The 57,899-nt window shown below is 42.6% G+C and overlaps 14 protein-coding genes and 5 long non-coding RNA genes across 26 annotated transcripts; 12 read left to right on the plus strand and 7 right to left on the minus strand.

Annotated features, from left to right (window-relative positions):
• Positions 1 to 2,399: 2,399 nt before the first annotated feature.
• On the plus strand, positions 2,400 to 3,338 carry LOC126328229 (superoxide dismutase [Fe]-like). The gene is made up of 4 exons (XM_049996008.1): positions 2,400 to 2,512; positions 2,579 to 2,723; positions 2,783 to 2,991; positions 3,057 to 3,338. The coding sequence occupies exons 1-4, from the start codon at positions 2,435 to 2,437 to the stop codon at positions 3,336 to 3,338; spliced, it is 714 nt and encodes a 237-aa protein (XP_049851965.1). The 5' UTR covers positions 2,400 to 2,434.
• An 81-nt stretch (positions 3,339 to 3,419) lies between these two features.
• Positions 3,420 to 5,146, minus strand: LOC126328228 (trimethyllysine dioxygenase, mitochondrial-like). 3 transcript variants are annotated; one of them, XM_049996006.1, is made up of 8 exons: positions 4,893 to 5,146; positions 4,708 to 4,820; positions 4,590 to 4,645; positions 4,379 to 4,525; positions 3,944 to 4,331; positions 3,754 to 3,883; positions 3,629 to 3,699; positions 3,420 to 3,567 (listed from the first exon to the last, which is right to left on the minus strand). In XM_049996006.1, the coding sequence occupies exons 1-8, from the start codon at positions 5,127 to 5,129 to the stop codon at positions 3,420 to 3,422; spliced, it is 1,290 nt and encodes a 429-aa protein (XP_049851963.1). In that variant the 5' UTR covers positions 5,130 to 5,146. The 3 variants fall into 3 exon arrangements, with proteins under 3 accessions (XP_049851963.1, XP_049851962.1, XP_049851964.1); XM_049996005.1 differs by having other exon boundaries at positions 4,708 to 5,129; XM_049996007.1 differs by lacking the exon at positions 4,893 to 5,146 and having other exon boundaries at positions 4,590 to 4,714.
• A 288-nt stretch (positions 5,147 to 5,434) lies between these two features.
• On the plus strand, positions 5,435 to 7,296 carry LOC126328211 (uncharacterized). 2 transcript variants are annotated; one of them, XM_049995991.1, is made up of 3 exons: positions 5,435 to 5,811; positions 5,906 to 6,023; positions 6,092 to 7,277. In XM_049995991.1, the coding sequence occupies exons 1-3, from the start codon at positions 5,473 to 5,475 to the stop codon at positions 6,199 to 6,201; spliced, it is 567 nt and encodes a 188-aa protein (XP_049851948.1). In that variant the 5' UTR covers positions 5,435 to 5,472; the 3' UTR covers positions 6,202 to 7,277. The 2 variants fall into 2 exon arrangements, with proteins under 2 accessions (XP_049851948.1, XP_049851947.1); XM_049995990.1 differs by having other exon boundaries at positions 5,448 to 5,811; positions 5,906 to 7,296.
• A 187-nt stretch (positions 7,297 to 7,483) lies between these two features.
• LOC126328219 (uncharacterized) lies at positions 7,484 to 10,309 on the plus strand. The gene is made up of 2 exons (XM_049995997.1): positions 7,484 to 7,850; positions 7,924 to 10,309. The coding sequence occupies exons 1-2, from the start codon at positions 7,632 to 7,634 to the stop codon at positions 9,721 to 9,723; spliced, it is 2,019 nt and encodes a 672-aa protein (XP_049851954.1). The 5' UTR covers positions 7,484 to 7,631; the 3' UTR covers positions 9,724 to 10,309.
• On the minus strand, positions 9,728 to 11,976 carry LOC126328218 (glutamine-dependent NAD(+) synthetase-like). Its single transcript, XM_049995996.1, has 2 exons — positions 11,870 to 11,976; positions 9,728 to 11,780 (listed from the first exon to the last, which is right to left on the minus strand). Exons 1-2 carry the CDS (start codon positions 11,974 to 11,976, stop codon positions 9,728 to 9,730), a joined length of 2,160 nt encoding a protein of 719 aa, XP_049851953.1.
• Positions 11,977 to 12,024: 48 nt separating this feature from the next.
• Positions 12,025 to 14,509, minus strand: LOC126328220 (uncharacterized). Its single transcript, XM_049995999.1, has 2 exons — positions 14,397 to 14,509; positions 12,025 to 14,301 (listed from the first exon to the last, which is right to left on the minus strand). The coding sequence occupies exons 1-2, from the start codon at positions 14,473 to 14,475 to the stop codon at positions 12,146 to 12,148; spliced, it is 2,235 nt and encodes a 744-aa protein (XP_049851956.1). The 5' UTR covers positions 14,476 to 14,509; the 3' UTR covers positions 12,025 to 12,145.
• A 680-nt stretch (positions 14,510 to 15,189) lies between these two features.
• LOC126328221 (protein spalten-like) lies at positions 15,190 to 17,353 on the minus strand. 3 transcript variants are annotated; one of them, XM_049996002.1, is made up of 4 exons: positions 17,184 to 17,353; positions 16,197 to 16,393; positions 16,073 to 16,132; positions 15,190 to 16,014 (listed from the first exon to the last, which is right to left on the minus strand). In XM_049996002.1, exons 2-4 carry the CDS (start codon positions 16,353 to 16,355, stop codon positions 15,304 to 15,306), a joined length of 930 nt encoding a protein of 309 aa, XP_049851959.1. In that variant the 5' UTR covers positions 16,356 to 16,393; positions 17,184 to 17,353; the 3' UTR covers positions 15,190 to 15,303. The 3 variants fall into 3 exon arrangements, with proteins under 3 accessions (XP_049851959.1, XP_049851957.1, XP_049851958.1); XM_049996000.1 differs by having other exon boundaries at positions 17,160 to 17,320; XM_049996001.1 differs by having other exon boundaries at positions 16,767 to 17,320.
• Positions 17,354 to 17,814: 461 nt separating this feature from the next.
• LOC126328213 (dual specificity protein kinase shkC-like) lies at positions 17,815 to 21,782 on the plus strand. Its single transcript, XM_049995992.1, has 3 exons — positions 17,815 to 17,902; positions 18,521 to 18,548; positions 19,807 to 21,782. Exons 1-3 carry the CDS (start codon positions 17,815 to 17,817, stop codon positions 21,545 to 21,547), a joined length of 1,857 nt encoding a protein of 618 aa, XP_049851949.1. The 3' UTR covers positions 21,548 to 21,782.
• A 2,373-nt stretch (positions 21,783 to 24,155) lies between these two features.
• Positions 24,156 to 26,495, minus strand: LOC126328230 (fibronectin-binding protein A-like). Its single transcript, XM_049996009.1, has 2 exons — positions 26,273 to 26,495; positions 24,156 to 26,013 (listed from the first exon to the last, which is right to left on the minus strand). Exons 1-2 carry the CDS (start codon positions 26,310 to 26,312, stop codon positions 24,383 to 24,385), a joined length of 1,671 nt encoding a protein of 556 aa, XP_049851966.1. The 5' UTR covers positions 26,313 to 26,495; the 3' UTR covers positions 24,156 to 24,382.
• Positions 26,496 to 27,957: 1,462 nt separating this feature from the next.
• Positions 27,958 to 29,458, plus strand: LOC126328231 (uncharacterized). The gene is made up of 3 exons (XR_007561754.1): positions 27,958 to 28,980; positions 29,100 to 29,247; positions 29,312 to 29,458. It is a non-coding gene; the product is annotated as an uncharacterized LOC126328231 (long non-coding RNA).
• Positions 29,459 to 29,545: 87 nt separating this feature from the next.
• On the plus strand, positions 29,546 to 31,436 carry LOC126328217 (uncharacterized). Its single transcript, XM_049995995.1, has 3 exons — positions 29,546 to 29,628; positions 29,715 to 29,934; positions 30,045 to 31,436. Exons 1-3 carry the CDS (start codon positions 29,548 to 29,550, stop codon positions 31,208 to 31,210), a joined length of 1,467 nt encoding a protein of 488 aa, XP_049851952.1. The 5' UTR covers positions 29,546 to 29,547; the 3' UTR covers positions 31,211 to 31,436.
• A 422-nt stretch (positions 31,437 to 31,858) lies between these two features.
• On the plus strand, positions 31,859 to 33,283 carry LOC126328214 (uncharacterized). The gene is made up of 2 exons (XM_049995993.1): positions 31,859 to 32,327; positions 32,398 to 33,283. Exons 1-2 carry the CDS (start codon positions 31,870 to 31,872, stop codon positions 33,281 to 33,283), a joined length of 1,344 nt encoding a protein of 447 aa, XP_049851950.1. The 5' UTR covers positions 31,859 to 31,869.
• Positions 33,284 to 33,563: 280 nt separating this feature from the next.
• On the minus strand, positions 33,564 to 34,428 carry LOC126328224 (uncharacterized). Of its 3 annotated transcripts, none has more exons than XR_007561749.1 (4): positions 34,349 to 34,428; positions 34,241 to 34,278; positions 33,895 to 34,173; positions 33,564 to 33,808 (listed from the first exon to the last, which is right to left on the minus strand). It is a non-coding gene; the product is annotated as an uncharacterized LOC126328224 (long non-coding RNA). The 3 variants fall into 3 exon arrangements; XR_007561750.1 differs by having other exon boundaries at positions 33,895 to 33,988; positions 34,080 to 34,173; positions 34,241 to 34,428; XR_007561748.1 differs by having other exon boundaries at positions 34,241 to 34,428.
• Positions 34,429 to 34,551: 123 nt separating this feature from the next.
• On the plus strand, positions 34,552 to 35,831 carry LOC126328222 (uncharacterized). The gene is made up of 2 exons (XM_049996003.1): positions 34,552 to 35,230; positions 35,579 to 35,831. Exons 1-2 carry the CDS (start codon positions 34,564 to 34,566, stop codon positions 35,821 to 35,823), a joined length of 912 nt encoding a protein of 303 aa, XP_049851960.1. The 5' UTR covers positions 34,552 to 34,563; the 3' UTR covers positions 35,824 to 35,831.
• A 2,238-nt stretch (positions 35,832 to 38,069) lies between these two features.
• LOC126328227 (uncharacterized) lies at positions 38,070 to 38,615 on the plus strand. The gene is made up of 4 exons (XR_007561752.1): positions 38,070 to 38,132; positions 38,229 to 38,297; positions 38,396 to 38,467; positions 38,552 to 38,615. It is a non-coding gene; the product is annotated as an uncharacterized LOC126328227 (long non-coding RNA).
• A 100-nt stretch (positions 38,616 to 38,715) lies between these two features.
• On the plus strand, positions 38,716 to 39,587 carry LOC126328225 (uncharacterized). The gene is made up of 3 exons (XR_007561751.1): positions 38,716 to 38,766; positions 38,848 to 38,925; positions 39,021 to 39,587. It is a non-coding gene; the product is annotated as an uncharacterized LOC126328225 (long non-coding RNA).
• A 1,440-nt stretch (positions 39,588 to 41,027) lies between these two features.
• On the plus strand, positions 41,028 to 42,098 carry LOC126328223 (peroxiredoxin-1-like). Its single transcript, XM_049996004.1, has 2 exons — positions 41,028 to 41,085; positions 41,414 to 42,098. The coding sequence occupies exons 1-2, from the start codon at positions 41,036 to 41,038 to the stop codon at positions 42,018 to 42,020; spliced, it is 657 nt and encodes a 218-aa protein (XP_049851961.1). The 5' UTR covers positions 41,028 to 41,035; the 3' UTR covers positions 42,021 to 42,098.
• Positions 42,099 to 46,064: 3,966 nt separating this feature from the next.
• Positions 46,065 to 46,863, plus strand: LOC126328212 (uncharacterized). Its single transcript, XR_007561747.1, has 3 exons — positions 46,065 to 46,227; positions 46,310 to 46,470; positions 46,622 to 46,863. It is a non-coding gene; the product is annotated as an uncharacterized LOC126328212 (long non-coding RNA).
• An 8,391-nt stretch (positions 46,864 to 55,254) lies between these two features.
• On the minus strand, positions 55,255 to 57,349 carry LOC126328215 (crustapain-like). The gene is made up of 6 exons (XM_049995994.1): positions 57,214 to 57,349; positions 56,973 to 57,149; positions 56,776 to 56,886; positions 56,071 to 56,708; positions 55,488 to 55,995; positions 55,255 to 55,424 (listed from the first exon to the last, which is right to left on the minus strand). The coding sequence occupies exons 1-6, from the start codon at positions 57,313 to 57,315 to the stop codon at positions 55,317 to 55,319; spliced, it is 1,644 nt and encodes a 547-aa protein (XP_049851951.1). The 5' UTR covers positions 57,316 to 57,349; the 3' UTR covers positions 55,255 to 55,316.
• Between the last annotated feature and the right edge of the window lie 550 nt (positions 57,350 to 57,899).

A 57,899-nucleotide genomic window follows, 5' to 3' on the forward strand; every position in this document is an offset into this window, starting at 1 on the left:
CACACGCGAGACAGATACTGATCGCGGGGGCGATCGCGCCTTAAGCACCCCGAAGGGCGCGACGATTCGCCAAGCGACGGCTGATCGCGGGGCCGATCGCGCCTTAAGCTCTCCGAGGCCTCGAGGGGCGCGACGGGCCACGGGGCGACGCCTAGCGGAGGTCGCGGACGAGCCGCGCGTAGGCGTTGCTGTAGGAGAGCGACAGGTCCGGGTCGAGGCGCGCCTTCAGCCACTGGAGGTGGTGGAAGGTGAAGGCGCGAGATACCGGGTTGTGCGGCCAGGAGTCGTCGGCAAGGCAGTGCTCCAGCAGGAATGCCTGCACCGCCGTCCTCGCATCTGAGATGAGCGAGAGGAGGCTGGGCGGCGGCTGGGCGACGGACAGCTGATTGGACGCGATGAGGGATATGGACACAGGCGGTGCGCGTCGATCGCACTGAACGATTTGGCTGCAGATGTACGACAGCGATCGCACGACCTCGAGGCGTTTGGACGAAGACAAAATGGTACTCCATTGACTCGTGACGAAGCAGAGGACCTGACAAGTCCTGGTGAGGTCGCGGTGCGGGTCCAGCTGCGCGTCGACCGCCCGTCGGACATACGACGCCGGCGAGGTCACCAGATGCAGGTAGTCGTATCGCCGAGGTCTGACGGCGCTCTGCAGCGGCGCGTCGAGGAGGGCGGAATAGCACTGAAGCGCGTCCGAAAATGCGGCTTTTTTTTTTCGAAATATTTTGTACCAAGAACAAATCAGCGAGAACAGCGCGTCCTGCCTGGCCGGTCCCAGCACGAGGTGCGCGGACGATTGGCAGTCCGGAGACTCCACGCACGCCTGGTAGACCGCCTTATCAAGCGCGTAGGGACACACTTGGACGGCCTGCTTCAGAATGGACTTGGACCTCCTGGACGAGGAGAGCCAGCTGAGGTCGCACATGTAGAAGAACGTCCAACACAGGAGCTTGAGCTTGTCCACGAACGCACTGACGGAGTAAAACTTGTGCTCCTGTCCGGACAGGAGCCAAGCATACGCTTCCCCGTCGAGGTGGAACGGGAGCCTGTCAGCCGCTATGACACTCCGACATATGCGGTCTATGACCTGCAACGAGTGCTCCAAATAAAAATTCCTAACGCAGAGCAAGCCGAGGAGCTGCTTGGGCAGCCTCGCCACCAAAAGGTCCGGACTCGCCTCCGTGTCGGCCAAAAAAACAATTTTGATTTGCTGAGAATAAAAATGCGTAATTCGAATAAAACTGTGCAAAACCGCGTCGGAAAAGTTCAAGTCCTCTAACAACAAGACCAATGTGGGCTGGCGAACCGACTCCTCCTTCTCCGAATACGCGCTGAAGGCGTCGATCACGTCCTGGTAACTCGCGTTCGACGACCCTCTAGACGCCGGATTCACCTGTCTCCCCAACTCCGTCATCAGGTAGTTCAAAGTTGGACACGAGTCCGACCGCAAATGCACCACGAAGTAATGGCTCCTCCTTTTCAACCTCTCTCCTAGCAATCGAAACCACTCTCGCGCGTCCGACTTCGATGCGCCCAGAGATATCCACGCGCACGACATTTCGCGACTCAGCCAATCATAGCTCGACGAAGCCCTATCGACATACATCGTCACACAAGACAAAGATTGTTCGTACACTTCCTCGGTTAAATTCTTGATCGCTACCTGGCACTCATCCCACACCTCTCCCATCCTTCTCATTCTTTCCCTCATCAGCCACTCGCTCTCGTCGCTATACAGGCGCTCGAACTCTGCCTCGATGATCGTCGACTCGTCCTCTTCCTTCTTCGTTCCGCTCCTGCCTCGACCCTGCACCGTGAACACTCCACGGCCCGACGAGTGCGTCGTGGCCCCGTCTAAGTCGCGGTCTTTCTTGCGTCCGAGGCCACATGCGTCAATATTCACTTCTCCGTGCAACCTCCAACACCCCCGCCCTCGCTGCCGTACCCGTCATGTTGGCGCTCCTCGTCGCCTGTCCTGGCTGGGCCGCGCAATCCTGCTCCTCGTCACTCGAAAAAGACAGCAAGTCGTAGGCCTTCTGCGCCCCGCCCGTAGCGGTGACTGAGTGCATCTCGGCCTAACCCCTCCGCTTCACACACGCGAGACAGATGCGGCCAATGCGCTCTGATCCACACCAACACTAATCGAAAATGACATTCCCGCGCCTTTCTTCTCGACACACATACAACTTTTTGATACACACGCGGGCCCCACCCCAAACTCCCCCTCTCCAACCCCCCCTCTCCACCTGCGCCCACCACTTCGCACCTGCTCGCACAAATGCCGCTACACACGCGAGACAGATCCCCCCCCACTCAGCCCCCTCCCTCTGCTCGAGCAACCAAAAAAAAAAATATTTTTTTCCTATTTTTTTTCGCCCAATCTGCACAACCCTCCTCGGCCAGCTCCCCAGCACTTCCCCTGTGGGCCATGTTCCAAACCTCCGCTTTCAAAAACCTAAAACCCAGGCATGCGACCTCCTCACCCCGTCCGGCTGCAACTCCCAACGTACGCACCGCGATCCTTCAACACGAAAACTCCTTAAATCCCTGAATTTATTCTTTTTTTTCACAGATCTCGCGCCCTCTATTTGTCCTCCCCAAACTGCCCTACAAAATCGATTGCGGCCTGTCTCCTCTGTGGAGCCCCAAGGAGATAAATATCCACTATAACAAACTGCACTTGGGATACGTCATCAAAGCCAACCACTATGTCGAACGTACGTCTCTCCCCTCCATTCCCCTAAACGAAGGAACAACTGACCTCTCAATTCACCAGCCTCCAGGTTTGAACTCCTGCCGCTCGACGACGTCGTCCGTCGCAGCTCGAAAAAAATAGTAGACGCTCAAATCAACGCGTTCTGCTCCCATCTGTGGAACCACAACTTCATGTGGAACACCCTAACGCCCTCCTATAGACCACCTTCCGAAACCATGATGGAGAACTTTCGTGTACACTTCAACGGCTTCGAGTCTTTCAAAAAACGCGTACGGCACCTCAGCACTTCCCCCCCCCCTTTTCTCCTCTGAACTCTCTCTCACCCCCCCAGAAGTTCACCAAGTATGCTCTCGCCCTCCATGGATGCGGCAACACCTGGCTCGTCGACATGGACGGACAATGGGAAATCATAAACACCTACAACTCCCAGTGCGCTCTGTCAATTCCAAAGGCAGTTCCCTTGCTCATCCTCGACCTGTGGGAACATGCCTACTACGGCGACTACGAAGACAGACGACCGGAGTACATAGAGAACTGGTGGAAAGTAGTCAATTGGAACTACGTCGAAGAAAAATGGAAAAGCATCGATCGCACTGTGGAACACGTTTATGATTAAAATTTTTTCTCTGCGACAAAAAAAAACCGATACGATGGCTTGTATCGCGCGTTCAGTGTACATAAATTCGCGAATTTTTTTTCAATTCCCACATTGATGAATGACGTCGTGTTTTTCTGCGTAGTCCTGAGCCAGCTCGCGAAGCCTGCTCAAATAGTGATCGAGGTTCACGTGCAGACACCGATACCTGCACTGTTCGGCAGAGGCCGTATAGGCATGCAATACTCGGCTTCAAAAAAAACATCAGGAACTTCTTTCAGCTGTGCGCACCCACCACCTCTTCTGCGTACCGATTGTTGACAACGAGGACTTCTCCAGGTTGCATCGAGTGGCAGACAACGTATTCCGGATCACTAATCATCTAACATAAACGGTCAGAAAAAAAAAAATAAAACAAAAACCGCGCGCAACGAACCATTGAGAAGTTTTTTTTCGCTTCGTAGTAAACTTCAACAAATTCTGGGTATATGTTGAGAACTCCCTCGTACGGGGGCGACCAACATATTCCCCTCACTTCAGAATTGTATACGCCAATAATAGGATGTCTGCTCTCTTTTAGTCGGCTCTATCCTTCGCGAAATCACCAAAAAAATTCAGCAACGTACGCATACAAAAGGCGGTGACGTTCGCCCATGGACTCGAACGGCTGTCTGAGAAGGCTGAGCAGCTCGAAATGTGCGGGGGCATTTTTCCTCAAGTTTTGCGCCAGTCGAAACCCATCCAGGAATTTGGCCTCTCCGCCGTCGCTCAGACATTGTACGATTTGAATTCCCGGAGGAGATTCGTAATAACACATGTCCTGATGAGGAGACGAGAGTTCCGAGTCTTGGACGTCTGGAGTTGTCAGCGTGACGTCTTGCACGCCTTCATAAGTCATGAAGTTTTCAGACGCCAGCTTCGAGGCCAAATCGCGCACGACGTTTTCGCCGGTTCCTGATTGTCTGACGACGGCGACTCCGAGAAGGTTGACATCGCTGAGAAGACGATAGAGAGCTTGAAATTAGTCAGAATGAAAGCTGCAAAAAAAAAAAAAAGCGTACTTCTTTCGTCTTCTAGAATTGAACGGTATTCGTAGGTTGGCATGCCGTGATTTTGGAATTCTTCCTTGTTCCAAGAAATGGGCGCAGTTTCTAGTTGGAGACTCCTCTGTGCGGTGGCGGAGTAGTCGTTCCGTCTCAGCCAGTCGACTTCGTGCCTTTTTGGTCAGTACTCTGACTTGTCGAAAAAAAATTTTGTCGAGAGGGGCCGTACGCGGATAGATGGATCGAAGTCCGTCATCCCAGGCAACTTCCAGGGTGTTTGCAATGCTTGAGGCGGATAGAAATGAGTCGTGGTGTCTAGGGTATAGCAACTATTTTTTTTTGCGTACATGGCCGTTTTGACAGGTCCAGTTTTGGGCGGCGATAAATTCAAAGCGTTTGTTTTTAATTTAGACGCGTTTGTTGCCTTTTGGCAATGGTCTCTCAGCCAATTCCAATGAAACTGTCCTCGATGTGTTAGCACGCAATACGTGCGGTTCGGAAACGCCGAAAAGTCCGGCTTTGACGACAGTACCTGACTGGTCCGCTGGTCGCTCCACGTGACATGAAGTGATCTCGATCGGGACTCGAGGTGCAGGATCGTCGGCTCGACAGACGCGGTAATCGACAGCTGTCTCCCGATGTAGGCTCTCGGGCGCGGGGGGGGGCCAGCGAGTTGGCTTGCACGCGAAGGCACTTTGACGTGGCCGCACGACGAGCGTGGGCGCACTTGAGACAAGCGAAGGCGCGCTTCTCGAGAGACGTGAAACATGGTCGCCAAAAGAGGGCTAGAATGAGGGGACACAGAATAAAAAAAAAGGAGCGGCGAAGGTCCGCTGTCTGTTGTCGAAAAGCGGGTAGAGCTTCGCTACTGAAGGACGGCACGCGAGGCGCGCGGCGTGTCGAGAGACACCAGACGAACTGGGTCCGCCTGTGTGTGGAACAAGGGAACGTGATGCGTCAAAATAACTCGCGGCGGAAGGAGAGAATCAGAGAAAAGATATTTGCCGCTGCGCTGCGCATTTGACAAGTAGCCGTTAAGTAGCCGTTGTTAAAAACGAATTACTTTGATAGACCCGTTTTTTTCTCCAGTGTTAGGCAGACTGAGTTAGAGTATGAAAAGCAGCCGGTTGCTCGCTTGCGAGGAGCAGACGTTGAAGGAGTTAGAGTTGGTTTGGGACGAAATTGGGCTGTCGCGCGCCCTGAGAGAAGAGCATTACGAGCACTTGATGTGCGAGGTAGAGGGCGTCTATAAGAATTTGCTGCGCCAAGAGCGCAATGTGCGCGAGCAATACAGGCGAAGCATAGAGGCTTACACGAACCAGATCAAAAGTCTCGGAAAGGCCATGGACTTGTCGCCGGAGGAAGTAGAGAGTGCCCTAGTGACTGGGGATCAGGGTTCGTTGGTGACCATTTACGATGCGCTTTCGAAGAGCCTCGGCAGGATGGCGAAGGTACGAGACAGGCGCGTCCTGCAGAGACAGCCGCGCGACGCGACACGAAGCGTGTGTGTACGTGTATTCGTAGGGATTGACTTTTTTTTTGAAGTTGAAGGAGGAGCGCTTTGAGGCAATCAGAGGGGCGCTGGTGAGGATATGCAAATTGGAGTTGGAGCTGGAGCGTCCAGTGAGGGTGTTCGGGTATTTTTCGGAGTTGACGTCGGCGGGTACGAGGGGGTTTGGGGAGGAAATGTCGCTGGAGACGTTGGAGAAGTTGGAGTCTAATGATGTGCAGGACCTCTCGCTGGGGATGTTGGAGAAGCTAAGGGGCGTGCTGTTGGAGGAGGAGGGGGAGAAGGAGAAGGTAGAGCGGAAGGTGAACAAGTTAAAGAAGGAGATCGTTGAGTTGTGCTCAGAACTGGGTGAGGCGGTAGAGCTTTATATACCCGAGGCGCCGGAGTCGGTATCGAGGGTGTCACCCAAATACGTGTTGATGTTAGAGGAGATGGCGTCGTCATTGAAGAGCGTGAGGGTGAGGAGGGAGTTGATTATTCGTGATCATCAAAACAGAATTGAAGCGTTATGGAATTTACTTGAAGTGCCGGAAAGTTACAGGAAGGAGTTTTTAGAAAAGCGCATGGACTATTCGCTATCTGCGATTCGCGTTTGTGAAAGAGAGTTGGAGTCGTTGAGTGCCAGGCGTCAGTCCAAGATTGAAGAGATGGTAGCTGAGCTCAAAGTGAAAATTCGAGCTTATTGGAACCAGTTAGGGATTTCGGAGTCCGAGCGACTGTTGTCTGAGAGCTGTTTTGCCGATCAGGCGAACGAAGGTACATTAGAGCATTTGAAGACGTTGGCGTCTCAGTTGGAACACAAGGTTTCTTTGGCCATTCCGATTATCAATCGAATAAAAAAGAGAAATTATCTGCTTCAGGAGAAGGCGCAGTTAGAGGTCATGACAGCCGACCCCAAGCGTCTTTTGTCCAAGAAGGCGTCTAATTTGAAGCAAGAAGAGCGTCTAAGAAAGCGTGTTTCTACGCTCCCCAGCGAGACCGCGACGCTGGTTCAAGCTCTAGAGCGTTGGGCTCAGGAAAACAGCGGTGAGAGATTTATGTTTGAAGGCAAGGACTATCTTAGCTATTTGATAGAACAAATAAAGCTTGAACACGAAGAAGCGCTTAGAGAAAAAGAGAATCGCAAAGCTCGACTTGGTCTTCTTTCTACGCCCAAGTCTAAAAATGCTTCTTCTCGCACTGCGCTTTCGTCTGTTAATTCGGTTTGTCCTCATACACCTACTCCTTGTCGACGGCCTTCGTCTAGGGTGGCTTACACGCCCTCGCAGCCCTCCCGTCCGCCGTACCATTTTCTCACGCCCAGACATTTGCCGCGGCACGAGTATTGCGCAGAGCCCATTCCCTACGCTTCGTCGGTTGCCGCGCCGTCCGAGTTTTAGCGTTTCATAAAGCGTCCCTATTTTGTGAATATTTTTTGCACGCGAGGTTGACAGTTTGTTTTTTTTTTTCCGCGGTCGGCTTGCCGTGTCCGCGCGGGGGGGGGAGGGCGCTCGTTGGTGCCTGGGCGGGCACCGTGCGCGCGCGGCGGGTGCGGTGTTGTTTTTTCACTGTGGTTTTTTTGTGTATTTTCTCGATACTGGGGTGTGATTTTTTTTTTGTGGAGGGTTGGCGGCAGTGTTAGCTCCGGGCTAGAGTGCGCAACATACGAACGCAGTCGCGGCCGAGGCGGTCTAGTTCTGGTTCAGCGGTTTGCAGTGTGCTTAATACATTGAGGCGTTGAAGCAGGTTATTGCGGGAATTGACGAGGAAGAGGAGGGCAGGATGGCGGGCGGAGTTTCCGGGCGAAAGCCGCTAGACGGCGTCGAGCAGATCAAGTCTTTGTTTCCGGAGGACGAGGGGGTGACCAGGAGCGTCATCGGCTTGGTTCTGGGCCAGAACGAGGGATGCATGGAGGACGCCTACGATACGCTGTTCGCCCTGAGACACGATCCGGAGGCCATTCGACAGCTTCGGGAAATGTCTAGAGAGCAGAGGGAGCAGGTATGCGAGAGTTTTTTTTGACATGTGGGGGGTTGAGGAGGGGGGTGCTGACCGAGTTTGCGCGTGGTTTTAGCATGCTAGGGAGTGCGTTGAAGAGTTCCACGAGTCGGTGTCGGCGCGTCAGGAGAGAGTGAGGGAGGAGGCCGCGAGGCTGGGGAGGGACGTGGAGAGTCTGGAGCGCGTGAATGAGAGTCTGCGCGACCATTGCAGAGAGAAGAGAGAGCTTTTGGAGGGGATGATGAAGGGGTTGAGGGAGGTGGAGGAGCGTCGAGTGGGCGGCCCCGAGGCGTCTTTGCTTTTGAGTGAGATGAGGAGGCGGTTGTTGTTGTCGAACATGAGGCGAGCGGCGCCTTTGGGCGAGAGCGAGGAGGGGTCGTCCGCGGACGAGTCGGGCGAGAAGGAGGAGGAGAGTCGATTGGACCGGGGAGGGGGGGACGTTTGGTTGGAAGAGAGAGATGAGGGCGTGGACGGGGTTAGATGTCGGATTGGCGAGGTGCTGCCGCTGAAGGTCGACTACGAGTACTTGCCTTTGTTGAACGGCAGGGGTGAGGACAATTTGGAGTCCGAGATAGAAGAGATGAGAGCCGAGTTGGAGAGGGCCTCGGACCTGCTCCGCCGATGCGAGACGAAGGCGAAGTACCAGAGGTGCGAGATAGAGCACCAGAAGTCGTTGTTGACCACGGCGACAGAGAGGCTGGCGAGGATGAACGCGAGGATGGAAAGTTTATTTTCTTTGGTTGTGGAGTATTTGGGGGATTGGGTCGCGATTAGTTGGGAGTTTCCTGATGCGGTGCAGCCTACCGCGAAGGATTGGATCGGGCTGTACAACTTTCGCGATTCGAGCGGGCGATATTTGACGTGTGCGTTGACAGATGGCAGGCGCCGTTCGTCTCACTTTTTCAAGCTCCCGTCGAGGCCGGGGCTGTACGAGGCGCGCTTGTTTCTGAATGGATCGTACGAGCCTGTGATGACGTCGTGTCCGTTTCGAGTTGGCCCGGAGGTGGAGCTCAAGGCGAGTTTGGAGAGAACAGAAAAGGGTGACATGTTAATTCGTTGTAATTTTTCTGTGTTGAGGGGCGACCTGTCAGACCGCGACTGGATTGGGCTGTACCGCGCGGACAAGCCGTCTCACCGGTGTTTGAGGTCTTACCCTCTGAACAGTCTCGGGCGCGTTGAGGACGAGGCGTCGAGTCTTGGCGGCTACGAGTACGAATTTCGGTTCTTCTCCGCCGTCTATGGCGACTTGGCCATAGCGACGAGCTCTCGCATCGCGATTCCCAGAACGGACTCCGTTCGCTTCGAAGTCCTCGAGCAGGACGCGAGTACGAACCAAGCGCGAACGGTTCGTTGCTTTTGGCGCCTCGTCACCGTCCGCCCCAGCGGAAAAGATTTGGTCCGCCTGGTCAAAGCGGCCGGCAATAATCGCCCCTCTGTCGAGGCCTCCAAACGACTGAACTCCTCCGAGTTCCTTGACTTCCTTCTGCCTCGCCTCCCCGGCCGGTACGTGCTGGAGTACTGGTCCCACCGCGTCCGCCGCGTCCCCGTCGCCGTCAGCGACCCCATCTTGATCGAGAACCTCGACCGCATCAGCCTGACCATGTCGGACGTCCGCGTGCTCACGGTCGACTTCTCTATTCACTCTGTCGACCTCACGCCCTCTTGCTGGATCGCCATCTATCCAGAAGACGCCGCGTCCTCCAGCAAAAAATGCGTCTCGTACCAGTACCTCAAGTTGGACGCCGTGGACAGAGAGTCGCGGAGCGGGCGGGTCATGTTCTCGCCTCCCCAACGCCCCGGCAAGTATCAAGCCAGGTTCTTCTCCAACTCCGGCTACCAGCACCTTGTCTGCAGCGAACCTCTCGAGATCACCTGACGGCCTACGCGTTCATCTCCTCCTCCGTCTCGGCAACCAAAGAATCTATCTCGCTGAACTGCCACTTCCACTTGACGTTGTACAAGAACGGCCTGGGGTCGTACCGGCTGTCGTCCGAAGAATGACTCTCCGCGTGGTAACTGGGCGTCAAAACAGTTGACTTGTGTCTGTTGGTGGCGTATCTGTAGAAGAACCGCTTTACCTTCTCCGCCACCTCTCTGGCAGTTTTGTCCCCCCAAATCCCCAAAAGTCGGCGGAACATGGAAACCGGGCCGCACAAGTGCTGCTTCCTCAGCCTGCCCATCACAGCCAACTCCTCGTAGCTTATCCCCATGTCCACCTCGTCCCTCTGCCTGCCCGTCTTCTCGTCGTACGGCTCCAACTCCGCCGTGGGCTCTGACTCGGCGACTTCCCGCAGCACCAGCCACTCGTACCTGTCGGACGCCCACACAAGAAACCCGCGTATGTTCACCTTTGAAATGCTACCTATCGGGTTGAGGTCCGCCGAACTGCAATCGTACTTGGTAAAGTACCCCTGTAACGTCTCGTCTAAGTTCCCGCTCCCCAGTACGAGCAAAGACGGATAGGAACGGTCCGCGTTTTCTGACTTTTCTTGCGACGGCGAGTCTCTGGCCCACACGGCGAGCTGAGCCATCGCGTATGACAGCACCATTCTCGACCTCGCCTGCATGTTCTGCAGGGCCAGGTTCTCTGCGGCCGTTCCCCCGTGCAGGCGGAACCTCGGCCTTCTGCTGCCCAGCGCGTGCGTCGTCGCCTTCTCGATCTCCGACGTGATAGCGTCGATCTCGAGGGTGCTGTGGCTCGTGTTCAACGTGCTGGCGACGCGGTCGGCGAGGTCGCGGCTCTCGGGCGACGAATTTTGCGACTGCATGTAGCATGTGTACAAAATTCTCTTGCACAACTCCTCGCTCGACCTCGGCAAGTCCTCTGTTTCGCTATATCGCCCTATGCGCTTCACATCTCGGACGACCCTCGGGTCGGCCCTGTCCAACCACTGCATGACCAACTTGCACATGATGGCCACGATGGTGGCCACGCACGCCGAGTCCGAACCGCCCGACAGCGGCAAGAAAAACCCTGACGCGCCCGAGCGCCTCAAGTAGCTCCAGAGCCAGCAGGCCGGGCCGAAAGCCATTTCTTGCTCGAGCTCGCAAAGCTCGACCTCGACCGGCTGGGACAGCCTTCGCGTGTAGAATGTGCCCCTTTTCGGCGGGTGCGTCAAGCTGAAGTCGACCCTGACCTCCGGTATGTAGGGACGGTGAGAGGTGGCCTGCTCGCACCTAGAGTGTATCGAGGCGCGCGCGCTCCTCACGACCTGCAACTCGACGGTGGCGCTAATCACTTCACAGCTGTCAAGCGAGAATTGTCGTCCCTGCGCGAGCACCTCTCCATTGCAGACAATCATCGCGCACCCGTCGTAATAGAGCCTCCCTCCGTCGCAGCACTGCTGGTTCGCGTACAAATAGATGCCGCCCCCCTTGACGGTGGCGCTGCGAATCAAGTCGACGCGTTGCTTCAACTTCCCCAGCTGGTGGTGGGAGCCAGAGCCGTTGGCGAATATCTCGACACCGTGCAGGCCTAGCGACAGGTGAGGCGAATCGGGCACGAACAGCTCCTCACACATTTCAGACGCGAGCAACGTGTCGTTCAAACGAAGATACGCCCACCCAAAAAGAGCCTGCGCCTGTCCGGTCGCGTCTTGAATGCACTTCGGCAAAATTATCGACTCAATTCTTCTTGTTGTTTTCCAAGAGGCGAAGTACCTGGATTCCCGATAATTCCCGCTATCTGCCAAGTAGAGCTTCGGGCGAATCAGCAAAACCTTGGAATCGCAAATAAAAACGCGGCAATTATAGAGCACGCCTTGGTACAAAACTGGCATGCCCACGTCCACCAAAATGTCCTTAGTCAAATTCGGCGTCCTCAGAATCATTTCTAACGTTTCCCAACAGTGATCAACGGTGTCGGGCTCCAGGAAATGGTCTTCACATCCGTAGCCGCAGAGCTCTAGCTCGGGACCTAGACGATATCGAGCGCTACACCTCTACGTTAGCAAGCACGACGTGAGGACCCGCGAACGCGATGCGCGCGGGCGTTTCGACCCCTCGCCTGACAAAAAAAATACCCTAGGTTCTTGGCTGCTACGATAGACTTGACGATGCGGTTTAGGTTCCCATAAAAGTCCAGCGACCACTGCGCCAGACTGCAAGTTGCCAGCGTCACAATAGACATCTCGGGGGTTCAACAGATATGGGCACTTTAGTGTATATAAAGAACTAGTTTTTTGATAAAAAAGGTATTTTATAGCTTTTTTTTTAACGGAATTACCCACAATCCAAAGAACGCCGACTTTCAGGCGGTTGAATCTCGCAAAAGCCGCCATTTTGGAATGGGCCGGGTTCTAACGACGACCGGCGCCCTTCTTCTTGTGTTTCTTCGATTGACGAAGTTTAGACTGGAGGGCGTTTGTGACGTGTTTTGCCTTACGGCGATCGAACTCTATTTTCGGCATCGGGGGAAGGAGGTGAGTTTCTCTGAACCGACTGCTCGGAGGAAGGGGGTTTTCGAGGGTTTTCCCGGACGCCTTCGACCATTCCTCGTAGAGCTTTCCCTGATTTTTGGCGCCGACGATCACGAGTTTTCCGGCTTCGTTTTTGACTCTGAGCTTTTTCTTGTGCTCAGGGAGGTCTTCCGCGCGGACGTAGTTGCGTTTCTTGCGGTTCCACTTCATGAGACTGCGGTGCTTGAGTAGGTCTTGGTTGCAATCGGGGGTCAGGTCGAGCACGGACGCCTCGAGACTGTTTGGATGGACAGGTTTGTCGCGAATGGACAAGTAGCTTGGTTGAGAAGGGGGAAGGCACTCCAGAAAGTATCGCTCGTCTTTGAAGGAAGGTTCAGGTTGGATCGAGCGTTTGAAATCGACTGTTTTTTTTGTGTCGAGTTCGACTTCCGGAAGGTCGTGATGCTCCGCCTTGGAAATTTTAGATTGATGGAATGCTCTTTTTCGGAGCATGGCCAATGAGGCGTCCGAGGGAGCAGTGGTTGCGTGCTTCTGCTCGTCTTTGGTCTCCAGAATCGTTTGAGGCGGCCTGTAATTTTTGAGGTTCGTCTGGATGAATCGCTCGAGCCCGCAGTCGGAGTCAGTCTCCAGGTGCTTGAACAGAGGGTGGGAATCGCCGAGGGTGCCGTCAAGTCGACGCTTTCCCTCGAGGACGGCCGAGGGAACAGGCTTTCGGCAGATGGTGCGATACAGCTTCTTGGCGTTCTGAGCGCTGGCGTGGAGCTTCTGCAGGTTGCAGTCTTTGGCGAGGGCGGATTGAACCAAGTCCGAATAAGTGGAGAGGCAAGAAGAGGGAATAGAACCTAGAAAGGTGGAGAAATCGGGTTTGACATATCTGTTGACGAATTGCCCATCATCTTGAGGCGGGGGAGGTGCTTGTTGTTCTTGCTCCTTGGATCGCCTTTCCAGGTTCAGAACAGACTTGAGCTCATAATAGTATCCTCGTTCGTCGGGCTGGACGAAGGAATAGGCGTATCCGACCTCTCCGGCTCTAGCAGTTCTCCCTACGCGATGGATGAACAGCTTCGGCTTATCCGGGAAATCGTAGTTGATGATGACGTCCAGTTGGGGTATGTCGATGCCTCTGGCGGCCAGGTCGGTGACAATCATGAACTGAGCCTTTTTTTTGCAAAATTTGGCCATGTTGATCTTCCTCGAAGAGGGATCGAGCTGTCCGTGGATGGCGACGGCCGTAAACCGAAGCTGAGTGAGGAGTTCATATAGATAGTCTACATGGTGTCTGGAACAAGTGAAGATGGCTGCTTGATAGGGAGAGGGTATGAGCTCTTTGAGAAGAACGAGCAAAGCAGCTGATTTTTGTTCCGTTCGAACAGAAATAAACGCCATATTCAAAGTCGGAGGGAGCTGTCTCTCCTTGTCCAACTGGATGAGAGCCGGCTCCTTGAGACCGACTTTGGCAAATTCCACGAGAGATCCGGGCAGTGTGGCGCTGAAAAGAAGCGTCTGCCTGGTAGACAGAGAAGATTGTTGAAGAATGGTCTGACACTCTGTTTGAAGTCCTGACTCCAGAAGTCGGTCCGCTTCATCCAAAACGAGTATTTCTACGTGAGCCAGAGAGATGCCGGTCTCATGAACGAGATGAAGTAACCTGCCTGGAGTGGCAATGATCAAGTTGGGATAAGCGCTTAACATTTCAAACTGGTAAAGCATCTGGTCTCCTCCTAATATCAAGGCTATTCTTAGTCCTGCAGACGACGCCTTGTTCAGCTGTTCGATGTATTTATAGATTTGCTGACACAATTCGCGCGTAGGAGAGATAATCAGCGCTCTGACAGGGGGATATTTCAAGCCAACTTCTTTTTCTTTCAACCTCTGTAATATTGGAACGGCGTAACTCAGAGTTTTCCCACTTCCAGTTCGTGCCATGGCCACCACATCGCGTCCAGCCAACGCCTCTGGGATGACCTTCCTCTGAATGGGCGTTGGCAAATGATAGCCTTTCCTAAAAATCGCTCTCATCAGGCTCGGGTGCAAAGCTTCGCACGTTTCGGCAGAGAGAAAAGGTCAGCGAAGAAATGCGAAAGGGCCCCGACGCGCACGCGAAGGACAGCCCCAAAAGGACGAGACGTACACATCGTCTGGAAAGAGCCGCACGAGGCCTTCTTCTTGGCTTTTTTGACAAAGAAGTCATGTGTGCCTTGAGTCGCCATCGCCAAAAGAGCCTCTCTGACGACGCGCCTCGAGAGGAATGGGTTATTTTTTTTAGACAATTCAAAAAAAAAACACACACGCGTATCACAAGGAAAGAGCGCCCAACGCAACTAGAGCTTCCCTGAGTGGGGCAGAAAAGAGACACGTTCAGCTGTGCGGCGGTCCAAAAAATTTTCCCTGGCCTCATGACAAGCGAAAGCTACTCGCCCGAGTCCTTTTCCACTGAAGGAATAGCCCTCAGAAACTCGAGAGGTGCGCGCGCATGTACTTGAACCGGCGCGGCAGGGGCTCCGCCCCTCGGGGAGGTGAACCCCCCTTCGCAGTTATGTGTGTGTATTGCTTCTCTGACTCTCTCTTGAAGGATCGTCCGCCGGAGCCGGGAGCGGAGACTGTCACCAGTATCTGCAGAGCCGTCGAAAGGAAATGTTTAGGCTTCAGAAGATGCTGGAGAGGACGGAGGAAGAGAGAAAGGAGCGAGAAATTCAAGACAGGCTCCAAGAACGCCGATCAGAAATGGAAGAGAAACGGGCGAAAAAGAGTCAGAAAAGAAAGAGGAAGAAGGAACTGGCAAGAGAACGGCATAGACAGAAAAAAGCAAAGATATCGTCTGATTGTAATGGGGTGAAAAACGGTGAAGAGAACGCCAACGACACAAATGACAAAGATTGACACATTTCGAAAATTTTCAAGAGAATGTGTAAATCGGAAACGCATTCAAACAATGTTTTTGCGTTTACTCAGCAGGCTCTACATATAGCAAAAGTCCGTGAGAAGATAGGACCGCCTTTTTTTCTCGAACAATTTTTTTTTGTTTCCCAAAAAACGAACTATGCCTTCGACTCTTCCATAACAGAAGAGGAATCGAGCACGTCATCATGAGGTTGAGCATCGGGAATTTTCTCTTCTATAGAACCAGTAGAAGTCTCCTCATGATCCCAATTCAGAATGACAACCAAAACTGTAACGTTATCCTCTGTTTTCTTTTTTAACGCCTCCTCTACCAAATCAGTCGCTATTTGAGTTGCTCCTCTCCCTTCAAGATGACGGTTCTGGACAAATTTCGCCACTTCGTAATGGCTCATCACGTCCCACAATCCGTCGCACGCTATCACCAAATACCTGCTTCTGGTCGTCAGTTCAAACTGACCGATCGAAGGTTCGCAAGACACGAAATTCTGAGACGTCTTAGGCACTTTGAATCGGCTGTCTCCAAAAGACCTCGATACAGCCAGCGAACCAAACACACGGTTGAAGAAAACATGTCCGCCTAGCGATTCGATCCTCATCTTCTCCTTCGGGTCGCTCGCGCGATGAATCTTTGTCAGAATTGTATAGTCCATTTCGCCATTATCATTCAATTCCACCAAGGACGCCTCGGAATCGCCAACGTTCGCCACGTACAGCCTCCTCTCCATCAATAATAAAATCACGCCAGTCGACCCATTCATCCATTGATTCTCGTTACTCTTCATCACAATCAATTCGTCCGTCTCCCTGAACCCAACCCGAATCGCATCTTCTATCCTCCCTAACCGAAACTATACACACACGTCAACTTCTCTCTCTTCTCCTCTCTCTCCCCCCCCTCATGCGTACCTCCGGCGCCTCCACAATCTTCCTGTGCAAGTAATCTCTACAAAGTTTCGCTGCATCCACCTTCCACAATCCTTTATCGTCAGCCTATGCCCCGTACATTTCTCACACAAAACTATACACATACTCCTCCATGTCCATCATAGACTCCAAAGAACGCCGTATGGTCGGGTACGGCGTCCAGGACTGCCTTCAGATCCTCGAACATTACGTGCGTGTCCTCCATGGTCTCCCTCCTTCCCTGCACTTCGTACAGCCCCGCTTCAATACTGGGATATTCCTTCATCTCTCTACCTCGTTCTAGACACGCCCTTCTCTTTTCGTCTGCAATGGTAATATGCGCGCATCGCAATACAGACACAGTGGGATCAAGAAAACAAAAGGGGCGAGAAACACTTCTGTTAGTCTTAAAAAATTTATATACAAATAATACACCCACAACCAAGCAACACAGACACTTTTCGCGAGCTGGACTGTCTCAAAGCAGCCGGATTTTTGCCTCGTAAAGAGGAGGAGTACCGCACAGGTCGGCGGAATCGGCCTCACTGTCAAGAAATGAAACATTTTTGTCCGTCAGAGAATAGAAAAGCTGGCGGGCAAAGAAGGCCTCTTTCCTGACAGCAGGGTACTGACGACAAGCACAAGAGCGACCCAACTCAAGAACAGCCTCGGAACCAGAAGAAGCACGCTTCCGCACCCGCATCACACTTGCACTGTGCCACGTAGAACGCGGTTGACCCAACCTGTCACACTCTTGCTGTGAGTAGAACGCGCACGAACGTCATAATCGTCAATCCTCTTCAAACCAAGCGTCATATATAAACAGCGCTTAAGGTATTCTACGTTTATATCCACGCAACGCCTCTGCATATCGCTAGTGCAGGACCTTTTCCAAGAGGCTTCAGATTACACACATGTGAGATTCTCAAGTGCTGTCTGATAGCAGCGTCGTCGCCGTCGTCAGCTCTGGGGCTGAAGGTAGACGCAAAACCCAAGGGTATGCGAGCCTGATAACACAACCCGCAAAGGAGTCGCCCCCTGTGCGTACACGCTTCACTTCTCACGATTTTTCCATATACATAACACGCACACCTCTATCTCGTGTAGACGTTACCTTCTTTCTTCGTAGGCGTGTCTCGCGAAGAGCTGTTTCTAGAGATCACACGAGCCTTGTATTCTTTAAGTGGAGCTTCGATAAAAGAGGGCTGCTCCGACTTGTGCGAGACAAGCTATATCTCTCTCACTGGAACGCAGTGCTTGTGTGAAATGTTCTAAAGTGTGTGTACAAATTTTTCTCTGCAGAAATATATTTTCTCTTGTGTATACAATTTCGAAACTGCACAGACATGAAGCTAATTCGGCCACGGATTTCTCATGCGCGTGTCCTGCTTATCCCTACGTTTTTCTCAACGAGGTCAGAGTGAGAAAAGAGTCCCTTGCTATCAGAACGTGCGCGCGAAAAAGCGACCTGACCTGTGCTGTTCTAAAGAAAACGGTCTGGGCAAGGCTCCTACCTGAGGTGGGCACCGGTTCTTGGATTGCGTACGTGTCCACAATGCACGATATGTTCTCCCTTTTTTCTCCCTGTATTAAAACAGCGAAGAACGCAGCGACACTAAATTGAGAGGAGCACCTTGTTTTTGAGAGCGAGGGGAGTGTATTAATCTCGCTCGAGGAGGATAATAGAATGCGCGTATTTTTTTTCGAGATGTTGCGGTAGACGAAGGCGCAGATGACAAGATAAGATGCACTCTAAAGAACGCAAAGTGACGACAAAGAACTACAAACTTGTGTGTATTTGTACAATCAGCGATCTAGACCCTTCAGAAGAACGTGAGATTCAACAAAGGAATACATTTGTCGCGACGATTTATATATCCCGAATTTTTTTTTGGTTTCTACTAATGTACGTTGTTCAATATTCATAGTTGTTGGCACTTGGCTAAGTGTCTTGCAAATATACCTCTAGTTTAGCCATTGCTTTTAAGCGGAGTGCGTTCAAGAGCACGAACAGACGAGACGGGTTGTCCATAGCAAACTAAGGGGGATCCAGACGGCCGTACTTCAAGTACAAGGACAGTGTATAATTGATATGCACGCGTGTGCACGGCTTTTGTGAATTGTGGACATATGTGGGACTGATCAATGCTATACGACAGGCATGCTATTATTTTTTGTACTGTCCAGACAAGTTGGTCTCTCGGTACATTTTGAAACACAATCTACTGAAGGATGAATCCAAAGTTAAGATCCCAGGATAAAGAGCTGTCGATCTTGAAAAACCACTTTATTATCTTACGTCGAAGTAAAGATCGAAGCAAAATTTTGTATACGCTAGAAGCACTTCATGACAAAGTGCGGGGTAATGGTGCGTAAAGAATCACGTTCGTTGCATTCGCGGCATTTGTTGAGCACTCTTTATCTGTCTTCGGAACCAAAGCTGGTAATCAGCAAATCTCGAGGAAATAGAGAAAAAAAAGTGAAAGAGTAATTGTAGATGATAAACACCATACCCCGAGCACACATGTACATGCACATTATCAATGTTCATACATACAACGTACACACATGTCATCGTACATGTGGAAGTCCGAGAGAGATGCGGCGATACAGGGGCTATGTTGATGTGACGCGCTGACATATTTTCTTTGTGTGGTATTCTGTGTACAGATGAGTTGAAGGTGCTGGTCTGCCGCCAGGGCGTTTCCGAGATTCTACTGAAGTACATGCAGTCAGAGGTTCCAGAGTTGAAGTTAGCTGCCGCCAAAGTATTTCGAAGCATTTCGGTAAACGAGAGAGGTAGAAGTATTATGTCAGATGAGAATGTCGCGAAAAAGCTGATCAAGGTCTTGACAGCTGCGGATAACGTTGCCCTGCAGATCATATGCCTCTCTTCCTTGTGGAATTTGGCGCTGAACGGTATGTTCTCGAGCGGAGAGAAAGAAACTCCGCCTCTGGTACACATGTATCATATGGACATAACTCTGACGACAATGCATGCGGTTTTTCGATTTCTAGAGATCAATCGGAAGGAAATTATGGCAGAAGGGGGGGTTCAGCTTTTGGCACAGATGCTGGAGGTAGGCGATGCCAGAATGCTGAATGAGGTGTTAGGGGCTCTGAGAGTTATCTCAGAGGACGGTATGTTATTTGGGGGTGTTTTTTTTCCCAAGAGGGTCTGACAGGAGAGTGTTCTTGTGGGATATGTGTACGTATGGGATGGTGTGAACAGATGAAGGAAAGGCGTTTATAGGAGATTCGGGCGCGATACGGAGTCTTGTGAAACTCCTGCATTCAAGCATCGAGAAGGTCCAAGGAACAAGTGCCTTGATCTTGAAGAATATCTGTATTGAAGATAGTACGTTTTGAAGAGGAAGAAGAGGGTACAGTGAATAAATGCGCTTGGGAAGACTGACTCTCTTTTTTTAACGATGCCGTATGTGATGGACGACTTATTGTGTATTGTCGAGCGCAGAGAAGAACATGCATTTGTTGGATGCAGAGGGCGGGTCAGGAAAGCTGTTGCAAATTTTATCGAAGCACGGGACTGAATTCCGTACGAAGTCCGCGCTTCCAAGAGATGTGTTGAGCAAATATTTCGACGAGCTGATTAGCTGGGAGGACTTGGTGTTCATCAAAGAATTGGGAGAGGGCAGATATGGTCATGTGTACATGGCTAAGTATTGCAATTTCTTGGTTGCCTGCAAGGTGATAAAGAACCCGCTGACGGTTGAGAGCGCAGAATCGCAGTTAGAAGAGCTGCGGTTGATGCGTCGTTTGAAGCACCCGAATGTGTTGTTGTTGTTGGGGGTCTGCCTGAACCCATCTAACCAAGTTGTGATCGTGACGGAATTTTTGGCTCGGGGGAATCTGAAGAGTTGTATAGGTGATATCAAGAACCTTAGCGTGAGAATGAGCATTGTAATGGATATAGCAAGAGGGCTGAATTGGCTCCATGCTCATCAGGTAGTCCATCGAGATCTGAAGTTGGCCAATCTTTTGGTAGACAAGGACTACACTGTAAAGATTTCTGATTTCGGGCTGTCCCTAGATTTAAGGAGAAACCAAGTTTGCCACGACTTTCGAGGTAACCTAAAATATTCCCCCCCAGAGATTCTGCGCGCTCGCTATGATAAGTCAATGCCAGTATATCAATACACAGAGAAGACTGATGTGTATTCGTTCGGACTGATTTTTTGGGAGATGATTTCTTACAAGCAGTTGTTTGCCAATATGCAGGGTAAAGACGAATTTACGAATATGGTTCTCATGGGCGAGAGGCCTAGACTCCTGCACCATTGGCCCGAATCGGTGAAGGATCTTCTAACTTGCTGTTGGAACGAAAGTGCTTCGAGGCGTCCTCTCTTTCCGCAGATCTTGAAACGGCTCGAAGTGATTTATATTGATTTGATGTGTCCAGATCCGCTTGGAAAACGTGTCTGCAAGCAGTTGTGGAAATTTCGACGTCATAGTATCATCCCATTCCGAGAATTCGAGCAAGTCCTTCAAGAACTCGTCAAGCCCGAACCTAAGTACTATGCAAAAAATATCAAATATTTGTGGGCTCTTTTGTGCGATCCTTATGATGACACGGTCAAATTTGATCGATTCTGCCAAGTTCTTTCTTGGTTTGGACCCTTTCAGCCTTTCAATGCCTTTTTAAAACGCATCAGACATACGCTACGCCTTCCCTCATTTCATGGGGACCTCTCTGTCCAAAAAGCCACTTTTCTTATCCGAGAATGCTATTATCGTCACCATCGCAAGCCCGATATAAAATCTGTCCCCTCCTCCACTGCATCTCCAAATATCTCTACCTCTTCTGTTAACAATCTACCTAACAAAAATGCTCACCGTCAAGCCAGCGTAGATCACATCGCTCCTGGCTCTGTCAACCCCTTCTCTACCTCTAATATCTCTAGAAGGAAATCTATGCCTAAATCTCGCACATCTTCCGCTATTCAAAATCAAACCATCTCCACTTCTAAACAACAAACTCTATCTAAACATATTTCTCATTTCCACAATTCTTCCGCTCAACTGCGTTCTCATTCCCCCTCTTCCGACACCAGCATATCTTCCTCTAATCTCCTCTATGACACACATTGTGCCTTCTTCTATCCCTCCAACCAGCCCCCTTCCATCACCCACTACTACTCTACTTTCTTTCCTGCCTCTATTTCTTCTCGCTCGTCCGGTAAATTACTCACCTCCACCAATCGCCTCTCCTTCGGCTCTCATACCTCCTACTTTCTCTACCGCTTCAGTGCCATTGACTTCGGCGCTTTTGTCCTTACCTACGTCGACAAAGACGGCTACATTTTTCACAAAAAAATTCAACATGAATCCGGTAAATACTTTATCGATGACTTCAGCGTCGACTTCCCAGATTTCCTCTCACTCCATAAATTTTGCAAACGCCGCTTCAAACTCCAACGACACGTCCCCGGCAGCATCTATCAAACCCTATTCGCCTGAACTCTCTGCCCCTTCTCATGCCCTGCGTCAGCGTCGCAACGCTGGTGGCTTCTACCTTTCTCTCCTCTTATATGTGCCCACTCCCTACAACGTATACAACTCTTCGTGGTTCATACACACGCCGCCTGCTATCACTATATGTACATGCATGCTATTTCTTATACATACTTCATTCATGGCACATTACTTGCCTTCATTCTCTGTTCCACATGCATTTGCCACTTGTATAATTACTCTCTGCAAATTTCTCTGTTATTTCGCTCGCTTTCGTGTGCATCCAGTTTCTATTTCTTTTTCACCATGTATCGTAACACTCTATACAATCCTCTCTGTCTGAGTAAATTTTATCTATTTCGCACTATCCCACCTCGTATCGCCCTTATTCCATGTTTCTGTGTACACGGATACTATAAGCGCGTACCGCATTTTGTTGTACAGGCGTGCTGAATCTGTCATCGCATTGCTTGTTCTCTCCACGTGGGTACGCACGCCCCTCAGTCTGATCTTATGTATGTTACGGATTCCCCATCCTCCGTCGCATATGCATGCTATCATTCCCACGCCTTTGTCTTGGCTTCCGCTCCATGTTTTCTATCGTCCCCTCTATTTGCTTTCTCAACTTCTGCCTAGACCGTGCTACGCTTCGAGTAAAAGTCTCTCTTCAAACGCGACACGTCGTCTCGAGGGCACCCTGGAGCGGGGTCTGCAAATGGTTCTCTGGTTTATGTACCCCTCTGTGAGAACAGAGCATGAAGCTGCCGGAAACCATAAAAATTCGGGACTTGGCAACGTGATACAAAAATGTAAGCTTTGTAAAATCAGGTTCGACGCATAGAAACAACTGCGGCTGGCGGAAAGACTGCTTGACGTTGCGGGAATCTTCATAGAAATGTACTTAAGTAATAGGTTTTGTGACCTCCTGTTCTACTGAAACGCGCAAAAAACTAATACGGAGTCTAAAATTTAGCATAAATGAGCAGCGCATTGAAATATCCTTTGGATGTGCACGGATTGAAGAGAACGATAGAAAAATAGAGCAGTAGTTGGGCTGTTTTAGATGAGCCGTCCGTAGATGTTGTACTAAATTTTCTCATGATGCTGCTTTCATCTATTAGTACGTATGCGTGAAGATGAGATTAAAACGTGTTATAGATATAGCATTGTGCAGCTACGCCTGAGAAATAAAAGGTTTTGGATTTAGTGGACAAAGCAAGATAGTGATGTGTGGTACCTTTGTGTCATACTGCTATTGTGTTACATTCTCGTTTGCAGTGGATGAAGATAGAAACTTATGTTAGCAGCATCACACACTAATACAAATGAAAATGTGGGCGTCAATACTGACATTTGACATCTGACTCCCCGACTCAGAATATATTGTGAAATGGAAAAACGTTCGACATTTGAATTTACGGCACGGAGTGCATAAATATAAATGCCGTTATGTGTTTTATTATTTAGAATAATTTATATGTTAATGATGACAGAGCTATTTAAAAGCTTCCAACAATTTTAAGTTTAAGGTTTTAGTGCGCGGAGTGTGGATTTTGCATTTGCGACCTGATACCCAGACTTTTGGTATTTAAAGGTTTTTGTAGGAACTTATCTCTGTCTGAGTCGACCGAGAAAATATAGATTGAAAATAATGTCATATTCGATGATAGAGGAGGTGTCTCTGTAGTCTGTATTATTATTTTGAATCATTATGTACAAACAGAACAAGCTGAATTCAAAGGGTTTAGCGTGTTTGTCTTCTGTCCGGATTTATTGTTTTAAGCGCATAACTGGACATTTCCTCATTTTGTGCTGACGCCAGTTGGGTGACTGCGTGGACGTTCTATGTCAAACCGCTGCCGGTAAATTTCGCGGCATCTGTACTGGAAAAAGTAGTGTCGCTCAGCCAGCGATTCAATACAGATGGATACTTAGCGGCAGATATAACATTGCCAAGTCCTCTAGGTAAGAAGAAAAATGTGTTATATATGCGATATATGTCAAAATATCGGGATATCATTTTCCTGCTCATAGAGAGGCATTATGAAGAGATTTGAAAAACTCTGTTGATGCATGTAACGTTTTCACGTATGAGACTTGCTCTAACTGTGAGAAGTTGGTCTGTTAAAGACAAGAGGAGCCAGTCCATCTCGAATCAATTGATAAACTGATGGGCGGCTCCATTTATGCACAGCGGTACAAAAAGGGTCTTTTTGACAGACTCGTGCAGTGCACACATTACATGTCTCGCGCTAAGACACAGCACTTGAGTGACAGTATTTATGGGAAATTCTCGCACCTCACATGGAAGTAGTGCTTACTGACACCTCCTTTCAGAAGTAACGGGGGATTTGGATGCGATTTCATTTTTCGCTAGGAGAAAGCGTGGACAGGGCCTGCGAAGTGGAAAATTCGTCGATAGAGGGAGAGGCAAACACAGCACAAATACAGCAGCGCTCAGAGAGGCTCGCCAGGAATTAAGAGGCTTTTTGAAGGGCTCTTTGATTTTGCTGAAAACCTAGTACATGCAATATGCCTCGAGAATAGGATAGGCTAGAGAGGGGCCGTTCATTTTTAGGAAGGTTTGATATTAAAACAAAAGATACAAAATAGATGGCGTGCCCTGAAAGAGGATAATTTTATTGTATATTTAGAGTAGAAGATAATCATGATACACAATTGCTTTATGTCCGATGGATTTAGTGCTGTATAGACAAAAGGTGTCAAAAATGAACAACACAGGTTTTTTAGATACGATGTGCTCTGAAAACTCTGCAAATAAGGAACCATGGTTTTGATCATACGTTATACATGGACTAGAGGGTGTAAGGCGATGTGAATTTAGCCGCCTTCGGCTTTGGATGACGTATTGGTGGAGTTAGACGATAAGAGGGCTCGTTGAAATTGAATGCAAAAGCTAGATAACTTGTTAACGCATTGATTCAAGAGTTCGGTAGGAATATTAGAGAGTTCATCCATTAAGCATTTTTGAACTTGTTGAGAGTAGGCTATAGCTTTTTCAATATTGCCTTTGGTCCTAGGATCGACAGCGAGATGTTTTTTGAATTCTTGAGCGAAGTCCGTTGAAGTTTCAACAAAGGCCGCAAGAACATTTTTGAAGTTATCATTCATACCTCTAATTTCGAGTATCGTTAAAACTGTGTCTAGGGATGTATGGAATATGTATTCTTGGAGCGGGATATCATAGTAAGAAGGAGGCAAGACATTATTGTACTCACTCATAAGTTTGACTCGGAGTTTCTTTCGTCGACGGTGTGCTTCAATTGTCAACTCTTTGATTTCTTCATTAATGTCTTGAATACACTTGTCGCCATTCTCTGCAGCGGCCGTCAAATCCTTCATTTTTTGTTGTAATTCCTGCCTTGATTCCTTGGATACGAGGTTCTTCTTTCTCTGCATGCTCTGTGCTATGAATCGTTTCACTTCATTCTCATCTACATCTGTGGACAAATCTATCGGGAACAGTCCTAGCTGGTCTCCTAATTGACCTTGATACCATTTATCGTTCACTTTCCCTGTTACAACTAATATGTCACCATTTCGAATGCTCAGCAGATCCTCCCGAGCTTGAAAGTGCCTGGGAGCATTCGCCTTTCCAAAGTTTACTAGCGCCTTGCAAAACGGAGACGTCCGACCTGTCAGCTCGGACACAACAACTGGATCTTCCGGTGGCAGTGGAAGCTCATCAAATGGAGGTTTCATCAATCGCCGTTCTGATGGACTGGCCTGCACTGACTTGGATGGAGGGAGAGGTGTAAAAGACGGCGGCGGTGGCATAAAGGATGGTGGTGACATCGGCGATCCAGTAACTTCTGACGGTAAAGCATCTCCTGTCGACGTTGTCGGCAATACCTCAGATAAACCACCATTATTTTCTGATGCCGGAACTAAGGAACCTTCTATCGACGCTGTCGACGGCTCCTCAGGCAAATCATTGACCTTCTCAACAGTTTTATCATTTCTTGAATTTAGTTCCCGATGACGACATATCACTACGTTTGACCCTCTTTTTCTCCGGTCTAATTTAAATTCATTAGGTTCTTTTTTGTCTTTTTCTGGTGTCTCCCGATCCTTCTTCAGTCTCTGTTCTTTTCCTTTCTTTGAATTTTTTTTCAGCTTTTCGCCTGCTTTATCTTTGTTTTTTATTTTTTTACTTGCTTCTAGCACATCTTCGTTGTCGGCCTGCTTTTCCCTCATTTTGCCCATTTTCCCTCCCTCTACTTCGACTTCTCCTACATCGCTCTTACTTTCTATTCCCTCTTCACCCAACATCCCTCCTTCCACCTCCTCATCTAGCTCAGTTTCTTCCATCTCTTCGTCTAGCTCAGTTTCTTCCATCTCTTCGTCTGACTCAGTTTCTTCCATCTCTTCATTAAACATTTTTCTTTTCGACTCTTCGCCTAACTTAGCCCCTTCTATCTTTTGATTCACTATTTCCTTTGTCACCTCTTCTGTAATCGCAAAACGTGTCAGCCTCGCGCAGTGCGCATTCTATCTCGACCCATCTTCTCCTTTTCGCGTAATCACATATTCATCATACACATAAACACGTTCACACACATCATTTCATTAGCTTTGCCTTTCTTCCAAGGCTTGCATTACAGAACTTTGCCATAATCCTCTCTTCTCCGCTGCAGATGCACCAAGACCACCATTCTTTTGTCAACTCCCCCGTTCTTCCTTCCTTCTGACAAATACATCCGTACGCACCCAGACTTCTTTCGTCACTATTGTTGCTATCCTCTGCCATCGTCGTCTCCGTCGATTCTCTACTTCCAATGTGTGTCTCTCGTGCCCTCTCTTATCAGGGCAACGTCATATATCAGAGCTTTCTATTCTAGGCGTCTTCTGTGCTAGTATTCAGTTGCTCACGTTATATGCCACAACCGAGTCTAGTCTGAATAATTGCAATTGTTGCAATCTTCTCTCAGTTAAAAAAAAAATTTTAGTCCTCGCATGCTTGCATGGCTGAGGCCGGGGTATTTCTTACAGATAACCTACTCCAGACAAAGAATCATATATGTATGCATAGGTTTTTTGGAAATCCCGCGGGATATCGCCCAAATCTTTCGAACCTCATTTATTGATATTAAACAAGTCTTTGTACTCAGCCACAAAAAGATTGCGTACAATTCTGGATTCGTGAGTGCGTGCTCTCCTTTCCCCTCCCATTTTATAAATCCATTTGCCGAGTACCTGACATTCATTCATTGCAGTGGTTGTACCGCGGTTTTTTGCATCGTGGACTCAAGAGCGGACCTCCTTCTATTGTTATCTTTTCTGATCAGAAATTGATATGCTAAGTATAGGTACTTTTCGTTGCTTGTTTTCTCATTGAAATTGCTTGTTTAATATACAAGTGATCCAAATGTACACTTATTTCTTTCACACAACTCCGTTTCTGCTCAGCAGATCAACTGGTCCCTGTCTCTCCAATAGGATGATCTGGCTTCAATTACTTCATCACCGAGATCAGATTCACGGGTATTTCAGCGCCCTCCTCTCCCCTGCGTACTTCAGCACTTCCAATTGTACGTTTACTCGCAGTAAAAAGAGCATCAATTTCGCGTGCAGAGCTCTTTCTCCTGACTTGAGAGCCTCAGTGTTAAATAATGATGTGTGCGTGAAGTGAGTCTCGTTTTTCTGCAACGATACACGCGCTTATTATGGGATTAACGTACCTCCGTAACAAGCTTTAGCAAATGAGAGGCATAATTTGGCAAGCTAGGCGGAATGTCAGTGTGCATCAGGATAATCAATCTCTCCATACCATGTGGCAGAAATTGCAGGAATTTAGAGCGTTGGTGATACCACTCGGCAAGAAAAGTGGTGACTCGGCACTTCAACTCTGCCAATGCTCTGGCACTCGACGGGCCAAGTGATTTTTGTGTACACCAAAATCCATTATACATGCACCTTTCTCTTTTCTTTGTTCAAGGATTTTCTCATTGGGCCGGCGCTCTCACCCCCTACTGAGAGTGCTGACCAAGAACGTAAATGGAGGACCGGAGACTCTTTTTTTTATTAGAGGCCGAAAGCGTGTTAATATGGGTTTTTACCATTTTTTTTTAGTTGTAACAACAAACTGCCTGCTTCGGGGTGACGAAAGTTTAAAAGAAGGCCTTTTGCAACCAAGCGTATATGCTCCATTAAAGGCTTAATTTTTGTAAGAATAAAAGGGAAAGAAAGACAAAGAGAGGTACGTATGTGTTATCAATGATAAACGAAGTTTTGAAACGTGACTTATTGGCTCTATTCTCTTATACAATGCATAATGAGTACGCCATTCAGGATTTCGTCAGTTAAAGTGTTCTCTCTATTAGCAAAATTGAGAGGGATGAATGAAGGGGATTTGTTAGAGCGCTCAAAGGCTGAATATTATCTTACTTCTGATGCTCAAGGCAACGATGGTTTCTATCTATCAGGTGGCTATTTTGATTTTTCCCATTCGATAAATACCGATGAATCATCTCAGAAAGATGACCAAACATTTTTAGGTTTTAGACATAATCGCCGTATTCGTCGAAACTCCTCGCCAAAACCATTGCGTCCTCTTTCACCTGTAGCATTTGGCGCTTCGTCCGAATGCTGCACCGATCTCTCGGCTCTCTCTATGTCCAATCAAAATAGCTCGTCAATTCTCAAACAAACTTCTTTTTGCATCTCGTCTATGCCTCCTGCTCCAGAAATCCATTTTTCTCTGTGGCCATACTCGATGAAACTCCACGTGCCGACGCTCACCTCGCGCCTTTTTCGTCCAGCAAGGACTTTTATAACCTCCGAAAAATCGGCATCTTGTTCCTCCCGCCTTAAAACTTATTTCTCAGGATCTATGGAATCTCTAAAATACTATCAAAGGCATCTCAAACGCAGACGAGAAGCAAGGGTGCTTTTAGACAGTACTGCATCTTCAATCTTCTCAGGCTGTTCTGTATCTTCAAAACACGCCCTTTATGGCAATGTTCATCGAACAAATTCCCCTTGTAACTTCGTTAAATCACCAATTTGTCACGCTATACCATCACAACTTAAAACTCCAAACAATCTTTCTTCTCAACTCAAAATGACTCAAGCCTGCTTTTCTCGCCGCCTCATTCCCAATACTCCCGCACTTAGACTACCTCTATCTGGGCAGCGTTCCTCCAAGTGAATACCCATCTTATCAATTTTTACTAAGGTGTGTGGTATGCACCTCCCATCTGCTCATAGAGGCAAGAAAGTAAAAGCGCACTAGCTTCTTTCTTCCAGTTACCTCGAATTTTCGTGTACACTTTTTTTTTAAGTCGGTCATCGCGATCCACTTTTCGTCATTCTGTCCTGTGCCTCCAGGAACTGGCAACCTAAAATGTCAACATGAAGGCCGAGGGTATGGTCTCCAACTACTCATCCACAGAAGATAAGTTACCAAACCCGAACAAGTATGTGTTTTCCTGGTGGCGCCGTCAACCTCACTCCCACATACAGCAGCATTGAGCCAAAAACTCACTTATATCGGGAGTCTCCTCTGGTCAGAAGAAAATTGACCCTTTTTTTTAAGTGCTGTACTGAAATTTCGAAACTATTTGCCTAAAAGCCGATATTTGCTCGAACACCATATGCGTCCTCCGCCACCGGACTTGGTTTCCGAAAAGCTAGAATATTTCGAATCTCCTGCATACCAGAAGTTGCAACAAGAGGATGACCAGGTACTTACTTACAGATAATTTTTATGAAAAAATATATGAGGAACGCTTTTGACACTTTTCATAGATATTGCTGAGTTCGGCGCCCCAAAAACTCAATTGGGATCTTCAAAGGGATCTCGAGCCCAAACTCGTACGCCTTAATCAACTCACGCAAAATGCCATTTCTTCCATGTTAAGGGAGAAGTTGGCTAATAATTCGAAATAAAGTTCTTGGCCTTTCGGCATGAAAAGCGTGTTCAAAGGCAATACGGATTTTTTTTTTCGTTTTTTGCCTGATGTAGGAGAGGATAATTTATTTCGATGATCTTGGAGGAAAGTGCTTGGTATAAGCGGTTTGTGAATGACTTTTGCTTTGGGGAGTATGAAAATGATCTAGCGAAAGTATGCATAGGGTTTGTGTTTTATTTGTGTGGGCATCATACGTAGTTTTAACAAAACTTGCTCACGTTTGTCACGGCTGTATAAAGTGCAAGCCGGTAGCTGTACCATGGGTCAGGTATTACGTGAGCTCGTTTACATTTTCAGAGGAGGAAGGGAGGTCAGATTCTATAAAATGGACGAGTGAGCTTATTTCGATAATGCAAGGCGAATATGGTCTGTCAGCCCTTCAAGAACTTGTGCTAGAAGGAGATGTGGATACAGCGAGGTACCAGCTGGAGAGTATAGTAAAACTTTATGAAGACTCTGGTATGAATCATATAGAGGGGAATTAGATGAGGAAACGTCTTTTTTTTGTCCGACGCGAGTATTTGACATTAAATTTTTGTGTATGGAATTGATTTGGGGTGTTTGAGAAGAGGAGTCTAGGCCGATATATGAGATAGAGAAGTCTGTATTGCACTATGCGGTATTGACAGGAATACCGGAGATGGTGAGAATGTTGTTGGAGGAAGGAAGTTATCGAGGCGCACTGAGTTTAGGCGATGTGGTTACAGGATTTACGCCATGTCATTTGGCAGTATTTGTGCAGAATTCAGAGGTGCTATGGGAATTAGTGAGTCATGGAGGAAGTGTAGAAGAGAGAGATGGATATGGGGCGAGGCCGATAGACTATGCACGGATGTTAGGAAGTGCACCACATTATCGGAGGAATTGGCGTACAGAAAAACGTTTAGCTGTGTGGATAGGTGAAGAAGAGCAAGGGGAACTAGTAGAATGGGAAGTAGAGAAACTAGAGAATTGGGTAAATCAAGTGAATAAGGACATAGAACAAAGCAAAGCATCTGAAAATTTGATAGATATGCCACTAACTTTAGTACAAGATCAAAAAAATCAAAAATCAAAGAGTTTTTCATCAGATTCTTTTGTTTTTATCTTTCATTATTCGATAACTCGTTCTTATATCACAGAACTTTTGTTTTCTTCTACCCAACCTTCTCAGGCACTGAAAGATGCATCTTTCCGTACTCAGTATTTTCCTTCCCTTTCTGTCTGCTCTGGCGATCAACATCTCATTCTATGCTATATCGATCGGACCGTTGGCTGGGGATGCTATGCTCGACGCGCCTTTGCTCCCGATGAATACATCGCTCAATTTGCTGGACAATTCATTTCTCAATCTACCCAAAAAAATCGCCGCTATTGCCTGTCTTGCTCTATAGACGGTTCCCTCCTAGATGCCAGCTATTATAGAAATCTCTCCGCCTTTATCAATCATAGTCCACAGCCAAATGCACATATCCATACCGTCTTTGAAGTGGGTATCGACCGCCCTATCATCATCGCACTTCGACCTATACAAATAGGTGAACAGATATGCGTAGATTATGGTTCATCCTACTTCTCAGATAAATCTCACCTCTGTTCCTCCAATCTGATGCAATACCTCCATCAACCGAAAATGCCCACTTTCCTTCCAGCTCTTGCTCTATCCACCATTTCGAGCCATTCATACCAGTCCAAACTCTCCTGCCCTTGTTTTCCACATGCACCTCCCTCTGCATCCCCCATCGAATACAGCTAGCGTACCACATAGGCGCAATAACTCATTCTGTACGACATGTAACTGTGGATATATAAGTCGTAATGCCACGCTCTCGTAATACATTCCAAGCTATATCAGCTACCGTATACATAGTTGTATTTATCCTATCAACCACTCTTTAGATACACATTTTTATATGAGAAACGCGCTTGTTTTGCCTTTATGTGTGTGTATAATACAAAATCCTAAATGAAACGTCTTCCTCTTAACTCGCGTTTTCTTGTTCCTCGACACTCAGCCTGTTCCCTTTCCTTATGTAAAAATCCTCCTATGGCATTTTTGACTAAATGCCTATTTTAACCGAATCTAAAAAAATCACAACCTAGGCCAACTTTACTCTCTTCTAGGCTATATCTAATGGCACTTCGTTGACTCCCTTTTTTCTTAGTTCCACCACTCTTTTCCTGATAAACCCTGATTACCTATTGATAAACATTCTAAACCACCCTCTACAAAACCTGTTATTTCTTTCTACTTCTGTTTTTTGCAAGCCTTTTTCTCCTCAAAAAATCCCTCGCGGATAATTTTCCTTCCACCTCTTTTTGTCCTTTGCCTCTTGTCCAACATACTAAAAAAATCAAGCATCATACTTTTTTATTTTCTACTTTTTTCAACTCCTTTCTCTTTAACCACTTACCATGGAAGTCATCACTGCCAGCAACCTATCATCTTTCAAGCTTTTCCTCATACCCACGCACCCAGCCAATACTACACCCACACTGCTGGCATCCTGGAAACCAGAATCATCTCTCTTTGCTAAAGATGGCCATGAATTCCCCCCAATCACCGCCACCCGATCACTCCTATCTATCGATGATCAACAGCTCATCTCTTCACATTCGCTCGACCATGCAGAAGGTTCTGTATTCCTCCTTCATCAACTCCATTTCTCACCATCCAGCTCTCTTCCCGACCCGGCATCTCCTGATCATCTCAGCCCCTCTTTCTCCCATAATACACCTGATACATCTTCTTGTCCAACTCCCTCTCCTATCATACCCACACAAAATGTATCTGTAACTCTCCATCCTTTGCATCTCCTCACTACATCATCTTCCGTCTCTGTGTCCCTTCACTACCTCCATCATCAAAAAACGTACTCTCATTTTCTAATTCATCCCTCTCCCTTTAACACCCCTTTTGTCTGACCTCTTCTTCATTTCTAGTATTCTCCATGCATCCCAAAACGGTGACCTTTTCCTCTTCGACCCCCACCTCCTCGACCCTTCTAACGTACCTTCTACTCCTATCATCACTACTTGGAACCTTCAGCAGTCACTTACCTCTTGCTCACCCAGTCCGGACCAATCTCTTCTCTCTGTCGTTGGACCAAAAGGCACCCTCCTCACTGTCTATGACCTCCAGTCCCAAAAACAATACTGGAAATCCAAATCTCCTCCTCATGATTCTCTCGACATGCCCTCTCCTATCTGGGATCTCGATTCCAACTGGATCGACCAAAATCTTATCGTCGCTGTTACCTCCTACGGACACATCCGTATTTATGATATCCGTACCAAGCGTCAACCTATATTTTCATATTCTCTCACAGATGAACGCGCTTCCTACCTCAGTTATTTAAAACATCAAAGACTCACCAAACAGGATCATGTCGACTCCCTTCAGCGAGTTGTTCTCTCGCCCTTTGACCATACCCAAGCTGTCATCTCTACCAATCGTGGCGATGTTATGCTTGTTGACATAGACCATACTAAAAACCTAAAAAAACGGGTTATCAAAAGACTGAAAGGAATCACTGCATCTGTTCAAGATGTAAAATACTGCCCACATGAACCTAATAATCTAGTCCTAACCGGATTCGACAGATACTTAAGAATATATGATTCGAAAATGTATAACAGCTTAAGCAATGTCTACACCAAGTTGATTCAAAATAGGATTTGCTTTAGCAATGTTGTTCCAATGTGCTTTAAAGTATCAGAAGCTCGAAAAGATGCTAAGGAGAATTTAATCCACGAAAAAGATAATGAATACGATGCCATATGGGAGAACTTACCCGTTTCCAACAAAAAGAGTAAAGTAAATAAATAGTCGAATATTCGTCAATATAAAACATTTTATTAGTAATTGTAATGTAAATATATATATATATATATAAATATTAATGAAATTATATATTATATGTTATACAAATGATAGATGGTAAGTAAAAATAGCATACTAGATTTATTCTTGTATATTAAATTAAATTAATTTATTAATTTAAGAAAAAAAAAATAACAGTATCAACAAAAAAATATTTTTTACTAAGCACATATTAGGGTATTCGAGCTATTTTAAACTATCTAAAAAGTTTTGTAATCCAAACCCTTTTTTTGTGTTTATATTTTTTTTGCTGAGTGCATTTGGAGATTTTGGGTTAACTTGGGCGACCTTGTTCTGTATCTTTTGATTAACCGAATTCTGAGATAGCATAGTAGCGAGTTTTTGTTCCTTGGTTTGTTTGTATCTTTGTACATGGCCTGGTTTTTGTGCATATGGATGTGTATTTTTTTTTGAGTGTATAGAAGATCCTGGGAACAACGTTTTGTGCTTACAGAAATTGCAGAGGTAGATCTTTATGGACGAAGGAATACAAAAGTATAGGATGAGATGATGTGTGCTATTGGGATGTGTGGAGATGGGGATCAAAGGAAACGAACGAGGCAATTTTTTGGTCTAAGTTTTTTTGGAGAAGATAGGGGATTAGATTCGAGAAGACTGGAAATGAGGCAGGAGGCGTGGAGGTTAGACAGCCTGCAAGATTGGTGAGATTGAATTGGGGTGAATATATGAGTGCGGATACAGAGAAGAGGTTGAAAGGAGGAGAGAAGTTAGAGTAATATACTTTGAAAAGTTTTGAAGCCTGACTTTACAAGATATTCCAGGAATCAAGGCCTGAGAACAGTAGGAGCAGACGGAGGAAGAAGATCCGATGAGTTCTGTAAAGAAGAGAGGTGAATCCATGAGTGTATGAATATATAGGTACGTGTATAGAGATAAGCGTACGGATTCGCTGGGATTCGGCGTGATGAGTGACCAGATCACTGTGAACAATAAGAAAGATGAGGTGAGGATTGGGTTTAAATGGGATATCTTAGAAAGAGGGTACGGAACAGGTAGTAGTTGGATAGGGGAATGTTGTTGGCATGTTTAAGTGCTGTTTGGCTCACAGAAACAAGGTGATGAAGAGTGGATAGGTCTGGGGGGGTGAGGGAAGGAAGCATAGAGAAGCTAGATGGAATAAAAGTATACATGTGTTATGTGATGATTTTTTTTTTTTGTTTTTTTTTTTTTAAGAACGATGAACATCTAGGTTCTGAAGCAATGAGATGGGAGTAAGGTGGCAAAGAGTGGTGAATATAGAAGAGGTATTGAGGAGGTACATAGGGTTGAGAAGATCAACAAGAGATACGAAAAAGTCGAACGATAGAGGATGTCTGTATTACCGAGCTTTGGTTTCAAATCGAGACAGCGGGTTGTTAAGAGGGACAGGATTGTCTAGATGTACTCCATCGTGGCTTACCGATAGGCATATTTTCCATGGGAACATATTAGGGATGAGTACATTGTCTAGAACAGAGAGGTTTAATAGGGATATTCTGTCGAATGTTGATAGACGAGCGTCTTTTCTGCTTGGTCGCGAACTAGTACGGTCCTATGCAACTAAAAACAGCAGTGATATTTTTGTGCAAGCATTCGCCCATCAGGAGCAGCCTCGTATTCCTATTCCTAGACCTAAGCAAGCATCTAGCAAAATGCGTTCACGTTATAGAAATCGTGATTTTTTGGAGTCAGTAGCCCATAGACGACAGGCTCAGACTTCTATTAGAAAACTCTATCCAATTTGCCGAATGATTAAACGCGCTCCTGTTGATAAAGCTCTACGTCTGTTAGATATCTATCCCCAAAAAGCCGCTTCTTTCGTCAGAGAGGCCGTTATTTGCGCAAGGAATAATGCTGTACATAGAAAATTCCATGCAGAAGATCTTTATATTGGTACGTCGGCGGTAGATGTGGAGGCGGGCCTATTGTTTGTGGCATTCATACAATTCCAGAATTTTGGTATTTTTGTGGAAAAATCCGTTTTTTTTAGAAAAACATTTTTTACAAATTTTACTCCTAGCTTCTCCTCTTTCCAACTTGTATCCTTGAAAAGGCTTTTTTTCACTATGAGCAATCAAATTCTGGCTGGATTTTCCGCTCTGCCTTGCGTGCAGAAGAGTCTCCTTTCTTAACACACTTCGAGAACATTTAGGGATTCACACTATATTCCACCTCCTAATATGAAAATCTATGTTTGACTGTTCCACTGACGCTTCCTATGCACAACTTTTTTTTCTGCAGCACGTATTGTTCTTGGCCGCGGCCCTTACTTGAAACGACTGATTCCACATTCCAAGGGACGGGCTGGTCTGATCACTATCCCCTACACTCATATTAGCGTCTTTGTTCGGCCAAGAGTGCTGAAGCCGGATAAGCAGCTCAAGGATCCCATGGAAACTAAAGAAGTTCCCGTGGAGGAGGAATTGAGAGAACCGGTCAAAGAAGAAAAACCTAAACGAACATGGTGGCCATTTAGCAAAAAATAAGCTATAACAGCGAGACCCCAAGTTCTCCGTTGCTTAGCACAATTTATTAAAAAATTTTTTTAGTAACATATACGTAGATTACATATATATTATTTTGTACATATATTATAATTTTTACTTTTAAACTCGAGCTCAAACAGTAAAGCTCAGTCTTTCAAGAGGACATATCTTTTCATGGATCGCTCGACTTCCGCTTTTTTGGAGCATCAACAACAACGTGACATCATTCGAGTTATGTCAGAGATGACTGACCAATGTTTTTTCTGATTGCATCTACAACTTCCGAATCCGAAAACTTGATCCTAAAGAGAAACTGTGCCTGTATCAATGTACAGATAAATATTTCCGACATGCGTCAAGAACCGGGCGCATCATGACTGAACAGACTATTTTGTCCCAGTCGGGCCTCTCCAGTCAAGTAGGAAGAGTATCTTTTTTGGTATCCTCCCGCGAGGAGCAAAGGTGAAAAACGGTATTTGGTTGAAAAATTCGAGCGCGTTTATGTAAATCTAGAAAGTTTTTATATTTGAATGTATCCTGACTATTCGATTAATTGTATCTTTTTTGCCACCATGATGAAAATCTCGTTTTTTATCATCTTATAATTTTTTTGAATTTGGTAACTTTCAGCGTTCTGTATTTTAAACCCTTCCCTTTCGCCTCGGGCAATGGTCCAAAAAAACATCGTTCATTCTTGTCATGCACAGCAGCATTATTCAGACTTTTAAGGAATGTCACAAAAGATAACCTCTGCAAATTCCTTGAGCACGATCCAATTCTTTTTTCGGCAAGCTCTTTCTATAGCCGTTCTTTCACATGTTTTCTTCAAATAAATATTTTTAGCAGCTGAAAAAATAGTGTTGTTTTGTGGAGAGTATGCTGCTAAATTTAAAACTTCAAGTGAAATATTTTGTTGTTTCTTGCACGGTCTTTGCCGTGCCATTTCTCTGTATTTCTGGTTCTCAAACCCGGATGTCATTTTTATGCGTTCTCCTTTGCATAATTAAAAATTACTAGATTTCAAAAAAATTTCAAGGTATCTTTGATTTATTTTTATATCTATTTTGAATTAGTGCTTTCTTCAACCAATTGCATTCGTTCAATTTGAAATCTCTTAGTCTCTTTAGGGCTTATACGCTAATTTTATCTCCTGCCTCTTTATCGAACACCTTTTTCAGTTCTCTTAAGGGCCCATCAAAGCATGTATTCAACACCACGTTTCATCTTTAACTTCCTAGTCCTTCTTTCCATTTCAGCTGTTCTCTCCGATGACTTAGAGTTCATCGAATCTCTTTGCCGTATTCGACCTATTGATACAAAATCATTTGATCAGCTTCAATGTATTCAATACGTCTGTTCATCTTCCAGAATTAAATGGTATTTTTTTCTCTATAGTTTCTACCAATTCTTCTTTTCCTCACCTCCTATCTTCTCTATCAAGCTATCAAAACCATATCACAGAGCTGTACGCCTCTATCAGTTTGTTCATCACAGTTTACTTTCTTTTTTTTTCTCACCCCCACCCCGTCCAGGTCCATCCTCAATTTCCGTACTAAGGGGCCTTCCCTCGTACTTAAGCCTATGAAAAAACTGCAAATACTGTATGTCACTCGATCCCCCACTTCTCAGCACCTATACACTCTTACTCATCCCCTCTCAGTTCCATCGTCAACTCTGATGTCCAATTTGATTTGGCCACTCTTGACCAATTCACCGAGCTCCGCCACCTGTACGTATTTCTAATAAATATATACATAGACATGCTCCCTCACTCCCTATCAAAAGTACCCTCCGCCTATTGAACCTCTCCGGCGCTGTCCCGACGCTCAACGAAAATTTACTTACCCTGTACGTCTCTCTCTCCGTTCTCCATGCATTACTTTTTTTGTTCCACAAACGTGCAGACACACTTCTCACCCTCATTCATTCGGTCTCCCTAGAGACCTCTCTTCAAATTTCTTCAAGCACCTTCCAGATAAACTGCCTGATAAACTGAACCTCATGTACAAACACCCCCTACATTTTCTCTAAGATCCCTCTGTTCCCACACTAATCTTTTCGCTTCCAATCATATCTTGCTTATGCTTACAGAAATCTGGGAAACAACTCACTGAAACTAGATATGGCTCAAATCGCCCATATACTCCTCAACTTGCCCAATCTCCATTATTTGTTCGTTCGAAAAAAAATTGTTTGCAATAGCGTTATTCTGATTCTTACTTTCTTCCACCGTCCAGGTTCCTTAACGGCAATGCACTCTATGGTACTATTCCTTTATCCCTCTCAACTCATAAATCTTTAAGCAAATTGTATGCCACACCCCTCACATATTAAACAGATTTCCCTCATGCACTAATTATTTCTGTACATGCTCCAATCTTCGATGACTCTGCAACCGATTTCAGAGTACTCGCTAGGAATCAACTCGAAGGACCTATCCCTTTATTCAAGCTCGCATCTAACCTAACTTACCTGTACCGTGTACACTTCTTCAACCTGTCACATAGATTTTGTACTCTACTATTTCGTTTTATAGTATCCTCTCCTGACCGCTTCTATCTCCGTCATTCAGAGATCTCTCGCACAACCGATTCTTCGTACATATACCTTTAGAACTCCTAAAAACTAATAATATTAAATACCTGTATCGTATTCTCCCCTTTCCGGACGATTTCATCTATTCCTCGCTATATGTCACCTCTCACTCCTCCTCTCGTGGCCACTCTAGAAATCTAGGGCACAACAAAATTTTTGGATCTTTCCCCATCGAACACGTATTATATATCCCTTCCATCGTATATCTGTGCGTTCTCCTCTCCACTTCTTCATTCACGTTTCCCTCTCACGTTTCTATCTTCAACAAACAATATATAGCGATATCTCCTATAACGGTCTTGTCGGCCCCCTTCCTCATTTTTCCCATCAGATCAATCTACGTTATCTGTACTTATCTCGTCCATTCGAATCTCGTCTTTTTCATCTACCCTCTTCCTGACATTGTTCCTTTTTCTTCCTCTCTCCCAGGTACCTTCAAAACAACCATCTCACCATTGACTGTAACAACTCAAGAATCGATCCCATCTACCTATCTCCTCACACCTGGTATGCAAACCTCAAAAACTCGTCCCTTTCTCTCCCCCTAAATACAACCATATTAAATTTAACTCACTTTTCATCCTTTCACCAACAACCTTCAGTGATGTGAGCAACAATGACATCTCTGTCACAAACTGTCCTTTCCGCTGCAATATTTCTGTAAAATAGACTCTATGTATTACAACGAGAACAATGACCGTGCATAAGACAAATAGAATGCTAGCATACACGTGGTGCTGACTTCAATAACAAAACGCTATAGACCTCTATTTTTAATCATACACACAATATCCTAACAGCAAACTTCAATGTGTGTCCAAGCAGTAACGCTATATCTGTTCAATACTAGCACCACACTTGTGCCTACATACACTTGGTGGCAATCACGATACAGCATGAATGCCTCATCGTATGTACTGGAAACACAATGCGTATATACGAATAATACGTGCATCTATGTATCTAACAACTACATACGTGTACTATGCATGTCTTCCACAATGGCATTATGAATACACATGCATAATGTGTCCCTGAGTGAAATAAAAGCAGGCTGAACGCGTCCCCGTATATGCCGCGACGAAGGCGGATATAAATTGTAATTACAGATAAAATTAGATGTTAATATATGTTCACGCATATAGAAGGTGCGGAATATATGGACGAAAGGAGGGGGTAAGATTCGAAATGATATAGGATCGATACACCAAAGTAAATAAAAGCTGTAGATTTAGAAAGGGTTTGATGTGCTAGCATATATTCGGTATCGTGACATCAATTTCATTGAAGATAAATGTAATCAGAAGAGTCAGGTCAATTAGCTTCTCGAAGAAAATGTGTGGGAGGGAGCCGAACATTGTAAATACAGAATTTATGCAAAATATCTAAGAGAGGATAATAAAAATGGTCTTAGTAAAAAAATCGGTGAGGTGTTTTTTGAACTTATTAGGTAGAGGTTAGGTATCTGTAAGAAATAGAGAAAAAATATCCAGAGAAGGGTTGTTCAAGGGGTTGAAAGTTGGTATTCGAAGAATTGATTAAAATGTATTTCGTATTTCGTTTTGGGGAATTGAATTTTACAAAAATAATCTCTTCTTCAGTTGACAAAACCTTTGCTTTGATACAAATTAATCGTTCAAGATAACGAATATCTGCAATTACCAACATAGTATCGTGCTGTATCATCTCACCGTAAATGAATCATGAGCATAACAACATATGGTTAGTATAATGCAGAGTTGACATTTTTCCTTCAGGGCCTCAAGCTCTCAACAACCTACCCCTCAAATAGAATCGCAGCTTGTAAATCGCACCCTATCACCTTGTGCATGAGTTTTCCTGATGCGATTCAGCTCTTTGAATGAGAAAATACTGTCAAATTTCAGTTGATTAAAAAAGCGTACTTTAACAAAAAACGGTTATAGGCTTCCCTTCGGCCGTTCTCGACCAAGTGTTTTTTTTCCTATAAACTAATTCACTAATGTTGTAAAATTCTCATTCTGGAAATTAAGCTGGTTATTGTTTAGGGTATGCACCCGCTCTATAAAAATACAATAACGTTTGTAGACTAGGCTGTATTTGTATTTTACAAATTATGAACCAACTTCCACACCTTTTTTTAGCTCTGTTTTAGTGCAGCAATGTTTGTTGATGAAGAACACAAAAGGGAATCCGCTATTTTATCACAAAACTAAGGTTACTCGTCAATCATACAGAAATTGGTGCCTTCTCTTTTCTTCGTTTTAATATTTGGTACTCGGAACGCATGGAGTTAACATCAAGTTGCAATACGACGTGGCCAATATTAGATATTCTAAGCAGATGTCTAAAATTTTTGTCTGCATGTAATTTTAACGAATAAATAAGTTCTGAGAAGGCTGATTACGAATATGCTCAATTTCAGTTCTCAAAACTTAATAGAAGAAAGCCATTTGCTCCCGGTGTAAAAACTTTTTTTGGATGAATTTTCGATGCCATATTTTAGACATTTGTATCTTGATTACCCTTTTATAAAAGGTGATCAAAGGCATGCAATTCAAGAAAACTTAAAGCCAGTATCGGAAAAGTCAGATGACTTAAAAAAATTAAGCGAAAATTTTTTCATTATTCATTTATCATGCCTTGCAACCAGAGTATACAATCCCAAAGTCAGTCATGCTCACATGGGTACGAATATATATTTTAGACTATATCTGTTTTACCATGGAGTAATTAAGCATGTGAGTTTCATATGAGAATAGCATTTTATACGTCAGCGTCTACCATGTATTATTCAAATGTTGTGATTATACTTTTCTCACACTTAAAGCTCTATAAATTGAAATTTTTCATGTTCGAAATATGGGAGGATAAAGAAATAGGAATATGGATAAGATTTTGTTCTAAGAAAACGACAAAATCAGATAGATTTAACTAATATATTTAGTATAAAATTGGCAGGTTCTTGTACATGTGAATAGTTTTTGCTGACCACTATTGTTTTTCTCTTTTGAAGATGCATGAAGAAGACTCATGTAATTGTCCCTCGAATAGGGTGCCCAGCTCCGGACTTTAAGGTCACTGCTTTGATGCCTAACAAAGAATTCAAAGAAATTTCCTTGTCTGACTACAAGGGCAAGTGGCTTGTTTTGTTCTTCTATCCTCTTGATTTTACGTTCGTGTGTCCGACTGAAATCACGTCGTTCAGCGATGAATCGCATAGGTTTGAAGAACTCAACGTATCAGTCCTTGGTGCATCTATCGACTCGAAATTTTCCCATTTAGCGTGGACAAATAAGCCCAGAAATGAGGGCGGACTTGGAGACATTAAGATTCCCATTTTGTCTGATCTAAACAAGACGGTTGCTCATGCATATGGCGCACTCTATCTGGATACTGGTCACACCCTGCGTGCATCCTATATTATTGATGACAAGGGTATTTTGCGTCATATAGCTTTCAACGATCCTGGTGTCGGACGCAGTACTGAGGAAATGCTTCGTTTAGTGGGAGCATATATAGAGACCGACAAGCATGGAGAAGTCTGTCCTGCCAACTGGAATAAAGGGAAAAAGACCATAACTCCAGGTAACAGCAAAGAATACTTTTCGTCGCTACCATAATGGGTCTTGGATGATTTTTCTATTGTCTTCTGAACATGGAAAAGAATAATAAAATAAAAAAAGTTTCTATAAATAGCAGTTGAAATTTTATGAACTTTGAGTGGTACTGATTTTAGAAAGAGAAGTGGTGTATTAGTGATTTTATAGAACGAGGCGCTGAGTTTTTCGGAGGTCGACGGTAGTACAGAAGATTATTTGAGGTCGTTTGGAGAGTCTTTTTTGGTGATCTGAGAATCTTAGCTGTATACGTATCAAGAATCTGCACTTTTTTTCTTAAAAATACGTTGATATTGTGTGGAGAGATACGTCATTGTCGAGTATACAACTTTTTGCTGTGAAGTGTTTGACGCGTGCATTTAAAGCTTTGACTTGAACGCGAATTTTTTCCCGGTGATGAGAATTGACGAGGTTATAGTGGTTATGGCAGAAAGCGTAAACCATGTCATGGCATAATTCAAGTGGTTGTCTGAAAGTGGTTCTTGTGCCTGTCCACCAACAGGCAATCCGCCCGGGTTTTCAGGAGTTTTCATAGCATTGAGCATGATTGGCTCAGAACCGGTATAACGTGCCATTGCCTGTACGTCGGCCCAATACCATTGATTTAAGATTGGATTGTTTTCAGGCATTAGAAGGCGTTTTGGACATATGGGTTGAAGCGTTCCTGTTACGCTTACTATTCCACTGACTTGTCCTTTCTCTCTTTCGCGTGGCATCTTTTTATTGGATGGCACCCATCCACGATTAACCAGAATGCGCGTTTTTTCGTCTATCTGAAATGGAGTGATAACATGAAGGCCGTTCTTTCCCTGATAAATACGTGGAACGACGTGAAGTTCTTCCTCGTGTAGAAAACGGCCCTGTGCTTCGATTGGTGTGTATCTGTGTTTTTCAGAAAATGCAACAAGGTCGGCTTCTTGATCGAGCATGTCTATGTTCATTCGGATAGGTGCTTTGCCGAGGTTTTCTTCCCGAAGTTTGATGAGATTTTGCTTCCACCGGTGGCGATATATTTGCCAAACGCCCAATCCGAACGTCGAAATCGGAATGAGACACGTTGCGTATTTCCAGCGCAATGTACTAGATTTTCCAGGTATTCTTCCTCCAGCACGATTCGATTTAGGTGATATCGGTGAAGGACCGAATGACATCAGATATTCATTTATTCGATCAGGCCCCAGACTGGGCCGAGAAAAACTCAAAATCTCAACGAGCCTTTGGAATGGTCCTGTGTATAATTTTCCTCGACAGCACCCACCCTTGTGGTCAATCATTTTCTCCGTTGTCTTGAGACTGCTTCCTTCTCAGCCACCGAAACAATGAGTCGGCTTTTCCAAAGTGAGTGGAAAAGCGCCAATAAGGAAAAAAACCCTCGCACACAAAAAATAGATCAGTTTAAAGAACATTGGATTTCACCCTCGATATATGAAATCGAAAGCGGGGCAATACGATTTTCCACACATACACTTCTGTAGTGTGAAAACTATCGTCTTTATCGCTGAATTATCCTTTGAAGAGTAGACTCTCAAATACTGGCAATTGACAGAAAAAGTTATAACCATCTTTCAAAAAAAAAAAAAGGTGATCGTTTAAACAAACTACGACCTTATCTCTGCTCGGACGCATGGATTTCGATTACTTGACGCATTCCGTAGGAACGTTGTCTACTGGCGTCTTCGTTGGTCTATCTCTAGCACCTAATATCGGATACTTAGGAGGCCTAAAAAATCCATATTTGACACCCAATGCTGCTAAAGCTCAATTTCAAACTTGGCTGCCCTGCTTTTCACTGTGCGTTTCATCATGCAGGTTCAGTTTAGAGAAATTTGTATTCTCGGGCGGCTAATACAGTTTTTTGTTAGAATACAATCAACTAGTGTTCTCATTACAATAGCGACAACAATAGGCAACACTGCCTTTCGTATCTGTAATCAAAAGCCAGTGAACAAATGCTTTTTGACATCTGGGATATTAATGTTTCTTTTGATTCCCTACTCAGCATTCGCTGTCAAACCAATTTGTAATGTACTTCTCTCTGCAAACAATTTGAAAAAGCACGAACTGAGCACTCTAATCGATAAATTCATCAAGGTCCAGTGGGTCCGCATTGCCATCGCATTTACTGCATTTTCAATGCTCGTTATCAATCCATTTCATCCAAATCATTCATAAGATACTTGAATAAAAAAAGTTTTTTGACATCATACGTGCATTACCTCTCTCGGCCCTTTGCCAAGTCATTGCTCTCAAAACAAAAACTTTTTCCGTAACTATGGATGAGCATATGTTCAGTAAAGATCGCTACGACTTCAATAACCATAAGACTCGACTAACAAAAAGCGCCTTCTATATTGCGTGACAATCAAATTTGTAGTTTGCAATTTTTGGTAACTAAAGAGCTAAAGGTGTTTTTAGCCGTCTGTGGCAATTATACAAATAATCACAGAAATTGTGTGTTTGATTATTGTTAAAATGATCAGGTATGAAGTCAGGCGTTTGTAGTGGCTAATCATCTTCGACTAGCTTTGATTAGATGTCGCTTAGTCAGATATTTCGAGGTAATAAGTCAGGTTATTTCTTCAGGAGGCAGGAATTTCCGCTATGGAGAATGTCGTCTGTTTGTCCTGTATATGAATTTCGCAAAATCAACGCATTTTTCGAAAGTGTTCAAATATGAATATGACTTTTTCATATCTGATATTTATTCATTTTTTCGTAAATTAATAATATTTATGTTAATGCAAGATTTCAGTTATATACGTTCAAGAGCCGCATTAAATTTCAAAGCAGATTGAGGTGCACGACTTGGCAAGAATCTCGGGATGTAGATCAGAGATGAAACTGCAAAAAAATACATTTCATACGAATACGTATTAATGAAATTAAAGAGAGTAAAGGAAGTTCTTCCAGAGATGAACAAGAGATATGTGTGTTAATTAAAAACGAGATGATATAATTTTTTCTGAGCGAGACGCCAAAGCCAAGATTGTACTTCTATGAAAGAGATGACAAAGCTTATTTTCTTCAAATGATAGGCTCAATCCTGTTATGGAATAATAACTGCCAAAGAGCGCTGTCACCTCATTCAGTGGTTTATTTTGTATTTCTGAATAAATTAATCCGAACACCGCCAGGTTTTGATGTTTGCTAGAATAGTACTAAATTTGTTGAGCTTTTAGGATTGTTAGTTTTTCTTTATAGACCCTCCTTATAATAGCATTTTCTCCATCAGTCTGCTCTATATTTTATAGGTGACGGTAATGTTAAATGTCTGTAAACGTCCTCAAAAACGACATTGGCCTAAATGGCTTTAATTGGAGTCTTGATCATGTCGGTCGTTCATCAAACATACTCATCTTTGTTAGGTGATTTTTATAAAAAATTTCTACAAGATGGGTGGCTGATGCTATATAGTTGATATGGGAAATCAAAAAAGTTCATTTGCACTACATAGACTTTTTGTAAGAAACCTTCTTTAATCTTTGCCTTGTTCCGAGGTGACGAAGAATTACAAAATCTATACGTGCACTTTCGATAAGAGCATCTGAAAAAAGTCTATTATCGAAAAAAGTCTGTACTGCTATTTATCAGGATGTTTGTCTTCTCAAGTCTTGTTGGGTCTCATCTGGAAATGTCTTGCAATACACAAAAATTGTCTGCAATTTTTAACTGAGACTCTTTCAAGCCAAAATAGCTACTTTGATTGTTTCAATGTGTCCAGGGCTTAATTGATTTGTAGATGATCTATGTAGATGCTGCTTTTGGAAGTTATTATATTTTTCGATTAACCGCAAATTTTGACCTTGAATTTACGAGAGGGGATGAACTGAGAGTAAGATAGACTTGTATATTCGGAGAGGTAAGAAGCGAGCATATTGTGTGCTAACAATACGCGCGATATGAGCAGTCTGTGCATCTTAGTGTCATGAAGAATGGTTGTGATTGGATAGCATTATATAGTCAGAAAAATATTTTTTCGATTTGAGCTTTTTCTGACGTATCGCATTCTTATTTAAGTCAGAATATATTAACGTTATGTGCGGTAATATGCGTGTTGCAATATATAAGTATTTTTTGTTATTATTGTATTTGGGGTTGTGTTTACCTATCAAAACGATGCCCTATCCTAAAAGCGAGCATGAATTCGATAACCCTTTGAACATAGTACACATTGAGTCGGACCGTAATCCTTTAACGCCTGATTGGAGTTGTATGTATAGATATTATGGGTCATCGATATGATGAATGCAGTATTTTTTTAGATCAGAATTGACATGTGAACGAGTGTATAGCGCGAGGAGATTTAAACTATAGGAAAGATGAGTTCAATTTGAATCTGCACAATCCAGAAGATACCACGTGGATGCACAAATCTTCTAATAATAGCGAACAAATAGTTAATTTATACAAAAACAGTAATCCATTTGGTTTTGACGAAGCCAAGATTGATTTGGTATTGTATTATATTGCGTTTGTGTGCTTTGAGCACCGAAAAGTTGCTAGTTTTTTTAGCTAGGGCACGTGAAATTTTATACTGACAAGTATTCGTCTGTTCGGTTGGTTATTACTTTGGTGTTACTTGTTTGTTATCCGATATGATACAGACTCCGACAGAGTATTTTCAGAATAGTTGGAAACATACTGAGCATACTGAGGCACCGAATCAATCTAGGCCTAAACATGTCTTTAATTACTTGAAGGAAAATGCTCTCGAATATTCACGGACACCTCCAAACGACGAAAAGCAAGCTTTACACAGTAGTACTGCTGTGCCTAATACGCTAAATTCAGATAGAGAGACACATAGAAGCTCTTATGGTCTTCGTAGATCCAATAGACACAGTTATAGGCGAAAATGCATTCCTCCATCTTATTTTTATAATAGTCTAGTTGTTAGGCATACACTCTTCACACCGAATATAGGTAACATTGAAATACATAGATTTAGTACTTTAGTTGATAAAGAATATAAATTGTTTACAATCTTCGAGCCCTCGAGTCGTAGGGTCGAATGTGAATTTCATACGTACTATTTGATTGACATGTATGAAGAGATCTTTGGACTTGGCAGTATGAAATTCGTGAGCTCAATTTTCAATCCTAAATATGAACAATCAACTTCCGTCGACATATATGGATATTCAGATTCGGATGTATTTCATTTGTTTTCTGCTAGAGGCAAAAGAGATATGATACGCAAACTTGAGATTTTTAGTGAAAAGTTATCAAAATCATGGAGAAGAGGAAATATTAAAGCTCCAAGATTTTATAATAGATTAACAGAAATGATAAGGCACGCCGTAACTAATACAACGTCTGAGAAAAAATGTTTGCTTTATTCGATAACTGTACTGATAACCAGGCCTTGGGAAGCGCAAGAAAAGAGTTTTTTTGTAACGTCATTGATTAATAGTAGCATTCAATTGAATTTAGATTGTCGTGTTAATGTATATCCACAGTGTCTATCTCTTTGTGAGCAATATCCATCCCAATTGACGTGTACTCAACGAAGTGGCCGAAAAATATCATATGAAAGCATGTCATACTTCAGCAAAAACTTATTTGATAGGATGTTAAACCCCTCATTTTACTTCGATTGCTTAGATTCATTATTACCGGTGGTGAACAATTTGATAAGCTTGAAAAAAGTACCTGTATCCAAAAACGAGGTTGATGTTATAGGTGTTTTTAATTGGGAACCATCATATGCTAATGTTTTAAATAATCAACATGCAATACTGATCAGGTCTGGGGGTTGGTTCGGATTCTATTCGCTGATTGTGGTAGTTAGCTCACCTCCGAGTGGATCATCCATGTCGATTAATGTGTCTTCCCCGTCCTGGGAAATGAACCTTCCGATAAGAATCTATCACTATTTTGCTCAGACTGTAGAATTGGTTAGTCTGCCTAAATATGGCTCGTTATTTGTACCGGGTGTAGGAATTGCATCGAATGAATCAACTCGAAAAAATTTTTGTTCAGCAAACAATAGCTTATTCTGCTTTGATATTAGCAGGTTAACATCAATCACTTACAATGCGGTGGCTAATGGTCGCTACTATTTCAGATACTTTATAAGCGATGGCTGCGAAAGGAGCAGGACATACACAGTTGAACTGATAGTGACAAATATTAAAATTCTTGCATCTAACGTCTCGTTCGAAATACCTTCCGATGCTGGCATCAACATGACGGCAAGCATCCTCGACTTAGATCTTTACGAAAAATCGTCTATCGGCGTTAAATTTATAACCTTACCAAATCCAAATTACAAAGGGATGCTGTTTTATGGTGCAGATAGAAATCCAGTTCAGCTGGATACGTCTCTCACAATCTTCGACACCCTGTACTATGTCCCACTCAAATTTTCGTCGTCCGATCCGGAAGAGCTGATTGCCACGTTTTACTTGGTAGATTTGTCAAAATTCGACACCAAGTCAGACAACGCGCATATAATCGCTAAACGAGCTAATAAGGACAAGCCAGTATTGCGTGCTGTATTTAATCCAATTGAATTAGATGGATTAAATGCCGCCTCATTCCAATTGATAGTTGAAGAATATTTTGAGTCACCATTAGAATTACACCTATCCTATTTAGACAAAAAGCTTAATATTCTCAGTGAAGACCAAAGTAAAGTATTGCAGAGCGGTTTGGTCAGTAGTGACACCGTTCTATGTGAGCTAAGTACCTCATCTATATCACATCACCTCGACGTTATATTACACTTTAAACTAAATACCAATGAGAGTGAGATTTCCAGCCTTAGAGACGAGGTTATGAATGCAGTATTTTATTTAAAGAGAGCTGTTGCTTCGTCCAGGGAAGAGGATATATCTGATCATTTGAAACTGGATGTGAAAATATCTGGTAGTTATATTTATACAATATCGACTTCTATATCAAATACCATAATTGAATTTGACCAAGGAGATCAATCACCTCCATTCTCCATTTTTGCGAAAATGCGTTATCCAATTAATTCAAAGGATAGACACAAATTGGTCGTACATCACAAGTTTAAAATTACGGAAATGCCATCTCATGGGCGTATCTACAAATGTTCCAACCTTGATGAAAAAACTCATACGAGTAACAATCTCAATTTGCTGACCACGGAAACCTTTATTGAAGAAGAAGAATATAATCTGACAAAAGCAGATGATGGCAGTTATGTGGTTAATTCCTATTTGTATCTATACTACGTTCCATCCATGCTCGAGGATTTCACATATCCATCAGGAGATTCACAGTATTTTAGTTACATGATATATAATTCTTATGGCAAATCCTCTGGTCCGTTCAAAGTTAAATTTAAAATTAAACCTAAAACAATTCTTCCGACGTACAACAATGCAACCATTTATATGAAAGAAGAGTCGAAGTATGAACATGTCGCATCCTTTACGTCGCACAACAAAAAATTTGTCCGTCTGAACTTATACGATTACACACGCGAGACAGATTCGAAAAAGAGAGATTTCTTAATTTTTTTCTTGGTATTTATTTGCAACCCTTTTTATTTCATTCATCTCAGCCTAAAACTAAGCACAGTTCGCAGATTCCCCAGGCCCGCATACTATCACCACTGGAAGCCCCCGACATGTGGTAAGAGTATGTATAAATAGTATCTGGATGAGTGCCCAAAACAAAATATGTATTCGGTCAATGTCCATATTCTCTGCGTGCAGGAGCCACCAAATCCCTCAGACAAGACCATCACCGTGATCCGAACCAAAATGAAAAAAATCAGTCTCAGCGAGGAAGTGAATACAAGCAATATCAGAGCAAAGCTAATGCTGACTTTGCCGATAAGTGGGCGTTTGTACGCTAATGAGAGCGAAAATAGCCTGATTGACGTGAACAAAAGCTTGTCTATTGATTTAGAGTCAACAGATTTTTACTATTTCTGCGAAACTTTGCATGAAGAAAATTTGAACACACCAGTTGACATATTTTATTATTCCATAGTTTATGGCCGTCGGGTCACGAAGAGAGCTAAGTTGAATCTGTTGGTCTCACCCCGCGGAGATGCACCAGTAACTTCATTGAGTTACTGCCGCCTAGACCAGGGCAGAGACATCGTACTGAGGCTGGCAAGTAAAGCATATGTAAAATTGGAATGGGAAAATAGTGATGCATCTGTGAAAATTCTGAAATTACCGAAAGAAGGTGATTTGTATGATTGCAAAGGCGCAAATTGCTACGAAAGCAATAGTACAGTTATTGAAAATGTACCCTACACTGTCGAAGGGGTAGGTGACATGGCAAGGTTAATTTATAGACCTCCTGCATTTCGGTGGGGAAATCCTATTGGGTTTATTGAGTACGATCTGATAGATAATGTGACAAATGCCAAGAGTCAACATTTTCTGGACATAAATGTGGACCATGTAAATGTTCCTCCAACTATTCAACTTAATTCGTCGAGAATTTTCGTTCACTTGAGACAGGACAAGTATCATGACTTCATTTGGAATGTGACCGATCCGGACACCATGTTGAGTGACGTCACCCTTTATTTCAAGAACTCTATCAAAGTCAACCACAAATGGGCCCTGGATAAATGTCTAGATCCAGACTGTAAAGCAATTGAAACTTACATCTCAGGTGTCCATGCTAGCCGTACTGAACCTATTGTATTGTCTCCCACCAAAACAGTCGATGACAAATGCAAGAGCTTTAATGCACTTTACGATCTCAAGGGTGATTTCTCCATGTGCTATATGCTGTTTGTGTATCGATTTTATCCAGACCGAGATGTACCTCATGACACCATGAATGCCTTCACAGTGATCGCTAGTGACAATCAATCGTCCAGCCTGGAATATGGGATTACAGTGCGATCTATACTTGTCAACCACCCACCTCTCGTTCGGTCTCCTGCAGGTATCAATATAATAGGCAATAAAACGAGCATACCCATTCGAGGTAATATCATGCTCACCGCTGACTATGGCAGGACAGTTGAGCTTTCTGACTTCGGCGCCGTTGATAGCTGCAAAGAAAAGCTTATTATGCGCTCAGATACTCCTGGCAAATTCGAAATACCCAATGGTATTGAACACTGCACCATTCTTCCTGAAAACGAAGCAGAAGACTCGAAAGTTGTTGTCGAATGCGTCGAAACGCTCAATACTATGAATTCCTGGCTTCCTGAACTCAAGTTTTCCATTAACCCTCCAGCCAATAACAGTTCAGTAACTTCAATTGAACTCAAATTCCTTCTTTTCGACCAAGGCTGCAGTTCCTCTGTCCAAAACGACACCAGCTATTATTCCGAGGTTGCTGTCACCAAAATTTCTATTAACCCAGTTAATAATTCCTCAGCCCTTGATTCAAGTTCTACTATCAGCATTGCTGTCGGGTCTGCTATCTCTAGTATATCTCTTTTAGGCATCCTTACTTATTTCTTAAGACGTCGTACTCGCCCTTCTCTCGATTCCTATTTCGACGTCTATATTGGCAGTATCCACACCTCTCCCCAGAATCCCCTCTATCAGCCCAGAACTCAAGAATATAGATCTCCTCTCTATCGTAACATGTAGTTAGCCCTCTCCTTCTTGTATTATAAGTTTGACCAAAATAGAAAAACGAAAAATGAACAAACGAATAAATGGGATTTTGGTCACTCATATAGCCAAAAAAAGGTAGATAAATTAACATTAAGGAATTAGTATGAACAACAAATTAGACAATTTACGTTATAATATTTTAAAAGGGAGTAGATAAGGTGTCAAAGTCCAACTAGAGATTAACACGAAAATAACCAATGTATAATGCAAAAACTAATTAAATGGTTAAAACCCCATATGAGTATATTTTTTAATATGCTTTATATAAAATGTGATATTTTTTAAATTAGTATAGAAAAAAGCTGTTGTATTGAGCTAAAAATATACTATTACAATATATATTAAAAAAATTGATTAAAAAATAGTCATTTAAATATAATTGATAATTATATTTGATGGATTTTATAAATTATGCATCATAATCTAAATATCATTAAAATTATTTTAATGGGGAGTTTGGCTGGGGCGGCACATCTGTTAAAATATAACACAGGTGTCCAAAGATAAACTCAATAAGAAAAGAAATCTTATGTAGAATATAAGGGTAAATGTTTATTTGAATATTATTTTAAGTAAGAATAATATATAAATGAAAGTTGGGCCTAAAGATCCTTTGAAACCATATTTTTTAAATGGGATAAATATAATCTATATATCATATATGGATTATATAAACTTAAATCCTTCCCTTCAGAGGTGTCAGAAAAGTTACCACAGGGATAACTGGCTTGTGGCAGCCAAGAGTTCATATCGACGTTGCTTTTTGATCCTTCGATGTCGGCTCTTCCTATCATTGTGAAGCAGAATTCAAAAAGTGTAGGATTGTTCACCCAATAAAAGGGAACGTGAGCTGGGTTCAGACCGTCGTGAGACAGGTTAGTTTTAACCTACAGGTGTATACAATATAATCCTATTTTAATAGTAATATTATTTAGTACGAGAGGAACAATAATATAAGATAATTGGTAATATATTTAAATGAAAATTTAATGATATAAAGCTAAAATCTTTATATGGTTATATATATATTTATATATATATAATCTATTAATAGTTGGAAGCATATAAAACTAGAAATATAAAAAATAAGGCTAGATTAAATAGGATAATAATTATATATAATATAATATGATATATTAATCTATGTGATGAATATATATTATATTAAATATAATTATGAAAATAAATTGAAAAAGACAATGAAAAATATTATATTATAATTAAGGAATTGTAAATATTAGAGTTTATAAATATTATATTATGTAAATAATATAATATAAAACGATATATTGAGATGTCCTTTGATTATTATTGAATATATATATCAACTAAAAAAATTATCTGGATAATTGAAACTATTATTAATATTTATATAAATATAATACTAAAACGTATTTTGTTTAATATTATTTAGTTAACATAAAATTTGGATGACTAGTTCCTTATTAAGAAATAATAAAAAATATATCTAATCGAATATTACTTAATTGTTTTATAATCAGTTTTTATGATTTTATAAATAAATTTTTTATATTATTTTATTATTATCATTCTCTAATTTTAGTATCTAGTTTATTTATATAATTGGTACTCTATTCATAACGCCTCTATTACCTATATAGTTCAAAATCAAATATATGTTTATGCTATGTCTAACATTTTTAACTTTATTATATTTATCTAATAAATTTGTTACAATTTACCATACCATAAATATATCCAATGTTTCTGAGATACACAATCGTTATTCATTACATAACTTTGATATTATTATTTTTTCAATTTATCTCCATCTTGTATCTGGTCAAGTTTATTTGAAGTTTTATATATCTCATGTATAACTTTCTATAAAATATAGTAATAGATACGTGAAATAATTATGAGTTATAATTTCGTAGGTTGATATAGACGTGAATAAATATCTGAGGCCTATCTATAGTTGTTCATGGTTAAAATTTATTTCTAATCAGTAATTCTGTCAACATGACCGTTTTTGTGAAAAAATATAAAATTGATAATCAAAACATGATTAAATATTTAGAATAAGGAGTTATAATTTAGAGAAAAGTCGTCCTTAAGGATAAATATTGACAACGTTGACTATGTTTTTATTAATTGGGTCCTTATAAAATCAAGTATAATTTGAGAGAATATTAGATAATTATTAATAATTTTATTATAGGGAAAAATCTAAATTTTTATTACATTAATAGTAACGTGTTTTTATAATGATAGTGAGGAACATCTTTGGTCAGCTAGAAGAAATATAGTACCTATGAATCTCAATTTCCTTATATTTTAATCATATATCTATCTAATTTGTTATATGTAATAAAAGTTATACTGTTTCAATACCAGTAGTATCGATATTTATTTATTTTTTTGTTTATATAACGCGATTTAATTGATGATATATACATATAAGGTTAATATAATTAAAGCTAAATCGTATACTTTTAATTCTATATATACATATAAGGTTAATACAATTAAAACAATCGTATAATTTTAATTTTATATTTTTTCGGATAGACAATAAATAACAAAGGATGTCATATTGAGAATTGATTCAACATTAAACATCTATATTTTGGCATATTTAATCAAATAGATTCATGCTGCATGCAATAAATCAAGGCAAATATATAGACGAATAGTATGGTCATAGATTAGTATCAACCATCTATTAATATGATCATAATTTTCCCGTCTTTCAATACTATATCATAACAATGGATGATAATTTAAGGATGTTATCACATTTGCACTTCTATAGATTCCATGTAATAATGCTCTTTATTAGTTTATGAATTGATAAACGTTCAAAATTTTGATCAAAAAATTCACAGGTTTACTTATCTATTTTATTCGATCCTAAAGATAGAACAAAAGATATTCCTTCAAAAAACCTAAAAAGATTTAAATAATGTTTTTTTACGTCAAAATATATAGTCTATAAAATTATAATAGATATTGTCATATGCTTACATAATTTATATTTATTATACTCAGAGGTAATATATATTTAATAATATACAAAATGATTTTAACCGGGTTTTTTAACGCATTTAATATGTTTGAATACATAAATTAAAATGATATTCCAGAATTCAAAAGTGATGTTAAATTCAGAGAAAGATTGTTTTAAACCAACAGTGAAATTATATGTGTACATAATAACCAGAATACAAGATTACAAAAGATTGTATTAATTATTATCATTCTTGCATGTAAGAATTCTTTGTACAATAAATTCTGTCCGATCTTTGATAATAATCATAGTTTAAATATATGATGTTTAACCATATACAGAAAGATATACATATTATTAATCTATTTTTTTAATAATTGTGTGATATCTAATAACTATACAGTAATAATCCTAACCTCAACAATACAATTTTAGCTAAGTATTAAAAAATTAGATGCTTAAGATCATAATCTAGATAAATGATTGATCTATTTTTAAGATATCAATAAATAGAGAGTGGTGATATTCCAAATTTTGAATATAATCTAATTTATTTAACTCCCTTTTAGGTTAACTACAAGTGCAACCTAGTAATAATAAAAAAATACCATATATTTTAAAAAATCCATCTGTGTATGATGAAATTTCTGATAAAATTATATAACAACCGAGTGTAGAAGACAAAAAAACGTAATTGGATTAATATGCTTACATTTTGTTAATAATATCGGTTTCCATTAATAGATCGGGCTATTATTTGACCACTGGATATATAGAATGGCGTATATAGGGTTTAATAGAACCATCATCTTCTATATTGCGCGCAAATTTAAAGTAGCCTTTTATTCCCCAATAAGGCCCCTATTTAATAAAACAAAATCAATAAGCAGTTTTTTTAACCTAAAAAATACAAAATAAACATACCCAAGAATTTCTCATTAGCCAGTAGTGTCCATCGCTTCCGTCAGGAAGAATGTCCGTACCATAGCCAACAATGTTAATCGCATGACGAAAGCAATTTTCATTGTCAACATATAGCTTGGGATCGTATATCCCGCCAATATATAAAACAAACATCTCCAATCTATCAACACAAATACCACTTACTAATGGTCCATGGTTGACTAATGCATCCATTATATCAAATGCATTTTCTTCTACTGTAACATATTTTTCAAGCTTAACTGGACTATCGTATTTGTATTCACAATATCCGTCTACCGCCAAATAAGGATAGCTACGTTCAAAGGAAGTTCCAAATTTTGGAAGCCAATCATAAATTAAGGCGAATGGTCCACCACTACAGGCAGATTTATTCAGCGGCACGCAATTAATAATTTGTTGTTCTGAAAGGGAATATAAAGTTCCTGTTTTTATAGCCCAAGCGCTCTCTAAAGCTGAAACAGAGTTAAATACCCAACAGCTTCCGCACCTTGAATTAAAATGTTAGCGAATATCAACAATTGTACAATTCTAACGATTGAGAACATATACAGATATAACGTACGGTCCTTGATCCTTTATTGGACTAACTACTCCCTCTTCGATCCAGTTGAAATACTTAGGAAGAATCTTCATACTTCTCTTGTGAATTTCTGCCTTTTTTAACATGTTTTTGGTCTCTGATTCATCTTCGAGTCCATAATTGCTATATAGAATTCTAAGTTCTTCACCACTCATATCTGCAAATTTCGTAATACCTAAAGAATAAGATGTATCTGTTCTCTTATTGTGTTCATTGATTATTTGTAGATTTTTTTTAAATATTTCTAGTCGTAGATTATATTCTTCTTTATCTATATATGATTTTGAGTGCTTTGATATAAAATTAGAAAACTCATAGTGATATGTCACATCTTCGTAAGATATTCCGTTTATCATTCCACCTAATTCTTTTAGCAAGAAAGTAATATGAGGATATTCTGGTTTTGCCCCAAGCGTCGGTATTGAGTTACAAATGTTAGGCGGTCCAATAATAGTTAAGTTATCAGTTTTGAAGTTAGAATACGATATCCTAATAGGAAAAAAATAGTGAACATTAAAAGGATATCCTGAACTAGATTGAAGAAGAACTGGAGTATTATCACTTGCTCTAGATATGAGTATCGTGGTTTTGGTAAGATGATTGTAAAGAGAAGCTGTAGTCTGTATTTATATAAATTTGTTAATATAGCAATCTTAATTGAAATAAAACCTAAAAATGCAAACATACTGAAGACCAGTAATCAAGGCCATCTTTTTCCATAATATGATTCCAATCAAGAGAAGTATCTGGCAAATAATCTACCATTCCAAAAAACGGTTCAAGTTTTTTATCACATATCTACCCGTATCCAAAATCAATTTTTCTGTCAGTAAATGTATATAAACTATATGACATATTATTTCAGGTTTTTGTGTTTTTCGTACTCTTTTATTGACTCTAGGATATATAAAGAATGAGCTGTTACCCAAGCTATAGTACATATTTAATTGATCGTAAACCGAATAATAAAAGTCCGTTTTATTAAGACTACGAATAATTGTTACATCAACCGGTATTGATAGAGGCCAGGTAATTTTTTCGAATTCTACACGGTATGATACCTAGTAGCAAATGGCGTTATAATAAAAAATTCAAGGTAGATAAAATTCAAACAAAAACCCTTACATTCTTTGGCCAGATAGGAAAAGATTTTGCATTTGTGGGCTCGAAGTTATTTAAAAGTAAGCAAATAAACGACAGAAAAATGGCGTCTGATATTATAGACATAATGTGTTCAATATAGCATATGAGTAATTTAGATGAAACTGAAAAAATTATATATTATGAATAATTATAAATTATGACAAAAAAACAATATAGTCGCTTTCAAGCCTTCATCAATACAGGGACCGTATCTACACCATGAAAATTTTGGTTATACATCGGAAATAGATGAGGTTATTTTTTAGTTATTATAGATTGTCAAATGTTAGTAAAGTTTTGGTTTTTTTAAGTGTGGTTTATAGATTGATTTTATTGTTGTTTTTTATGGTTTTATAAATTAATTAGTAAATTGTTATTAAAGAACTGAAATCTATTTGTACAAAGGTTCTTTGAGTTTAATAATTTTGAATGTCTAGATCGTCTACATTAATAATATGTGGATAATGGTTAATGGCTTTGCACAAAAAAAAGATTATTCAAATATATTATAGGCCAGAAAAGAGGGGTTTTTATTTAATTATCGTATGTTAGAACAAATTGATATGAAAAAATAAGTTGATTCATTAACTGAACTTTAATATTAAATATATAATATTAAATGTATAATATGAGTATAAAATAGTGATATCATCTGTCTCGCGTGTGTC

Source organism: Schistocerca gregaria, unplaced genomic scaffold (assembly GCF_023897955.1).
Source record: "Schistocerca gregaria isolate iqSchGreg1 unplaced genomic scaffold, iqSchGreg1.2 ptg001104l, whole genome shotgun sequence".
Lineage (NCBI taxonomy): Eukaryota > Metazoa > Arthropoda > Insecta > Orthoptera > Acrididae > Schistocerca > Schistocerca gregaria.

What these genes read in the sequence shown, in the direction of transcription:
- LOC126328229 (XM_049996008.1), top strand. Translation starts at nt 2,435, where the DNA reads ATGTTCCAAACCTCCGCTTTCAAAAACCTAAAACCCAGGCATGCGACC. An exon ending in AGCCAACCACTATGTCGAAC is followed by an intron (nt 2,724 to 2,782) that starts GTACGTCTCTCC and finishes TCAATTCACCAG; the next exon opens with CCTCCAGGTTTGAACTCCTG. An exon ending in TCGAGTCTTTCAAAAAACGC is followed by an intron (nt 2,992 to 3,056) that starts GTACGGCACCTC and finishes CCCCCCCAGAAG; the next exon opens with TTCACCAAGTATGCTCTCGC.
- LOC126328228 (XM_049996005.1), bottom strand. Translation starts at nt 5,129, where the DNA reads ATGTTTCACGTCTCTCGAGAAGCGCGCCTTCGCTTGTCTCAAGTGCGC. An exon ending in CGTCACCGCCTTTTGTATGC is followed by an intron (nt 3,884 to 3,943) that starts GTACGTTGCTGA and finishes AAAAGAGAGCAG; the next exon opens with ACATCCTATTATTGGCGTAT. An exon ending in GTCCTCGTTGTCAACAATCG is followed by an intron (nt 3,568 to 3,628) that starts GTACGCAGAAGA and finishes TTTTTTTTGAAG; the next exon opens with CCGAGTATTGCATGCCTATA.
- LOC126328211 (XM_049995990.1), top strand. Translation starts at nt 5,473, where the DNA reads ATGAAAAGCAGCCGGTTGCTCGCTTGCGAGGAGCAGACGTTGAAGGAG. An exon ending in GCCTCGGCAGGATGGCGAAG is followed by an intron (nt 5,812 to 5,905) that starts GTACGAGACAGG and finishes TTTTTTTTGAAG; the next exon opens with TTGAAGGAGGAGCGCTTTGA.
- LOC126328219 (XM_049995997.1), top strand. Translation starts at nt 7,632, where the DNA reads ATGGCGGGCGGAGTTTCCGGGCGAAAGCCGCTAGACGGCGTCGAGCAG. An exon ending in CTAGAGAGCAGAGGGAGCAG is followed by an intron (nt 7,851 to 7,923) that starts GTATGCGAGAGT and finishes GCGTGGTTTTAG; the next exon opens with CATGCTAGGGAGTGCGTTGA.
- LOC126328218 (XM_049995996.1), bottom strand. Translation starts at nt 11,976, where the DNA reads ATGTCTATTGTGACGCTGGCAACTTGCAGTCTGGCGCAGTGGTCGCTG. An exon ending in GTAGCAGCCAAGAACCTAGG is followed by an intron (nt 11,781 to 11,869) that starts GTATTTTTTTTG and finishes GTAGAGGTGTAG; the next exon opens with CGCTCGATATCGTCTAGGTC.
- LOC126328220 (XM_049995999.1), bottom strand. Translation starts at nt 14,475, where the DNA reads ATGGCGACTCAAGGCACACATGACTTCTTTGTCAAAAAAGCCAAGAAG. An exon ending in CGGCTCTTTCCAGACGATGT is followed by an intron (nt 14,302 to 14,396) that starts GTACGTCTCGTC and finishes AAACGTGCGAAG; the next exon opens with CTTTGCACCCGAGCCTGATG.
- LOC126328221 (XM_049996002.1), bottom strand. Translation starts at nt 16,355, where the DNA reads ATGAAGGAATATCCCAGTATTGAAGCGGGGCTGTACGAAGTGCAGGGA. An exon ending in TCTATGATGGACATGGAGGA is followed by an intron (nt 16,133 to 16,196) that starts GTATGTGTATAG and finishes GGATTGTGGAAG; the next exon opens with GTGGATGCAGCGAAACTTTG. An exon ending in AGATTGTGGAGGCGCCGGAG is followed by an intron (nt 16,015 to 16,072) that starts GTACGCATGAGG and finishes GTGTGTGTATAG; the next exon opens with TTTCGGTTAGGGAGGATAGA.
- LOC126328213 (XM_049995992.1), top strand. Translation starts at nt 17,815, where the DNA reads ATGCACTCTAAAGAACGCAAAGTGACGACAAAGAACTACAAACTTGTG. An exon ending in TCTAGACCCTTCAGAAGAAC is followed by an intron (nt 17,903 to 18,520) that starts GTGAGATTCAAC and finishes GCTGGTAATCAG; the next exon opens with CAAATCTCGAGGAAATAGAG. An exon ending in GAGGAAATAGAGAAAAAAAA is followed by an intron (nt 18,549 to 19,806) that starts GTGAAAGAGTAA and finishes GACGGTTGAGAG; the next exon opens with CGCAGAATCGCAGTTAGAAG.
- LOC126328230 (XM_049996009.1), bottom strand. Translation starts at nt 26,312, where the DNA reads ATGGCAGAGGATAGCAACAATAGTGACGAAAGAAGTCTGG. An exon ending in TAGTGACGAAAGAAGTCTGG is followed by an intron (nt 26,014 to 26,272) that starts GTGCGTACGGAT and finishes TTGCGATTACAG; the next exon opens with AAGAGGTGACAAAGGAAATA.
- LOC126328217 (XM_049995995.1), top strand. Translation starts at nt 29,548, where the DNA reads ATGATCTTGGAGGAAAGTGCTTGGTATAAGCGGTTTGTGAATGACTTT. An exon ending in ATGAAAATGATCTAGCGAAA is followed by an intron (nt 29,629 to 29,714) that starts GTATGCATAGGG and finishes GGCTGTATAAAG; the next exon opens with TGCAAGCCGGTAGCTGTACC. An exon ending in AAAACTTTATGAAGACTCTG is followed by an intron (nt 29,935 to 30,044) that starts GTATGAATCATA and finishes GTGTTTGAGAAG; the next exon opens with AGGAGTCTAGGCCGATATAT.
- LOC126328214 (XM_049995993.1), top strand. Translation starts at nt 31,870, where the DNA reads ATGGAAGTCATCACTGCCAGCAACCTATCATCTTTCAAGCTTTTCCTC. An exon ending in TACCTCCATCATCAAAAAAC is followed by an intron (nt 32,328 to 32,397) that starts GTACTCTCATTT and finishes CTTCATTTCTAG; the next exon opens with TATTCTCCATGCATCCCAAA.
- LOC126328222 (XM_049996003.1), top strand. Translation starts at nt 34,564, where the DNA reads ATGGGAGTAAGGTGGCAAAGAGTGGTGAATATAGAAGAGGTATTGAGG. An exon ending in TGCAGAAGATCTTTATATTG is followed by an intron (nt 35,231 to 35,578) that starts GTACGTCGGCGG and finishes TTTTTTCTGCAG; the next exon opens with CACGTATTGTTCTTGGCCGC.
- LOC126328223 (XM_049996004.1), top strand. Translation starts at nt 41,036, where the DNA reads ATGCCTTGCAACCAGAGTATACAATCCCAAAGTCAGTCATGCTCACAT. An exon ending in AGTCAGTCATGCTCACATGG is followed by an intron (nt 41,086 to 41,413) that starts GTACGAATATAT and finishes TCTCTTTTGAAG; the next exon opens with ATGCATGAAGAAGACTCATG.
- LOC126328215 (XM_049995994.1), bottom strand. Translation starts at nt 57,315, where the DNA reads ATGTCTATAATATCAGACGCCATTTTTCTGTCGTTTATTTGCTTACTT. An exon ending in TTCCTATCTGGCCAAAGAAT is followed by an intron (nt 57,150 to 57,213) that starts GTAAGGGTTTTT and finishes ATTTGCTACTAG; the next exon opens with GTATCATACCGTGTAGAATT. An exon ending in CCAATAAAGGATCAAGGACC is followed by an intron (nt 55,996 to 56,070) that starts GTACGTTATATC and finishes TTTTAATTCAAG; the next exon opens with GTGCGGAAGCTGTTGGGTAT.